This window comes from Jaculus jaculus, chromosome 19, assembly GCF_020740685.1.
Source record: "Jaculus jaculus isolate mJacJac1 chromosome 19, mJacJac1.mat.Y.cur, whole genome shotgun sequence".
Taxonomy (NCBI): domain Eukaryota; kingdom Metazoa; phylum Chordata; class Mammalia; order Rodentia; family Dipodidae; genus Jaculus; species Jaculus jaculus.
The window spans coordinates 31752933-31825021 of record NC_059120.1 but is presented as its reverse complement, the minus strand read 5'-3'; the positions used below and the strand labels follow the sequence as shown (position 1 = coordinate 31825021).

The following is a 72089-nucleotide window of genomic DNA, read 5'->3' as shown; positions in this document are numbered from 1 at the left end:
CTGCCTTTTCTCCTCCTTGTTTTCATGTGTCAGACCTTCAATGATTAAAACAAAATTGTGTATATAACTCTTATTCAGATTAAGCCTTTGAATGGGACCTGGGACAATGGGTGAATTCAATTTGATATATAAAATCATAGTCAATCTGTAATTCTAGGAAGTGTGTTAGGCAGTGAGCAGATCAAATATATTTGAAGGACAACTGTTGATCATGCTCCAACTACTTCCCCCATTCTAAATTGATACCAAACAAGTTTAGAAGCACATCACTTGGAAATTCAATACATAAGAGACCATAGTTGGGAAAAATAAAGTTTTATTAAGGCTGCTAGCAACCTGGAAAGGTGGTAGACTAATGTCTCACATTCTTCCTTTACAATCTTTGGGGAAGAAAGGAATATTTATATAAGAACCAGATTAAAGTACACATGTAGAACTAAGTGTTTCCCAGGTGTTTTATACTGGACAGTTGTAGTTGTGGTGGTTTGGATCAGATATCCTCCATAAACTCATGTTCTTTGAGTGCTTGGTCACAAGCTGGTGGCAGTTTGTGAGGTGAAGCCTTGCTGGTGGTGTGTTGATAGAGGTGGGCTTTGAGGTATTATAGCCCAGCTTCCCCCCTTTCCAGACTTTATCTTACTCTTTTGCTGCCTTTTTCCAGATGCTGTGGCAAGAAGTAATGTCCAGCCTCTGCTCTGCCATCTTTCCCTGATATTCTGAAATTTATGCTCAGAACTATACACCAAAATAAATCCTTTCCTCCCCTCAGCTACTTTTAATGAGATGTTTTGTCCCAGCAATGGGAAAGGAACTACAACAGTCTATTGCTTACTAGGGATAAATTTCCTCATTGTGTTGGTGCTTCTTTTGTGAGCAAAAATTTTCACTATCAGGTTAGTTTTATAGCAAACTTCAGGTTTCTGGAATTAGCTCAGAATAACAAACATTATCATTCTGCATGATAAAGACCATGGAAAAGGAACAGAAATACAGCAAGATGGAATAACTGATGGTTACAGCCTGTTACAGAATACAAGGAAGAACTCTCTGGAATACACATAAAGATATCTCAAATTCAGGAGTCAAACTCTGAGCACACACAGAGACTTTTTGGGGAAAATTTCCACATTCAGTTTGTCTAGGGTTACAAGTACAATTTTCAGAGCCTGTGAGGGCTCCATGTACCCAAGTAGTATGGCATATTTTATAAGCCTACTGAGACCCAGAGAAGCTTACTTAGCCCTCAGAACCATAGTCTAACTCTAGGAGTCAATGATATTATGTAAAAGCAAGGGGTTGGGGGCCCTAATAAACTCTAGGGGCTTAATAAAGTGACCACTCTGTTAGAATTTCTAAAATATCTCCCATATACTCATGTTTAGAAATACCCCTAACCCTAGCTGATGACACTATGTTAAAGGCTGGGGAATCTTTAGGAGGCGGGACATAGCTGATAGAAGTAGTACTATGGAAGGCCCCTGGTACTTGTCACACACTCTATCTTCTAGCCCTCCTAGATCTAAACAATCTGCATGATAGGTTCTCATCACCATGACTTCCTCATTATTATGCACTGAAACTCTGAAACTATGAGACAGCATTAATAGTTCCTCCTGCAAGGTGTTTCACTCATCTGTTTTGGTCGTAGTGACACAGAGGTAACTGACACACTCTCCTTGAAACTGATTCATCAGAACTGGTCTGGGAAAATGGCTTAGTGGTTAGATGATTTACCAGAACTAGTTTTGCATTAAATTGACCATAACTTTCTATGGGACCATGCTAAACAGGAGAGAAGGGAAAGAAGCTAGGTATAAATGTGAATGATGAAGCTGACCATTCCATTCCTGCTTTTCTGTTTGAGAATTCACTTTCAATATAATTCCCTAATTCCACACAAAACAATCATCACGTACTACTAGGTGACATATTCAACTGGGCAGTGGAGCTAAAGAATGAACAAACATGGTTTTTGACCTCAAGGAACTCCAAATCTCCATAAGCCCATATGACTCTGTGACAGTTGTGATGGACTATGTAGAATATGGTACAAGTTTCACAAGACTTGGGATGGGGGCACCAACTCTGACTGCAGCCCTGAGGAAAGTTTCCCAGACAGAAAGACACATAAGCTGACTCCTACTATGGGTAGGAGGACAAAGGAAGAGTAGGTACAAGGCAGAGATATGAAGACAAGGTGCTTTGGTTTAAGTGGAGGCAAAAGTCATCTAGTAAAGTTCTAAAATTATCCTGAAGACATGAGTGTTCTCTTAGGGTTCCTTACCAGTTCACTTACTGGTCTCTTATTTCTGAAAGGCTCTTGGTTCAGTGGGTTTGAGGTATTGTTGAATACTCTCAGCATAACCTGAGAAAAAAAAAAAAACAAGACTTTGCAGAACAAAGGACTAGGTTTGGGAGCAACAAATATCAATTTATGTGAAATTGACATTGAAACATTTAGTCATCTCCACAACCAGAAGGAATCTTTCTCTGCTGTGGTCTCTTGCCTGTGGTATTAACTGAACATGTAATAGTAGAGTATGGGCTCTAGAGCCATATGACCTGAATTTGGCATTCTTACATTGCTATATATTCATTTTTTGTTGCAGAAATACTTAGTATGGACACATCATGTATTGGTATCATCCTTTCCATTGATCCTGCCCCTGATTCCTCTGGAGGCCCTCTTCAGTTGGGTTGCTAGTATTCCCCATGACATTGTGGATTATGTGTTGTGAGAGCAGCAGTCAGATATTGAGGTGGGGGGGGTATGCCTCTGGGTAAGATGTCCCAATCTATGGCTCTTACAATCTTTCTGCCCCCTCTTCCATGAAATTCCCTGAGCCTTTGTGGGTGTATTTTAAATCTACTTCAGTTAGGAGCTTTTAGGAGCCTCTGGATCTATGATATGGTATATGTTGAGTATCCTCAGTTTGTTTCCTTCACCCTGGCACTTATTGTCAGGCTCATCATGGAAGCAGAACTCTTGCTCATCTCTCCAATTGAGAGTGAAGTCAGCAGAGGTTGAATGAAATAAGCATTATTAAGTTAGGGTGAATTTGATGGATATAACTCCTCTTTTAGGCAAAGACTATTGGGAGGTTTTCATTGGAGAGTGGTTTTTTTTTTTTTTTTTCCACAGAAGGCAAGATCCAAGCAAAATAAACCATCCCTGGCACTTCAGCCAAGGCCTAGCTGAAACCACAGAGGAATTGGGGAGATGAAGAAGAGTGCCACTCAGTGAAAAGGAACCCATATGTGAAACTGAAAACCTGGTCTTCATCCTACAGAGACAAAGATTATGCTTTCCAGTGACAAGCTCCCACTAGTCTTTGAATAAAAGAGGGGCTACAACCATCAAACTCTCCCTATATTAATAATACTTAACCAATTTAACCTATGCAGACTTCACTCTTTGTTGGAGAACCTGTTTTTCTTTTTCAGAAGGTAGTGAGATCTGAGGAGATAAATGACCCCTTGATCACAGTAAAGGCCCAGACAAAACCACAGATGTGGGGAAATGAGCAGGAGTACTGCTTTCATGATGAGCCTGACAATCTGTGCCAGGGTGAAGGAGACAGACTCTGAGGATATTCAACACTTACCAAAGCAGAAATCCAGAGGCTCCTAAGAGCTCATCACTGTAGTAGACTTAAATCACACTCATCAAGGCTCAGGGAATTTTGTGGAAGAGGGGGTAGAAATATTGTAAAAGCCACAGGTTGGGATGTTGTAGCAGACAGCTTCAGGTTCACTGAGATGAACTTCCAGACCAGGCACAGTTATGGAGGAAGGGATATTTATTGTAGCTTACAGATCCAGGGGAAGTTCCATAATGGCAGAAGAAGCTGGCCTTCCTTCACAGGTCCAAGCAGGGAGAGTGAGAGAGAATCACAAGCCAAAAGCCACACAGCATAGCACACTTCAAGGACTCCAGCTAGGCACACTTTGCATATCTTTAGATTGAAATCTGAATCCCATCACCACACCTCAAGATCCACCCAGTGACACTGCCTCCAGCCAGGTGGCTGCAGATACAAACTACAAACAAATAAAAAACTGAATATATTGGGGGCCATCTATTCAAGCCACCTCAGATGTCATGCCCAGAGGCATTGCCTCCTCTCAATAATTAACTGCTGCTCCCACAATGTATCACCCACCTAGCAACCCCACTGAGGAGGGCCCCCTATGGAACAGGGTCATAGAGGAGAGAAAAGATGGCACCAACATATGATGTAACCATACAAACTATGTTCTTAATTTAAAAAAATGGAGAAACTGCCAGTTGGCCAAGTTGTTCACCTTAAACAAATTCATTAAAGAAGGATATACAACAGATAAATTTCAATGTAGGTTCAATACATAATTTCTTCCTCTTCCCTTCGCTCATATTACATTCAACAATCAATGTCATTTCTTTCTGGCCATCAGCAATATTCTGCTAGATTTGTCAGTGTTAAATGTGTTTGTTTTGTTTTTTTAATGTATTATTTCAAGATAAATAAAGTCAGATATATTCTAGAGTATGTATTTGGCAAAATGTTCTTAAAAACATAATTTGATAATTTGTTCACAAATTTTTAAAAAGTTTACTTAATGAATAAAATGTTTGAATATAAAAAATAAAAATTAAAAATTAAAAAAAGAAATGGCCTTGTTTTTCCTCTTTGATTACTTTTTTGTTTTGTTTTGTTTTTGTTTTTGTTTTCCAGGTGAGGTCTCACTCTAGCTCAAGCTGACCTGGAATTCACTATGTAGGCTTAGGGTGGCCTCAAACTCACAGCAATCCTCCTATCTCTGCTTCCCAAGTGCTGGGTTTAAAGGTGTGTGCCACCACACCCAGCTTGTTTCTTATTTCCATTTGCTTGAAATATAATTTTTCATCCTTTCACCCTGAGGAAGTCTCTGTCTTTAGTGGTGAGGTGGGTTTCTTGAAGATAGCAAATTAAAGGGTTCATATTTTTATTTACCCTGTTAACTAGTATCTTTTAATGGGTGAGTTAAGGCCATTAAAATTTAAGGTTATAACTGAGGTTTGATTTAATCTCTGCCATGTTGGGGTGTTTTATGGAGTTTGGTATTTTCTTGGACGTTATGCTATTTTGAGTCTGCTCTAGTTTTGGTTATTGTGATCTACTTCTTGCTCTTGATATTGGTTGCTTAATTCTTCTGTGTGGAGAATTCCCTGAAGTATTCTCTGTAGGTTTGACTTTGTGTTCATATAATCACAGACCTGTCATTTATCATGGAAAATTTTCCATTCACCATTTATTGTGACAGATACTTTTACTGGACATGGTAGTTTAGGTTGCAGGCCATCGTATTTTAGACTTTGAAGTGTTCCTTTCCAGGCCCTTCTGTCTTTCAGTGTTTCAGTTGCATAATCTTAGGTAACTATAATGGAATTTCCTTTGTATGTGATGAGTTGTTTCTCTCTTACTACATTTAGTTTTCTCTCTCTCCTCTCTCTCTCTCTCTCTCTTTGTTTTCATTGCTTAGAGTTTTAACTATGATGTGCCTGGAGATTTTCTTCTTTGGTTAAGTCTGTTTAGAATTCTGTTAGCTTTTTGTATCTGAATGGGACTCTCTTTTGAAAGGGTGAGAAAGTTTTCTTCAATAATTTTGTTGAGTAAGTTCTTCATACCCTTGGTTTGTATTTCTTCCCCTCTGGAATACCCGTGATACAAATGTTAAGACAATTTAGGGTATCCCACACTTACTTCATGTTCTGGTCACAAGATGTTTTGAATTTATCAAAATTTTTAGACTTCTAAGCTGTTTCTTCTGTCTTGTCTTCCAGTTCTGAGATTCTGTCCTCCACATGATTAACTCTGTTCTTGGGGGTTTCTAGAGAGGTTTCACTAGGTTTGTATCTTCTGTTCCCTTTTCTGTATAGTACCCATCCCTTTGTTGAGTACCAATTTCAAGTCATGTTTTGATTTTCTTAATGCTTCTTGGAATTCATTCTTGCATTTACTTATGTCTTCATAAAGCTTAACCAGCTGGTTATTGAGACCCTTAGTTCATTTATCTCTCTTTAGAGGTCTCTCTGGTTTTTTTATATTATGCTAGGCCTACTGAAGATAGCTGCATAGTTTTCATTTATGTGATTGTTGGTTTTTTTGTTGATTTGCTACCAGTTTTTCAATTTGCTTGGTCGGGATTATGTATTTTCATTTTGGGCTTCTATTCCTGTTGCTTCCCCTACATTTTCCTTGGAGACTTCCATTGTTGGACCAGGCAACCTTGTTGGAGATCCTTCAGTTTGTTGTTTGGTGTTGTTTCTTTTGCATTGCAGACTCTTCATGTCAGTGTGGGAGTATTATTTAATTAAAGAGAAAGCAAGAGTTTTCCCTTGTAGTGTCTTGAGTTAGTGTTCCATTTTATGTTTGAATAGAATAGGGTTGTAATGGCCTCATAGTTTTGGATGTGCAGTGTGTTGAGGGAATAAGTGTACCAGCATCTCTGGCCTGGTGCTTACTACCAAAGATGAAATTGGAAGTCTGGGTTCCCTTTAACCTGGTCTTAACTATGTCATGTCTATGGCTCAGGGACCATAGCACTTGTCCTTGATCCCTTAGTGTACCCAGATGAGCAGATTATGGAGGACTCACTGGTTCCCCAGGTAGGTAATTACCTGATATTCCTGTGTTGTTTCCCTTCTGGGCCTGAGGTGATGCCCCAAGTAGTTACTAGGAGTGAGGTGGGGGCATTGAAGAGATGATCAAGGTCATTGGGTTATACATCTCAGGCAAAATCATGGAGTTTTCTGGTGTGTAGCAAACAGGGGCAATGGCCAAGGGATGCACACAAAGTGCCTATAGGCAGCACAGGGTGTGGAGGGTCTGCCTGCAAGAGCAGCAAGGCAGTGTGCAGCCCACTAAGGAGGTGAGACAGGGAGGTCTGTGGGTGCATTGTGGTAGCCTTTGAGAGTGGTGGAGACAGGGGAAAACAAGTGGACCATGGGCTTTGTTGGCAGGGCCTGAAGGAGAATTGTGGGAGAAAGGAGTGTGCATGGACCTCAGATAGAAGCAGCAGTAGGAGGAAGACAAGGAGGCATACAGGCTTGGTGGCAAACCTGGTTGGGGAATCAGTAGTCGAGGGAACCTGGGGGTCTGGTAAGCTACCTGAGAGTGTCTTCCAGTGTCTGTTCCAAGATGGAGCCCCACAGATCTTGCCAGATACCTATTACCCTGGGAGCCTAAGTGTAGTTAGGAGGCTACCATCTTCACCTTAATTTTTCTCCCTACTTTGCTGTTTATTAGTGAAATGATCTTAAACAACTTACTTTTCATTGTGTATCTCAATTGTCTTACATATAAAATGGTGATAATTAAAATTTTTACCTCATTATTTAATAAATAATAAATCCTGAAAACACTTAATTGGTCATAGTAAATTTCTTATAAATACAACATGGAAGCCAAAATACAATAGGTTCACTTCTTGGTGAGTGCAAAGCTAATAACCACACCAAGAGATTTTTTAAAATATTAGGAAAGGTGTATTACTTGCAGAAAATAAGGACAGAAGTGGAGGTGATTAAAAAACAAAGGGTTTTATTGGTCAAATTCATATACAATACAGCATCACATGTAGAAGTGGGCAAATTCCTAAGCATGCTCAGTTCAACATCATTCTTTTTTCTTTTTGTTGTTGTTGTTGTTATTATTGTTGTTGTTGTTAACAACATATTTTGTATGGATGTGTAGTGTTGGAACCCTCTTTCCCCTCATCCCTGTCCCCAACCCACTGGAGACATTTATCAGTGGTGTTGCAAGTATTCCCTGTTGGGTTGTGGGTTATGCGTTGTAGGAACAGTAGTCAGTTATTTTGGGGTGTGTGTGTGAAGGAATGCTTCTGAGCATGATGTCTTAACCTGTGGCCTTTACAATCTTTACATCTGCTCTTCCACAAAATTCTCTGAGCCATGGTGGGTGAGTTTTAAGTCTACTTCAGTGATGAGCTCTTAGGAGCCTCTGCATCTCTGCTTTGTAAATGTTGAGTATCCTCAGAGTCTGTCTCCTTCACCTGGTGCTCATTATCAGGTTCAACATGGAATCAGCACTCATGTTCATCTCCCTAATTCCTTGTGGCTTGGTGAAGTGTAAGAAGCAGTTTATCACCTTCTGAAAAGTAACAGATTCTCCAATGGAGAGTGAAGTCATCATAATTTAAATGGGATAAATGTTATTAATTTAGGGAAAATTTGATGCATGTAACCCCTCTTTTAGCCAAAGACTAGTGAGAGCTTGACACTAGAGAGCATAATCTTTTTTTTTTTTTTAATTTTTTATTTATTTATTTGAGAGCAACAGACACAGAGAGAAAGACAGATAGAGGGAGAGAGAGAGAATGGGTGCGCCAGGGCTTCCAGCCTCTGCAAACGAACTCTAGAATCATGCGCCCCCGAGAGCATAATCTTTGTCTTCGTAGGATTCTGATCTGGTTACTGTGTGTGTGTGTGTGTGTGTGTGTGTGTGTGTATGTAGAGAGAGAGAGAGAGAGACAGACAGAGAGACAGAGACAGAGAGAAAATATGGGTGCACCAGGGTCTCTAGCCATTGCAATAAAATGTCAGACACATGTGCCACCTTGTGCCATCAGGCTTATATTCATACTAGGGAATCAAACCTGTGTCCTAAGGCTTTGCAGGCAAGCACCTTAACCACTAAGCAATCTCTCCAAACTGTTAGGTCAGGACAAAATCAAGTCACAAAAGACAATAGGATGGTGACAGACACAAGGAAGTGGGTCATCCACATTCCTCAAGAAACCCATTCAGCCATTATCACTTCCTTGCCTAACAATGCCCCAGGTCTAGGTTTCCTGCCCCCTTATCACCCACCTGATCACTGTTCTGGTCTCACACCCTAGCTATTTGAAATGGCTAATGTAAAGAACAAAGGAGTTCTTTCTCCTTCCCCACCTTCCCCCATCTGAAGAGCTCTATATAGCCCACTCAAAGTTGACTGTGCTATACTCTTGAGAGTCAGTCCTAGCAGCTTCTGTTTTCCTGAATAAAAACTTCCATCTTTGCCTCAGCATGGTCTCCATGGTCTTGATCACTCCCAAACTTTACATCTGGTGCTCATGTCTCAGAGGAAACTCCCAGTTGTCCTCTTGGGCAGACTTCCTTCCATCTTTGCTTCAGAATGGTCTCTGTGGTCTTGGTCACTCCTGAACCTTACACAACCCACTTTCAAATATTTTTAAGGTAAGTTTGAAGTTCATCAGATATGTTAATGTGAAGTGAATACAACAGAACCTCTGTAGACACACATTCATGTGTTTCTACCCTTCACCAGAGAAACTATCTCTAAGATACCAATGTTTTTTTATACTAACAAGCTTTTGAGATGAATGTCACCATGCATGACCAGTATCTTGATCTCCTATTCAGTACCAGGCACCTGACATGCTCCATGATTTGGGAAAGGTTCAAATCAAGCTCTTACCTAAGTCACTTTCAGGTCTACTTACTTCCAGTTTGCTATGACTTACATAACAAACCCAGCAGGTAGAGGGACACTCTTGACTTTATATAACAAAGACAAGTAGTAAAATCCATAACAAGAGTCATTGACTGTTATCCACACTCCCTAACAGTCTCTCTTTAAGCCTTCTACTCATTCACCCTTGCCACTAACTTAACTATATCCACCCACAGTGTAGATACCACTAGGATACTACTAAGGACTCACTTCTCATACTGAGCTCAGTGGCATAAGAAATATGCAAACTTTTGTGAATTCACTGAGCTCTGTTCATGATTGATTTAAACAACCTGAGGGTAATATTAACCTAACTAACTCTAAAGTTTTAGGTAATACTTTAAGCCTGATGGTCTTAAGCACATACCCTAAAGTTCAGGGATCCAGAGCTCTTTCAAGTAAGACATATCATGGAGCAGAAGAGAAGGGAACAGGAGGGCCAGGATACCCTCTAATTCCTATATTGTGGTAGATCCTTCTCTCTATGGAACTGCATTTGCCTGCAAAGTAGTTACTGCCTCTTTTCAGGTGGAATCATGACTACTCAAGATGACCTGCCTTTTATTTGAATCCACACTAATCAGACATTTTGCTCAATACATGGCCACCTGTATAAAACCAAGCCTCTTCACAGCCTCATTCTGAGTGGTCTCAAAGCCTATTGGTGCTCCTCTGTAGAATCCAGATGGGTCTAAGATCAAATTGTCTCACTCATGAATCTATTCTCTAGACTTTAAGAGTTGCTGCCACCTCAACTGCTTCTGCCCATGACTTTATAGTCAGCCTCTGAGATTAATTCACTTGACCTGAAACACTGAATGCCAAAATAAAATGTGTCACTTTTGAAGAGAGAATGTTGCTTAGCTCAGTGCAATGATTGGATACAAAAAGTTCAAGCTTGATAATCACCTATGAGAACTTCCACTTCTCTACCACTAAAACTTAGATTTATTAATTTAGTTATTTCCCATTGCAGTATAAGAGGTATTGTGGGGAAGTGAGGCACAGAGAAATTAAGTAACTTGTATAGCTTAGTGACTACAAATTAGAGCTTAATCATCATGTTCTCACCAACTGCTCTCTGGAACCAAGAGATGTGGCCTGAGATTTTATGGAAGGTGTGATTCATGAGATTCTATGTAGCTGGGGTAAAATGAGAGCTGATCATGGGACAGTCTGGTCCTGGAGTCTGATCACAGTCTTTGAAAACTATTATGGAACAGGAATTTCCAGACTGAGTGACCTACAGTGATAACATTTTTGAGATAATATTGCCATCTATTGGTCAGATAATAGTAGCAATTACCCTCCAAACATTACAGAGTGAGCATTGAATGGGAAAGGTATAAAAAAATCAGCAGAATTCCAGGCCAGCCTGGACTAGAGTAAAACCCTACCTCAAAAACAAAACAAAACAAAAATCAACAGAAAAGTTTTATTTTTTATTTAAACTGCAGATTCTACAAAAGAGAACAGTCCCATTGCTATGGTCATCAGATTAGCCCAGTTTCTATGACCACTGTATGGTGGATACAGGTTAGGTTAAAATCCTAGTTTTGCTTATTACTGTGTATTAGCTACTTTCCTGTGGCAAAATACCCAACAAACACAACTTAAAAAGAGTTTATTTTGGCTCACTGTTTTAAAGGGAATACAATATATCATGACAATAGCATAATTTGGTTGGTCACATTATGTCCACAGTCAGAAATGATGAACTACTCACTTTCTACTTATTATTATTGTTATTATTATTATTATTATTATTATTATTACTACTACTTTGTTTTTCCTTTATTTGGCTTTGATGGTGGGATTTCACTCTACAGACCTGTCCTTGGACTCGTGGTACTCTTCCTACCATAGCCCCTGAGTACTAGTATTACAAATACACCATGCCTGTCTGGCTACACTCGTCTTGCTTTCTCCTTTTTATTCAGTCTAGGAACCCAGGCCTAGGGATAGTAGGATGGTGTTCCTGCCTTCAGGTTGGATACTCCTACCTCAGTTAAATTGCCATGGAAATTCCCTCATAGACACTCTGAAGACTGTCTTCTAGGCAACTAAATTTTAAATTGACAATCAAGATTAACCATCAAAATGTTGAATGGCTTTTGGTAGTTAATTAACCTCAGTTACTATTCTGAGAAAAAAACCTGGTTAAGCAAAATCTAATCATATGTTTGTTGAATCAAATAAAATAATGCATGTCACATGTCTGGGATATTGTAAGCATTTAATAAATGTTAGTTGTGTTAATGACACTGTACAATGAAAAATGAATGTTACTGTCAATGAGCTCCACTGAACTAAAGGAATCAATCTACTTTTTTAAATCTTTTCTTCTTTCTGAGAGGTAAACAGGAGGAGAGAGAGAGAGAGAGAGGGGGGGGGGGGAGAATTGGTGGCTAGGGCCTCCTGCCACTGCATATAAACTGCAGACACACGTGTTGCTTTGTTCATCTGGATTTACATGGGTACTCTAGGAATTGAACCCAGGCTGTCAGGCTTTGAAACCAAGTGCCTTTAATGGTTGAGTTATCTCTCCAGCCTAACTTCTGTTTTCTCTGTATACTTTTTTGTTTGCAATTCCCAGTCTTCACCCTACATAGTAATTATGTCATCACTCAAAAATATTAACAGTTCTCCACATTAATCTGACTGTCTGGTCCAGTATGGATGGCTACACATAGATTGTCCTGTCCTAGGTCCTCACTACTGTCCAGCCAAGAATCTCAGGCTGTGTCTGCTGTTCTCATCCTCTCTCTACCTTAGAGACAGGCCATTCTTTTTCTAATGCTGGGGTTTTGAAACTCTCTACTTAAAATTGTTCCCTTCCTTCTAACACTCTTGATGACTAGTTGAGACATGAGGTTTTAATGTGAAGAAAAAGCAACTACCTTCCCAAAGTTTTAATCTTAAACTTCAGAATTCTTATAAAATCTTGTAAAGGACTTCTTTTGGGGTAGAGGGGGGAGGGGCTTGCAAAACAAGTCAGGTCAATGCCCATGCTGACTGCTTCTAGTTACTTAATACTTACCTGGTAACTGTGCTAACTAAAAAGTTAATGTTTACCTATAAACACCCTTTACTTATGCATTGTTGGCAGACATCCTGTTTCATATCACATCCTGCAGGGAGTCCTCTAGGCACCACAATTCCTGAGTACTGGAAGATCTTTGAATCAGGTTTGTTGCTGGGTGCCTACCTTGTGCTTGGGACTGACTGGAGGAGGACATGAAATAGCAGCTAGGGGACTACATATGTGAGGCATTTCGAAGATGACTATGGTTTGCAAGGTGAGAGTCATAGCAAAGGAGGTCACATGGAAGTAGGAGGAGATGTTAAGACATCAGCACAGAAAACTTTGGTACCAAATGGAATATAGTAAAGAAGGTTCAGCATAGTAAAGTTAAGTCTAAAACCACATGGTAGACTATATATGTGCCCTTAGGAGGGAAATGGACTCTGAAAATTCAAAAGGCATTCCCTTAGGAATATGTTTATGATTTGTGCCACTAAACTCAAGGAGAGGAAAGCAATGGCAGGAGTATTGCTTCTGGAGAGCAAAGAAATTAATATTGCCCAAACAATTGGGTTGGTGCAGATTTTTTCAGAAATATTTGCTTGTTTGAAACCAGGTACAAATTCCCTTTAATGAAAATTTGTGATCATGTCAAAGCCAATCTAAAGATCAGTTTGGGAGATAATAGCCAACACATGGTGGTATTATTACAATATTATTACTGTCTACAGATAAGACAGCAGTTGAACTGGATAGATCAATCTGAAAACAAGATCAAAGAAGGATGGCTTTAATGGTCTCCTCCCAGGATACACAGCCTTTACTGTGAACCACTCTGCTGTTCTGCATGTTACAGAATCCTTTGGTCTTCATGGGAGCCCTGAGATAAACATTGATGCCTTAATTTTATAGTTAGATGAGAATTGTAGCTTATATCATTAAAACTGGATATCATTGGTGAGGTCTCCTTTGAGAGGCAATGACAAACTTTCCCAAATTCCCAGATAACTTTCCCCAGAAAGTACTCCTGTTGTCTTCTAAATTATACAGAGAATGACAAAATGAACCTGTCTTAAACTTTGACTGCAACCTTCTTGAGAGCAGAAACTGGAAAGACATAAGTTTTTGGCATAATCTCTAGTATTTAATACAGTTACTAAATATATTAATTAAACTAGGCTATGCTTATTGTAAATATATGCCCAGAAACATAAGTTAGTTAACATACAAATATATGCATACACATACATATTTTCCCATATAAAATCAGTAATGTCCTGGATTTCTCCTTTCCAAATGGTAATTTGGAGACCCAAGTTGCCTTTATCATATACCTGTGCCTTTTGGAAGGCATGACCTATGGGTTTACTGTAACAGGTGAAAAGGATGTCCTAAGTCTTGCTTAAGAAATAGCATGTCCCTCCCATATCCAACTCACTAGCCAAAACTAACTTTGGCCAAATATAACCCTATTTTGAAGCAACAGGGAGCCTGGGGGCAGTAATGCATGCCACAGCTACCCTTGTGGAGGCATTCTTTTCTATTTTTTTTCTTTTTTAAGTATTTCATTTTTATTTATTTATTTAAGAGAGAGAGAGGGAGAGGTAGAGAGAGAGGGAGAGAGAGAGAGGGAAGAGAGAATGGGCACTCCAGGGCCTCCAGCCATTGCAAACTAACTCCAGACACATGCTCAACCTTGTGCATCTGGCTTATGTGGGTCCTAGGGAATCAAACCTGGGTTCTTTGGCTTTGCAGGCAAGTGCCTTAACCACTAAGCTGTCTCTCCAGCTCCATTCTTTTCTAATTTATTTATTAGCATACAAAAATTGGGTTTCATTATGGTGTTTTCAAATAATTTGTTTCCCATCCTACCTCTTTCCTTCACTACCTGCCTCCTTGTGCTCCCCATCAACTTAGCATCCTTTCTGCTTTACGACTGTATTTTCTTTTGATGATATTCTTTGAATGAACCTTGTTGGATAAAGTAATTGGCAAATCTAAAGTAGGATTTAAATTCTCTTCTCAGAATCATTCAAATCTTGAAGCTGTTTCAACTTCTAGAGCCTCAGATGAAAATGCACCTATCAACGGCAGGAAAAGCAGATTTGCAATTTATTGATAATATATTCTATGTAAATCACTATTCTAGAAATGACATGTCTAAAGGCTTAGTTCTCAACTGGAATCCTAGAGGTTAGGTACTATAATACTTTTCTGTGGAACCATGATAAAGATCAAAAAGCTGAGATTTGAGCTCATGTTTAGCAAGTCACAAAACTTATAGTAGACTCCGTTGACTCTACTAGTTCCTCAACCATCACTACTTCAAGGACTACTGCCCTAGCAAAATGTAATAGCTTCAAATGAGCTGGTATAACTCTACAGGTAAGAATAAAGCCCATAATTCATCTCCATTTTGTCCACCTCATTATCCTGCTATCACCCAATAAGTGACTCTGCTAGATCTAGCTATACCTATAAGACCTGAAGTTCAAACAGGCTAAGTAGCCCTTATCCAAAATTCTTAAAACCATAAGAAACAATATCTGAATTTTTTGGTTTTGTAATATTTTCATAAATATAATGAAATATCTTGAGGTCAAATTCTAAATCTGAAAATAAAATTCCTTTATGCCTCATATATATGTTATACATTTATGCTGCATATGCACCTTATATCTAACCTAAAGGTAAATCTGTGCAGTGTTTTGTGCATATTTTTAGTACCTGTGTGTTTCACAACTGTTATGTGACGTAAGTATGGAATTTACACTTGTGGCATCATGTTGACACTCAGTGTCAGAGTTTAGAACATTCTGTATTTTGAACTCTCAACATGTGGTGAAAAGAAGAGTTCAGGGCTTGCTGGAAATCTTGTGTAATTTCTGTTGTCTATTTGCACATTCTACCCTGAGCAAATAAGGAGGCAGGGGCAGTGATTTCAGTGTCACATTGGATCCTTTTCCCAGTGACCTAAAGTTAATGAGAAATGGCCAAGGTCACTTTATGCTATAGAACACATTCCATGCCTTTTCTACATACAGCTCCATGCTGGTTGGTACCTCAGGAACAAATCAGAGGGGTTCCAAGCTAGACTTTGCCATTCCTCTCATGCGCACTTGCATTCTCTAAGTTTTAATTTTTTCATTTATAAAATGAGGCTCTTGACTTATACTTCATTCCACTATTGTGATCATCAAATGGCATAATGTATGGAAGAAAATTTTGTAGGCTATTAAGACAGATTTAAATATACAAGTTATTATTTTTTTAGATTCATCTGACTTTATTTATATTGAAACTAATAAAAATCCCATAAACGTAATCCTGGGACCTTTAGAAGTTCTACAATTTTTTAAAAGTTTTACCACAGATAATGTAGGAGGGGAAAACAAAACAAAACATGAGACCCCATAATACAAGACATAGAAATAGAAATGTGGAAAGTTAAATGTGGTTCTAGGGTATGGATGTGGGGGAGATGAACTAAATAAGGTAATGGGAAGAGATTGTGATTAAATTATATAGTGTGTTTCTGTATTAGAACTGTCAATACAAATACATAAAAATGTCACCAAAAATAACAGTGATGCTATATGTCTGAAGATTGACTCATTGTGTAAAACAACAATGAGATCACTGTGTTCAATGGATAAATAATTGTAGTGACTCAAAACGTGATGTGTTCTGAAAATTAATACTTGAAGACCTTTCTAAATGATGCCCACATGGGTGACAGGCACTTTGTCATCATTGTAATACAATCAGTAAGGTGGATAATGATTTAAGAAGACTCATTAGCAAATGTGTACTACACAAAGCTGGGAGGCTGGAAGAAGGTGTCAGTTTTACAGGTGTGAACTGAATCAATCTGCTCTATAGTACTTTTGGTTGTGTGTGTGTGCGTGTGTGTGTGTGTGTGTGTGTGTGTGTGTGTGTGTGTTTGCCAGGGAATATCTTAATTCATGTTTCAGTCAAGTAGCTATTATGACACTTCAAAACTATCACTTATACTTTGCTTGACAAGTTATTTTTAATGGCCTGCTAAAATAAGGGATTTTTGTTGCTATTTAGTTAGTATTCTGGTTGGTTTGCTCTTTCTGATAGAGTTGTGATTTTGTTGGTGAAAGAAAAAGTTGCCCATGATTGTAATATTTCTAATATCCAACGTGCTTGGTCATACTATAAACCACTATTGGTGGCAGACAAACCAGGCCATGGGAGACCACAGTACTACATGTGTGATGTTGGACAAAGTATTTTGACTTTTTACACATTTGTGAATGAGGACAGTCTTTGTGTTTGAGGGTGACAGGGGATGGGATTTCACACAAAAGCAACTCACATGGTGCACTGCATGCCACTAAGCACTCAATAAATGGTCAGAATTTTTTAATCCTTATTCATATAAAGAAGCCATCATGCTCTCTCCACGACTGATTTTGAAATAAAATTATCTAATTGAATCAGAAAATTGCAGTCCTTGTATCAATGTCTCACAGTATTATCTGAACTATCTCCAATACATTAAAGAAAGCACACAATTTACATGGATGGCCTTCAAATTTCTACTCGAAGGTCATTTGTTTGGAGCTCAGCACATATTTTCCCATAGACAGAATACTATTAAAATAGTTATTGGATTCCACATGATAGAAAATAGCCACCTGGTTCACAAAGTAGCACAAAAAAATTGCATTTATAATGTAAAGTATCTGAAAGCTATGTTTTCATGTTGTTAGCCATTACTCAAAACTGGAGACTATGAATCTTGTGCAACAAATAACTTATTTCTTATGAATGCTGATTATGAAGAACAGCAACCCTAGTTAGAGTGTGAAAGAGTTCAGTGGAAAGTAAGGTAACCTAAGTGCTTATAAGGGTGCTTTCAGGGGATTTTGAATTTTTCTAATAGTTCCAATATAGATAAAAGAGACTTTGTAGAATGAATTTAATATAGTATGATTGAGGTACTTAGGAAAGGGAAAAGGAATAGAAAAGATTAGGGAAAGGAATGGGAGAGATTTCTCAAACAAACTCAGTCAATACTTTGCAGAAATTGAGAAAAGAAGATGTCTACATGTGTAGCAAGATGGATTTTGGTTAGTTGGTATAATATCAGGAAAAGAGATGCTCTGTAAACACCATTACTCATCAAAGAGTTCCTACTGAAGTCATAAGGTGGCACCACAAGGCCAGAACAGCTTGAAAAAGAAATCACTTCCAGGTTGGGAAGAAGCCAAGACAGGCTACGAGACCCCAGCTACTTGTCACTAGCAAATAAGCCTAAGTAATGGGGCAGTTCTTTGTTTTGTACTTTACTGCTCCAGAGTAGCTGCTGAACTAGAATGCTGAGGTGACCTCATCTAATCAAAGGTCTATGCATCTATGAGAAGCCCCGAAGAGGACCTAAAGAACCTTGGCCCAACCTTAAATTTGTGGTGGTTTTATGTCTGATATGTATTAAGCTGAAATATAGAAAAACCTATAGTTTTTTGAGTGGGAAAATTAAAATTTAGAAAGAAGCAGCTTGCTTGTGATTATATAATTAGTAATTTTCAGTCATCTTTCCTAAAGCAGCCTTAGGCTGCTACAAACACTGATTTGCTGGTATGATGCATCCAGTTTATTGTTAGTCCTGGAGCCTCTAAGTGAACTTTAGCTAACATTGGTGATACAGACTCAGAAGTAGGGGGAGGGCAGTTGGGACAACAAAATCCAACATAGAAGCAAGGAATCTCTAGAAATATTAGGCCTATACTAAGAAGCTAATTCCCAAGTAAAGACAAGTTAATGCTGGTTATATTACCAGGCTCCCCATCGGTAACTGCAATAGTCACATGCTATTTCGGAAAGACATTGAATGTGAAGGCAGGAGACCTATGTTCATATTTTTATCCTTTTGCAGATCTTAGACATATCTCTTTGCCTCTCTAGGAACCCTCTCAGTAGCTTCAAAGTATAGTTGTTTTAAGTGTCTTTCTTTGCTGACAGACAGGATCTAGGATCACTGTGGTCTGAGAAGCAGGGCATTAGGTAGCTAGTAGCCTCATTTGATCAGAGAGGCTCCAGGACGAGCATGTCCCAAAGCCATTAAGTATGGGATCTTAGAGTAGAACACAGTCATGAACCATTCCCTGGCCAACAGCACAGAGGCTGCTCTGAAGAATGAAAATACCACACTTTCCATGGTAACTCATACTCACAGGTGAGAAGGAAAAGTTTCATGACAGGGAAGGCAAACAAGAGTAGTTGAGGGCTGGGAGATTGAAGAAAAGAGATCATTATCTAACAAAAAGCAAAAAATAGGATATAGAGAGACAGAACAGTGGCGCTTCATTTGCAAGCATGGGTACCTGAGTTCAAATACCCAGCAACCAAATAAAGCCAGGTGCTGTAGCAGCCACTTGTAATCCCTGCATACCTATGGGCAACAAGGGAGGTGAAGACAGGAGCATCCATTGAAAACTCACCATCCAACTAGCCTGGAAAATGGAGGAGTGAACAAGAGACCCTGCTTCAACTGAGATAGAAGGTGAGGACCAGCAACAGAAGTTGTCCTCTGATCTCTACATGAACACCATGGAACATGCATTTACACACATGAATACACACATCACACACACACACACACACACACACACACACATACACACACACACTGCATAAAATAATAGCCATTATAGCCTGATATTATCCTATGTTCTTTACTCACAAGGGATGAAGGCCCAGGAAATTGGTAGAGCTGATCGTAGGCTGACAGAAACCCTTAATCAATTCATGCAGCATCCATCTGAATTGATATGTAGAACAGCTGCATGGAGCTACTTGATCCCTTACTCTAAATAAATAAATAAATAAATAAATAAATAAATAAATAAATAAATAAATAAGTGGCACTTGTTTCCTCAGGCTAACCCAAAGCCAGAACACTCTGTTCCCATTATTCTTCTGAAGACTGACCTGGGACTCATCTTCCTCAGTCCAGGGTCACTGTCCTCTGTGATTTCTACTTACATAAGGTCTCAGGCCTGCAATTGTGGGCTCCTTGCCCTTTTGTCAGCAGTCAAGCTATTGCCAGAGCCATGGCCTTCTGCTGTAATCTCTCCCTGATAACTAGGCCATTGCTATGTTGATGCCTTTGTCCTTTGCACCACTGTCCTTGAGGCTGAAAGAGGGTCATCCCACTTTTAATGATTAAAGCATTTTAAACCTTGAGCAGTTTAATCTCTCAAACTAGGCCATAGAGTGCAGTCCTTGGTCTTATCTTTGACTTTTTACTTAGAAACTTGGTAGAAATTCCTAGCGACCAAGTCAGAGGGTTTTGAAATATACAGCCTATAACACCAAAGAAATGTACCTTAAGTGTGTCATCAGAGACAGACTGCCCACCTTGTGTCTCTGTGATTTTTCACCCCGAGACTCCCCCCCCAAAAGGCCCCAGGATTTTCCATGTAAAAATAAAGTCTGACATCCCAGGGTTCTTAAAGTGATACCAATATTAATCAAGTGAAATTTGCAAAGGAAAACATTCGTTTGTATAGTTTAACTGGCTCAGCTCAGGCTATAAACTGAAAAGAGCAAGGTTGAATTCTTGGTCAGAAGGCAAAGTTAGTACTTCTGAAAATCCTTGCTCTTAAATTTTTAACTTTGCCACCGATTTGTTAATTAGACCTTACCCTTTTTACCCCCCAAAAGAGAAAAAAAACAAAGAATTTGAAGGCGTAAAACTCCTAGAACAATATCTCACGCTTGGTCCTTGTACAAGAGTATCCCTTGTTATTCCCAATCTGGCAGTCAGAGCACAAAAGAACTAAGAGGAAACAGGAAAGTAGACGCAGGAAAATTGTAGCACAACAAAAGACTTAAAAAATTGCAATCCCCTTTTAATTTTTGATAGTTTCAACTCTGGTAAGGATCAGACTAAAACGTATTAAAACATACCATACTCAGTTCTTCTCAAAATTTGGAAATGCTTTTAAGAACAAAGTTTACTCTTCAACTATAACTTTTGTGTTGTTCCTTTAATACGAATAATGGACTAGGTACTAATCTTTATGTGTGTTACAAAAAGAAAAATGTACAGTTATATTTTTAGACTTCAAAAATTCTTTTAAGTTTAACATAGCATATGATTTGTGTGACCAAATATTTTGCTCTTTACCATATAGTTGGAAAAAGAGAACATTTATTTTCAGAGGCTAGTAGGAGACACAGTTCTAGCAGCATCTATTATAATAATTTACTATCTAATCTTCCACTAGGCCTCAATGCTTCAGATGCAAAAAAATAATGTCCCATTCTGAGCAACTAGCAGATACAAGACAAAAACATTAAGAAGGAATAATGGCTGAGAAGAAAGATCAGTCAGGAAAATACTTGTACACAAGCATGAGGACCTGATTCTGTATGAACAGAATCCATGTCACATGCTGGGCATGAAGGTATGTATCTGTAATCCCAGTTTTCAGGAAGCAGAGACAGAGGTGTTATCTACAGAGTAAGTAAGCTGGCTAAATTAATCAGTGAGCTCTGGGCTTAGTAAGAGACCCTGTCTCAATAAACAATGTGAAGAGAAATAGAGACATCTGATGCTGACCTTTGGCCTCTACACACATAACACAACACACATGTGCACCCACACACATATGTGCCAATGCACATATGACACACACACACACACACACACACACACACACACCACATGCAAAAAAAGAAAACAGTATAAAAACGTGATTTTTTTGGTTTCATAGAGATGTTGGAGTTAATGATTTTCAAGCAGTCTTCAAAGTACATAATCCAACACTACTACAATCAGATAATTCTGAATGAATCTGAGCCATGTGTCTTGGATTACACAAAATATTTGTGAAGTTTCTGTGCATTTCTGTGAACATTTAATGTGTCAATATTGACATCTGGTGGAATGTTGTCATATAATAAAGAAGAGATAGAGTTAAGGAAAGATTATTTATAAACAGCAATTTGGTGTTATGCGCTATCCTAAAGCCCAAGGAACAAATATAAGGGTGGACCTAGGTTTGCTGCTTTACTGGGATAAATCACAGGACTCAGCACATAAAAGAAGCCGTGACACTGCAGTGCAAAGATACAAAGCAAAATTAGCCAAAAGGGGAAAACCTTCAGAGGGAAAAGTCTAAAGGAAACAAGGTTCTAAAGTCAGAGTTAAGCAGCATGCACTTAACTTCCCTGGTGCCAAGATGTCATAGCACATGTATAAAGTCATCTACTAAGGAATCTCATGAAGACTTAGTGCCTAGAGTTGTATGTGGTAGGATGAAAATTGGATCTGGAGACAAGAGATAAACATATATTTTAAAATAATTTCTTAAGGGGTAGTGAGACCTCAACTAGATCCAAAACAATGTATGAAGAGCAGAGAAGACAGACATGATAGGCATTTAAAAGACCAAATAACCAGATCTTAGGAACGGAGGTGAAACAATAGAATACTTTTGGCTTAGGATCAGTATATTGAGCTGATTGAATTTAAAAGCACAGGGTGATCAAGGATCATCATACTGTGGCTCCCCCCTTCAAGCTATTTACTCAAATTGATTTGGTTTGATTTTCTAAAGGTCCAGAAATGTCCTTCGTGTGTTTGACAGACTTTCAGGCTCATGCACGGGAGCGGCTGTCTAAGTCAACATGGGATTTTATTGAAGGAGAAGCTGATGAAGGCATCACATGGAAAGACAACATGGCAGCATTTAAAAAGTTCGATCTACATTCTTTCTGTTCTTTTGCTAAGTTTTCCTGGTTGAGAGCTCACTAGATGATGACACTTCTCATTTTTGCCTCCAGAAAACTACAGAATAGTTTTATAAGGCAGTATATTAGTCAAAGAGTCAAAATCCTAACTAGAAAAAAAAATTATCATCTTGGGGGGAAAAGCTGATGGTTTTCAAAGATTTGTTCTCTTTTGCTGGCCTTTTATTTCTTTCTGAGACTTATTTCTAATTAGAAAAGGAACAAACCTGGGCTTCCTGCCTACTTCTTTTCTTGTCTAGTCCTTTGCTATAAAGTATAAATTAAGCTGTTCAAACACTAAGTCTAAACAGGGAAGCAGGGCAAGACAAAGACTCCTAAGAGGCAGGAACTGTGTGGATCATGGTGCAATAAATGGCTGAGAAAGGCCTGAGCTAATGTAGAATGGGATGTGGGACATGACTTCCTAACGGTTGGTATTTTCCTGGATCTATACTGCTTATTCAGGATCAGTCAATTAAACCCAACAATGCTTTAAAGAGCCCTGTCTGACTTCAATCTCCACTGGGAATTGGGCTCCAGAAAGCATCGCCATGCTGGAGAATAATTCCACTTTATGGTCTAGCACAGAATCCGCCTCCGTCCCAGATATCTGAGAGATGTATCAAAAGTGGACACCAGGACCACAGTCCAAGGGGAGGAGATCAGTGCCCCCATTTGTATTTCACCCACGGCATTCCACTGTATGGCCTGGCCTGATGGAGAAATGAGCACAGCTAGAGGTATGAACAAACCCTCACCTCAAAATCCTTTTACAGATGGCTATAAATGTACATTAGGTCACCCTCAGAGAAGTGGCAGGAAACCCCAGGACTTCTTATCAAAGGACCTTAGGGACAAAAGTCTGTGTGGCAGTAGAAAGGGGAATGCTTGGGGCTGGAGAGATGGCTCAGTGGTTAAGGTGCTTTCCTGCAAAACCTAACAAGCCATGTTCAGTTCCCTAGTACCCACATAAAGGCAGATGTTTAGATGCATTTGGAGTTCATTGGTAGTGGCTGAAGGCCCTGGCATGCCCAGTCTGTTTCTCTTCCCCCCCCCCCACCCGCACTCCCTCTCACCTGCTTGCCAATAAATAAACAAAACGTTTAAAAGGGAATTCTGAAAGCAAATTTGTGTACCTTCTCACATATGACTGAGAGAACACCCATTACCCATAATGACATAATTACAGTAGAAGAAGTACTGATGGTGAAGAATGCCAAAATCCCAAGTCATTCCACAGGAGAAAAGTGCTGTGCCTTCTGAAGCACACTACTTGAAGGAGAAAGGATGCCCCAAAGCGAGATGCCACATATTGCCCCAAGAATATGGCTCTCTGGAGCATTATGAATATGAGATGGAGCTGAATGTTGAGTCCCTTAATTTAAGATGAAGAGAAAATCATGATGCTACATTCTAACACTGGACCTTAGTAGTTGCTTTTGTCGATTTGTTCCACTCTCCTTCACTTTGATAGCATTTATCAGCTTAGTCTTGTGAGTGTGGCTCCTTCCTAGTAGCTCTCACTCTCTCCTTATGTCCTCTACCAATACCAATATCAAGAGTAATAATAATAATAATAATAATAATAATAATAATAATAATGAGAAAGGACGAGACGGAAAATATTCTTAGGACTCTATAATTTTTACTTCAGGCAAAAATCTGTCTTGGTTAGTTCACAGGAATTCTCAATGGTTTTTTACTTTGATTCCATAATACCAAAAAGAATGAATCTAAATATTCTAGAGTTTAGAGATATAAACAGATAAAACTGGGTTGTAATATTAATAGCATATATGGATATTATTAGCATATTAAATCTTCACAGATATAAATGTATTAACTTGGAGTAGAGCCAAAGAATGAGCCATCTCTAATTGATTTTGAGGTATTAACAATATTAATTTTGATTAGGAAAAATTCTTTGGCCATGGGTAATAGATGACTGGAGACGCATACTGCACTAATGAAGTAGGAAATGAAGCATGTGTGATTCAGTAGCAGTAATGAAAACAACTCCATTGCCACCATCATCCTCAACAACTACTTATCACTAGCATTTGTGCAGTCCATCACTTTTCAACTTAAGGGATAACATACAGTAATTTTAGTCTGTCCATAAAAGATGAATATTACTACTGTCTCCATTTTATAAATAAAATAATAATAACAATAATAATAATAACAATAACAACAACTAGCTTTCTTCTGATTTCAGGTATTGTGTGATTTTTTTTTTACTAGGAAGTTCAGCCTTTCCCACTGAAATAACATCTCCATCTTCCAATTCCCTTCTGTTTTCTTAAGGAATTCATGAGAGGCTTGCTTTTGTGTCTGAAAGTTATAATATACCCAGTGGTAGCTCTGGGGATTAAACAATATCTCTAGCAAGCAACATTCTATTATGGGGAACAGAAATCAAAAGACAGGTTATACATAAGAAAGCTTTAAGCCTCTCAGTCTAATAATCAGGCCATCTCTTATCCCTGCCTTACAGGGAAGCAGAACAAAGTCAAGCATCTTCAGTGTCCAGAGGCACCACAGATTCCTAGGGCTATTTACCCGAGCTCGTAAGACCTCTGTCCTCCAAACTGAATGATATCCTTTGCTTTGCAGCTGCTCAGGCAGCCGGCATCTGCTATGTCACTAGCACATATGCTAGCTGTACCCTCGAAGACATTGTTGCTACTGCCCCCAAAGGACTCCGGTGGTTCCAACTCTATGTGCAGTCAGACTGGGAGCTAAACAAACAAATGGTCCAGAGGGCAGAAGCCCTAGGTTTCAAAGCTTTGGTGATCACTGTAGATGCACCTGTAATTGGCAAAAGGAGGCGTGACATTAGAAACCAACTGAATTTGGAGGCAAAGTTAATGCTCAAGGATCTTCGGTCACCTGAAGAGGTAGGAAACTATTCACACAGTCATCAAAGAGGTGCATTTCCTCCTCTCCTTTGCTCCTGTCTTCCTTTCTATAAGAATTTACCAGTTAAGTTCCCTACTGTGGCTGACTCAGGGATGCAGTGGTCCAACAAACAGATCTGGTTCCTGTTGCCCAGAGTTTCTAGATAAAACATAACCATAAGACCAAATACTACTCCTGGACCTGCCCAAACTGTCACCATGCTTGGCCTGGATGCTGGCAGATTGGAGAGCCCTGAGAAGGATGTTTGTAGGAACTTGAAGGTAAACTAGAGTCAACCAACATTTCCTATGTTATATTGTCCTTCCTTCATTAAATTCCTACAGTTATGCCCCTGAAACAGAAAGATATGAAAAGATAGAATCTGGCTATAGAAGACATGGTAATGATAGCTTTTTAGCCAAGAGCAGTTGTGATACAACTGTGTGTGTCCACAGAAAGATGTGCATTAAAATTTATATCATGAAGTGATATATCTATACATATTTATATAATATTTTATATTTATATATAGTGGTATATATTGTGAGCCACAGGTAGATGGTGGGTGATATCTGATTTTATTGAAGTGCTGTTTAGGTCCTTTTATGTGTCTCTCAACCATAAAATGTAAAACTGACCTATAGGTACTTTTGCTTATTCATCTCACTTACTAAACTGAATTTTTTTAAAGTATAAATTCTGTTGTATGTGTCATATATCCCCAGATTCCAGCTTATTGATGAGCAAGAACACGATTAACAGTCAATAAATAAGCTGTTGTAGTATAAATTACTTTGTACACACTTTGTTTTTGGGAGGACATAATAGCAGTACTGATTTTGTTACTCCTCTTTTCAAACTTATAAACCACAGTGCTCCACATGTGTCTCACCTTTCAAGTGGGTCAATCAGTCAAGGAATAGTTTAAAAGTTCAGGAATAAAGTTCAGTTTTTTAATCTCCACAGAGAATTTCCTCACGTGTTCAGTTATCTTCCATAAATGCATCTTTCTGTTGGAAGGATCTCTCCCAGCTTCAGACTATAACTCGATTACCCATCATCCTTAAAGGGATTCTGACAAAAGAGGATGCAGAGTTAGCAATAAAGCACAACGTCCAGGGTATCTTTGTTTCCAACCATGGTGGACGACAGCTTGATGAAGTTCCTGCGTCAGTAAGTAGGATGATGTCAGAGGGGATGTTTGTGTGTGACCCATTTAGGCCTTTGTACAATTTGGTGCATTATTCTCTTTTATCACAGTGTGTCAGTTATTTTCCCATGGCTGTGACCAAAAACCTAACAAAAGCAATTTAAGGAAGGGGGTTCTTTTGGTTCGCAGTTTGAGATTACAATGCACCATGGCCAGGAAAGTGGCAGCAGGAGCAGGAAGCAGCTGTTTACATTGTGTGTTCAGTCAGGAAGCAGAGTGATGAGTGCTGATGATCAATTAGCTTTCTCCTTTTTATGTAGCCCAGGATTCCAATCCATGGAATGATGTCACCCACATTTAGACTGTGTCTTTCAAGTTCAATTAACCAAGTCTAGAAAATGCCTCATAGACATACTGAGAAATTTGTTTTCATGGTGATTCTAAATCTCATCACACTGACAACCAAGGTTAGCCATCACATAAATATTTCCTCTTAAGTGATTCTTGACCTCACTGTATAAACAATATGTGTTCACTGCAGGTAAACTTATAAAATATACCTAAACTAAACATATTAAAATCATCCCTAATTTCCTTATAATCACAAATGTTAATATTTTATACTTATTAATACAAGTAAACCTTTCTGTACTTAAAATTGTATATAATATTTTGTAATTTTCCTTTTTATTTAACAATATATTAGACACATAGTTTTGTCTCAATATATATGATTCTCTTATATATAACAATGTGTCATGAGTGGACAATTTATAAAATCAACCTACTGTTGAAAATATGTATTGATGCCAGCAGTTCACTATTTTTTCCAGTTCATTTTGGTTGGTTTGTCTGTTTGAGATAGGGTCTTGCTGTGAAGCCCAAGCCAGCTTAGCCTTCTCCATCTTCCTGCTCCTGTCTTCTAAGTGTTGGGATTATTGGCATGTACCACCTTCCTGGCTTCCACTTTTTTCACTATTTTAAACAATAAATAAGTTTCAGGAAGTAGAAAGTACACAGCAAATCTTGTATGCTCCAAGACTTGTACCCATTCCCCATTTCCTCTACAGTAGGCTTTCAATGGTCACAAACACATATAGACAGCAAAGGTCACTTCTACTTTTTGAGGCAGGATAAAAATACAGGAAAATTAAGGGGACATGAGACTAGAAAAAAATCCTTGTGTCCAGAATATGATTTAGATTCCTGGTTCCCTCACTTAGTCAATAGGACTTTTATTGTTAATAATGAGTTTTGTATGTGCCTTTCCATTTCTTCTAACTACAACCAAAGAGTAAAAAATTTCAACACAACTGACAAAAATCAAAACTGGTATGAAGATTACCTATAGAGATACTACTACCTTATGAACAATATCTCAAATAAGAGTGTTAAAACAACAAATGCGCCATGTTAAGGCCAACACATATGTGATCTTAGATTTTAACCTTATTAGTACTCTTGTATCCTCTGTAAACCTGAACAAAGTACCTCATAAACAACCTTACCATAAAGAAACAATTATAAGACAAGAGAAATAATTAAACAAGCTCATGTTTTTAACTATTGTTTTTTTAATGTTTTCTTTTAAATGTTCTATTGTATGTATGTATTTGAGAGAGAGAAAGGAAGAGAGATGAATAGAGAAAGAAAAAGAGGTAGAACAAGAAAATGAGCATGCCAGGACCTCTGGCCACTGCAAAGGAATTCCAGATGTATGTGCAACATTTGTGCATCTGGCTTACATGAGTACAGAGGAAGCAAACCTGGGTGCTTGGGGTTCATGGGAAAATGCCTGAACTGCTAGCCATCTCTCCAACCCTTCAAACTTTTATTTTTGATGATCAAAATTTCTTTGTATTTTCCTAATAATTTGTGTACATTTAGATGAGTCATTTTACTTCTCTAATTAATTTCCTCAGGTAAACTGAGGGTAAGAGAACAGGCAATAGCTAAATATGTTTGCTTGTTTGTTTGTTTGATCTGTTTGAAGAAAAGTTTTCCACTTCCTTTTTTATTAAAATGTCCTTTTGTCCTTTTATACGTATCCCCCAAATCCATCATTGTCCCATTATAGTTTTCATCTTTTCCATGGATAGAATTGTAGGCTTTCATTGTAGCAACTGCCAAAGAGAGTGTTGACTACTTTTCTCTCATGCTGCTTGCAAAGACCTATAACTGGTGTTTTCATAATTCACATAAGCCATAGCCAAACAACAAACACCAAGATTAGCAAATAAGATGTGAATATGACTGAAAATAAGTTAGTGGCCAGAGTTTATAAATTCAATAGCTCAGATACCTGGAAAATATATGATGGGCATAGCCCTTGGTTGAAAGGTAGATCTTCTTGACAAAGAAAGTCAATTAATGTTGATATATCTGAAATATTCAGAGATTCATTTTTTTAAAAAAAATTGATTGTGAACTTTACTATATTAACATATGTGTGAACATATTACATATTAGCCATATTCCCATTATGTTATACTCTTATGTTCCCTCTCCCGTGCCTCATTCCACTGAGGGCACTCTTCAGTGGGATTATCAATATTCCCTGTGGGATCATGATTGCAGCAGTCAATCTCTGTGGAGAAGACAATGCCTCAGAGTACATGTTCCCATTCTGTGCTTACTAAATCTTCCTTTCCACTCTTTTGCAATATTCCCTGAGCCTTAGGGGGCAAGTTATAGGTTTTCTTTAAGTGTTATTCTCTCTGCAGCCTCTGAATTTCTGCTCTAATGATTTCTTGTTTTGTTTTGTTTTTGTTTTTCAAGGTAGGGTCTCACTCTAGCTCAGGCTTACCTGGAATTCACTATGTAGTCTCAGTGTTGCCTCGAACTCATGGCAATCCTCCTAACTCTACCTCCGAAGTGCTGGGATTAAAGGCGTGCACCACCATGCCCAGCTGCTCTAATGATTTTTGAGTCTCCTCTGTATCTACCTCCATCTACCTGGAGGAGGTTCTCAGGCTAGCAGCATTCATGTTTAAGCTGCTTCTTCCTCCATGTCTCCTGGGACCTGGAATATGTGATGGAGATGTTTCTTCTTGTGCTAGGAGTTGGAATTCTTTTATTGTTGTACTGATGGATCTTGGGTCTCTGTCTATTCACCACCATCTGTAAAAAGCAGATTTTCTAACCAAGAGTGAGAGTAGTATGGATCAAAGGGGATAAGCATAGTCATTAAAAAATTTTTTTACACTCATACCCTGTAATCTTAACCAAAAAATAGTAGGAGCTCTGTTCCCCCACACACACCCCTGGAGAGCTTATGACCTTATTATCCATAGGCTTCTGACTTGGTTCTCAGTACCAGGTATGAATTTTCTTCCACTGAGAAGATATCATAGCCAATCAGAGAAAAATTGATTACCCCATAACCTGTGTGCCACTATTGCATAAGTGTGCATATCTTGTCCATCTAGTTGATTTTTCAGTTTACAGGAGCCTCAGTTTTTTCACACTATTAGTGACCTTTATCCTGTATAACACTTTGCAGCACTATCAGGGATCTGGCTTCCTTCTTAGTGCCAGCATGATCTCTCAATATCCTATGACCATAGCTTGTGGTATCTTCATCATTAGTCTTACTATTTAGATCTGGTGGGGAACCAAGTGCTTTGGCAATGGTCTGTATTGTTTGGGGGCCTCATGAGCCTCCTTGGCCATTATCTCACTGTAAAGATTAATACATTTCTAGCACTGGGATTTACCCTATGGTTTTATGGTTAAACTTTCTCCACTTCCCACAGAGTACTTCTGTCCCAACTATATCCCCACCCAATATTAAGAAATTTATCTTTTATTATGATAAGCAGGATGAACATTTCTATGGCACTGACTCATGCTATTAGTAGTTTTGTGATTCTACCCTTCCACTCTCCCAGTACCCTTCCACACCTTTATTCTGTCCCCACTTATCCCTCCTCATTTCCTATTTGTCCTAGCTTCATTCTAGTGCCTTGCCAATACTACATCTTATAAACAAATTAATGTGTTCCATGTTAGGAACCACCTGTGAAAGGGAAAATGTGGCATTTGTCTTTCTGAGCCTGTGTAACCTCACTTAGTATAACATTTTCCAAGTCCATCCATTTTTCTGTAAATTTCATTATCTCATCACTGAGCAAGCATCTCTGTAATAAAGGGTAGAGTATTTAGGGTATAATGCCCAGGAGCAGTAGAACTGCATCAAATGGTAGATCTGCTTTTAGATTTGTGAGGAGCCTCCCTACTGATTTCCATAGTGGCTGTACAAATTTGCAATCACACCAACAGTCGATGAAGGCTGCTCTTTCCTCACATCCTCACCAGCATTTGTTGTCATCAATTTTTTTTTCTGATGATAGCTATTCTGACTGGAGTAAGATGCAATCTCAAGGTCATTTTAATTTGCATTTCTCTGAAGTCTAAATATGCTGAAAATCCTTTTAGATATTTATTGGCCATTTGTATTTCTTTATTTGAAAATTCTCTGGTCAGCTCCCTGCCCCATTTTTGAGTGGATTGATTAATTTCTTATTGTTTAGGTTTTTTTTTTTTTTTTTTTTTTTTTAGTTCTTTGTATATTACAGAGATTAAACCTCTGTTAGATGAATAGCTAATGAAAATTCTCGCCCATCCTGTAAATTGTCTATTGTCATTGCTAATGGTTTCTTTATTTGCAGATAGCTTTTTGTTTGCTTGTTTGTTTTTCTTCTCAACATAAGGTCTTGCTCTAACCCAGGATGGCCTGGAGTTCCACTATGTAGTCTCAGACTGGCCTCAAACTCACAACGATCTTCCTACCTCTTCCTTCTAACTGTACTACCATGCCTGTCAATAGCTTTTAAATTTCATGAGAACCCAATAGTTGAGAGCTGGTCTAATTCTCTGAACTACTGTGGTCACCTATATCTTACGGTGATTTTCCTTTTTTTTTTCCTTCTAGTCCTGTTAGAGGTTCAGGTCTTATATTGAGGGACCTGATCCATTTGGATTTTATTTTTGTGCAGGGTGAGAGAAGAGCATCACGAGGCATTCTTCCTCATGTGGTTATCTAATTTTTTCCTGCACTATTTGTTGACAATTTCTCCAGTGTGAATATTTTGTCTCTTTGCCAGGTAGCAGTAGTTACTAGAACTTATACTCAGATCTTCTATCCTATTCCATTGATCTATGTGTCTGTTTTTATGCCATTACCATGATGTTGTAATTATGGATTTGTAGTATATCTTGAAATCATGCACAAAGATACCCTGATAGTATTCCTTTTGCTAAAAATATTTTTGGCTATCTGAGGTCTTTTGGGCTTTCATATGGATTTTGAGACTATATTTTTCTAATTCTGTGAAGAATGTTGCTAAAACTTTGGTTGGAATTTCCTTTGATCTATATAATTTCTTTTTGTAGGATGGCCATTTTCATGGTATTGATTCTTCAGATACATGATTGTGAGAGGTCTTTCCATCTTATTTCTTCCTCAATTTCTTTCTTTTTATTTATAATTTTTTTATAAAAGGTTGCATACATAGATTCCCACTCTCCTGCACCAATTCTACTGAGAGTCTTCTGTGGGGATTTTAGTATTCATTGAGAGGCCTCAGTCAGTTTCTGCAGGGATGGGGGAAATACAGTGCATCAGGATATTCCCACCCACCCTGAGACTCTTACAGTTTTTCAGTACCCTCTTCCATGATACTCCCTGAGTCTCGGTGGGCAAGATGAGACATGATTTAGTGTTGTTTCACTGTAAACTCTGGATCTCTGTTTTTATGAGTTTTGAGTGACCATAGTCTCTGTTGCCATTTTCCTAGAACTGGTTTTTAGACTAGCCATGACAGCAGTATTCCCTCTAATGACTTCTGGGTTTGGGGAAGAAGAAGTGGAGGTAAACAATTTCCTGGTATGTACCCTTGTTCTCACCCATATACTCCTTCCTTTGTTAAATCAATTTCTTTCTTATTTTTTAATGTTTTCCTTGTAGATGTCTTTCACTTCCTTGGTTAGGAATATTTAATTTTTTGTAGCTATTGTAAATGGTATTGTTTCCCTGATTTATTTCTCATGGGAATGTACAAAGGCTACTAATTTTTGTGGGTTGATTTTATACCCTGCCACATTACTGAAAGGACTTAGCACTTCTAGGAGTTTTGGGGAAGTCTTTTGGGTCACTTATATATAGAATCCTATCATCTACAAATAGGGCTAGCTTGACTTCTTCATTTCCACTTTGTATCCCCTTTATTTATTTCTCCTGTCTTATTACTTTATCGAAGACTGTCAGTTCTATGTTGGTAGTAGTGGTAAGAGTGGGTACCCTTGTGTGTGTTGTTCCATACATTAGTGGAAATGTTTCAAGTTTTTCCTTCATTTAACATGATATGGACCTTAACTCTGTTGTATAGAGCCCTTATTATGTTTAAATATGATCCCTCCACCCCCTAGTCTCTCCAGTGTTTTATCATGAAGGGATATTGTATTTTTTTCAAAGGCCTTTTCTGCATCTGTTAAAATGATAAGGAAATTCCTGTCCTTTTAAGTCTATTTATGTGATATAATACCTTAATTGATTTCTGTATGTTGAACCATCCCTGTATGCCTGGGATGAAACCTACTTGATCAAGGTGGATGATATATTTTTTTTTTTTTTTTTGGTTTTTCGAGGTAGGGTCTCACTCTAGCCCAGGCTGACCTGGAATTCACTATGGAGTCTCAGGGTGGCCTTGAACTCACAGCGATCCTCCTACCTCTGCCTCCCAAGTGCTGGGATTAAAGGCGTGCACCACCACGCCCGGCTAAGGTGGATGATATTTTTGATGTGTGCTTGATTTGGAAGAAATTTATTGAGTTTTTTTGCATCTCTGTTTGTCAGGGAAATTGGTCTATAATTTTCTTTTCTTGTTTTATCTCTACCATGTTTTAATATTCGTGTAATGCCAGCTTCATAGTCAGGGAGCATTACAAACTTTTCCATTGTGTGAAAGAACTTGAGGAGAAGTGGTTTTAGTTCTTCAATAATTGTTTGATAAATTCAACAGTGATTCATCTGGGACTAGTTATATTTTTGTTGGAAGGATCATAATTACTTTTCAAATACATTAGTTGTTATATCTCTATTCAGGTAATTTATCTCTTCAAGATTTAGTTTTGGTAGGCAGTATGAGTAAAGAAGTTAGTCCATTTCTTCCAGATGTTCTAAGTTTGAGGAATATAAATTTTTGAAATATGTCCTGATGATTCTAAAATTTTCATTAGTAAACTGTTGGAGCATCTTGTTTCTTATCACTAATCTTGTTGATTAGTCTTCTCTCCTTTTCTTTTGATCACTTTTGTTAGAGATTTATCAGTCCTGTCTATTTTTCCAAAGAAACAGCTTTGTTTCATCATTTTTAAATTTTTCTTTTAACTTCCAATTCATTGATTTATGCTCTGACCTTGATTATTTCTTTATTTCAGGTACTTTGTTTTAAATTGTTCTTATTTTTCCAGGTCTTAGATGGATCAGTAAGTTATTTCAAGTCTCTATATTTTTGTAATGTAGGTACCTAGAGCTATAAACATCCTTCTTAGGACTGCCTTCATCATGTCCCGTAAGTTTTGGTATGTTGGGTTTTTAATTCCATTCAGTTATAGGAGTTTTTTAATTTCCTCTTTTGTTGCTTCAACTACCATTCATTGTTTAATAGTGAGTTGGTCAATCTCTAGAAGCTGGTGTATTTTCTGTTGCTTCTCTTGTTGATTTCTAGCTTTATTGCATTATGGTCAGTTATAATACAGGGACTTATATCTATTTTCTGGAATATGTGGATACTTGCTTTATATCCTAATATGGTGTATTTTAGAGAAAATTTCATGAGATGCTGAAAAGAATGTGTATTCTGTAAAGTTTGGGTGGAATGTTCTGTAAATGTCTTTTTTTTTAAATTTTTATTTATTTATTTATTTATTTGAGAGCAACAGACACAGAGAGAAAGACAGAGGGAGAGAGAGAGAATGGGTGTGCCAGGGCTTCCAGCCTTTGCAAACGAACTCCAGATGCGTGCGCTCCCTTGTGCATCTGGCTAACGTGGGACCTGGGGAACCGAGCCTCGAACCGGGGTCCTTAGGCTTCACAGGCAAGCGCTTAGCCGCTAAGCCATCTCTCCAGCCCTGTAAATGTCTTTTAAGGCCATTTGATCTATGGTATTGTTTAGCTCCATTACTTCTCTGTTGATTTTCTGTTTCATGATCTGTCTATTGATAATAGTGGTGTGTGAAATTATACCACTATTATTGTGTTGGGATTTATTTCTGATTGAATGATTTTCCTTTATATAATTTGATTCACCTGTGTTTTGTTCATGTAAGTTTATGATTGAAATATCTTCTTTTTGAATTGTTCCTCAATGAGTATGAGTGGCCTTCTTTATCTCTTTTGGTTACTCATGTCTTGTCAGATATTAGTACAGCCACACCTGCTTGTTTCTTATTTCTGTTTGCTTGGAATATCTTTTTCCATCTTTTAACCCTGAGGTTCTATCTTTGAAGGTAAGGTGGGTTTCTTATACACAGCAAATGGGTGGATACAGTTTTTTGATCCAGTCTATTAACCTGTGTCTTTTGATTGGAGAGTTGATTTTATTGATGTCCACAGTTTTAATTGAGCAATGTGAATCAATCCCTGCCAAATTGAAGGCTTTTGGAATTTTGTATTTTCTTTATCATCATTTGCTTTCACATCTGTTCCAGTTTTGATTATTTTTTTTTCCTTCCTGTATCCTTGAGTATGTTTGTTTACTAATGAAAAATATTTCTGTGAAATATTTCATGCAGAATTCTCTGCATAATTCTAGATATTACTGCATGGAACATCTTTGTGCTCAAATATCCATAAAGGTAGCTTACATCATGGAAAGTTTTCCCACCTTATATTATGATAGATTTTGCTGGGTATAGTAGTTTGGGTTGATAGCCATGGTCTTTCAATATTTGTAATATTCCATTCCAAGACCTTCTGGTTTTTAGAGTTTCTGTTGATTAGTCAGAAGTAATTCTGATGGGCTTGATTTTGATAAGCTATTCTGTTCTTGTAGCTTTGAGTACTCTCTGTTTTCTGTGTTGTGTCCTAATATATGATCTAATGTGACATGGGAACCTTCTTCAGTCCTGTGTATTTGGTCTTCTGTCCCTGGATATGTCTCTCTTTCCTAAGATTAGGAAATTTTTCTTGTTGAAGATGTTTTCTAAGCCTTATTAAGTTTTTTCCCTTTATAGTATATCCATGATATGCATGTTTGGTCTTTTTAAAATTATATTTGTCTCATGTTCTGTTCACATATTTTTTAACTTGACATTGATTTCGTACTCCTAGATTATTTCTTTTTTCTTGTCTTCAAGCACAGTAGTAAGTCTTTCACATGATCTGTTAGTGAGACTTGCTTAGGATCTTTTAAAATGAGTTATTTCATTTTTGTTTTACATTAAGTTTTTTGCCAGCACTTCCAACCTGTTTTTGAATTCCATTTTCATTTCTTTTTTTTTTATTTTTTTATTTTTTGAGGTAGGGTCATGCTCTAGCTCAAGCTGACTCAGGGTGGCCTTTAACTGAAACTGATCCTCCTCCTACCTCTGTTTCCCAAGTGCTAGGATTAAGGAATATGCTACCACACCCATTCCATTTTCATTTCTTTTCTTTTTTTTATTAGTTATGGACATAGTATGTAAACAGCACTTATTGGTACCATGCTTACCCTCATCCCTGCCTCCCTTCTCATTGGGGATGCCAGTTATCCCCATGGGGATTGTGGGTCATGCATTGTGGGGGTAGCCATCAGTTATGGGGAAGAGGCAATGTCTCTGTGTATGATGTCCCAACTTGGGGCTCTAACAATCTTTTCACACTCTCTTCCATGAAATTCTCTGAGCCATGTTGGGTTCATTTTAGTTCTACTTCAGTGATGGGTTCTTAGGAGCCTCTGGATCTTTGGATCTCTGGTTTGATAGGAGTTGAGTGTCAGCAGTGTCTATCTCATTCACCCTTGTGTTGATATCAGGTTTACAGAGAAAACAGCACTCTTGCTCATTTCCCCAGTTCTTCTATGGTTTCAACTGGGGTCCTGGTGAAGTGTGATGGGCTGTTTCTCTCCTCAGGTCCTGCTTCCATATGAAAAATAGAAGCAGATTCTCCAATGGAGAGTGAGGTCAGCTCAAGGTTAAATGGAATAGTCATTATTAATTCAGAGATAATTTAATGGGTATAGGCCCTCTTCTAGCCCAAGATTGGGGAGCTTGATATTGGAGAATAAACTCATCTAGATATGATTCTGACTATTTTTTCCCCAGTTCCAGATATGGGTTTCTTTCCAATAAAATGATCTGTTAGCGGTTACCCACCATGGCTGTATGCCACTATTGTACTTGTGTGAGCATCACATCAGGTTGTTTGCTTCTAAATAGCTTAGACCTGAAATTGCTTGAAAGATGTTGGCCATTTCCCCCAGTAGGCCTCCTAGCACTAGGTGAGCTAACTGTCTGGAGACTGGCTCTCTTCCAGATTCTAGCCAGGTCTCTCCATGTTAGGTACCAATAGCATATGGTGTCTTCAGCAGTACGGTCTTACCATTAACCTCTGGTAGGTAATCAAGTGCTCTGACAGAAGTCTGTTTTCTTTTGGGAAACCTTATAGATTTCTGATCAACAGCTCATTGTTGGTGTTAACCACATCTTGGTACTAGAGGTTACAGGCCAGTGCCAAGGGAAAAACAAGAAGAAAGAGAAAATATGAAAAAGAAAGAAAAAAATAGTAATAAAAGAAGTGAGAGAATTAAGGTTAGGCTTTATCTCACCCTGTCCAGACTTTGATTCAGGTGTTCCCTCTAAGGTACACATGATGGTTCAACTTTAGTCTATCTTCCAGTATACAGGATTTTATGGTGCCAGTTCCACTTGGGTTCAGTTTTGTGTCTCCCCCTTCCACTCTTGCCTTCCCCTCAAGCCCTACCCTCCCAATTATCTGGCCCTCAAGATGCCTACCAGGGATGTCAGCATCATTGAGGTTAGGAGCCACAGATAAGTGAGTCCATGTGATAATTGTCCTTCTGTGATTGGGTAAATTCACAGAGTATGATCTGTTCCAAGTTTAACAATTTTTCTACATATTTCATTGTGTCATTTTTTTCTAACTGCTGATTAGAATTCCACAGTGCAAATATACTACATCTTGGTTATCCATTCATCCATTGATGGACATCTGGGTTGATTTCAGTTCTTAGCTATTATGAATTGAGAATCCATAAACATGATTGATAAAATGAGCAAATATCTCTGAACTGAGGCATGGAACTTTTAGGATTTTAGGATTAATGCCCAGTAAGGTTGGTAATTGTATAGCTAACTTTTTTAGTAGTTGGCTTTGCTTATAGAATGTCTGTGAAAAAACATTTTAGCTTCATGAGACCCCGGTGGATGATTGTTTAAGTTCCTGAGCTACTGGGGTTTTGTTAAGGAAGTCTTTTCCATTCCTATATCATGAAAAGTTCCTCTGATTTTTTTCTTCCATTAGGATTGTCATTTTTACAATGTTAATTCTGCCTATCGAGGAACATGGGAAGTCTTTCCATCTTCTCATGTCCTCCTCAATTCTTTCTGCAGTGTTTTTATGCTTTCATTATATAAGTCTTTCACATACTGTGTAGTGTTATTCTAAGGTATTTTGTTGTTGTTGTTCCTATGGAAAGTGGGACAATGTCACTAACTTCTTTCTCTGTATCTTTGTCCTTTGCATATAGAAAGGCTACTGATGTGTGTGTGTGTGTGTGTGTGTGTGTGTGTGTGTGTGTGTGTGTGTGTCTGTGTGCATTGATTTTGTATCCTGATACTTTGCTGGAAGAATTAATCACCTTTAAGAGTTTTGAGATGGTGATTCTCAGGTCACTGATGTATACAATCATTTTATCTGCAAATAGGGCTAAGTTAACCTCTCCTTTTCCAATCTGTATCCCTTTTATTTCTTTCTCCTGTCATATTGCTTGGGCTAAGACTTCTAGTACTATGTTAAAGAGCAGAGATGATCATGGGTACCCCTGTCTTGTACCAGACAGATCTCAATGTGAATTCCCTGGGTCTTTCCCCATTAAGTATTATTTGGGCTTTAGGAGCTTTATATACTATCTTTACTATGTTGAGGTATAAACTGACCATGCCTATTCTCTCCAACATTTTGATCAGGAAGTGATGTTGTATTTTGTCAAGGCCTTTTCTGCATCTACTAAAATGATTATGTAGCTTTTGTAATTAAGCCTATTTATTGACAGATTTCCATATGTTGAGCCAACCTTGTTTTCTTGGGACAAAGCCTATTTGATCAAGGTGGATATGCTTTTCATGTGTTGTTGACTTTGGTTTGTGATGATTTTGTTCAGGATCTTTGCGTGTAAGTTCATCAGGGATATAAGTCTATAGTTGTTTTTGTTGTTGTTGTTGTAGCTCTGTTTGGTTTTGCTAGTAGGGTGATATTTGCTTCATAAAATGGAAATGGGAGCTTTCCTTGTTCTCTTATAATGTGGAACAGTTTGAGAAGAATTGGTTTCACTTGTTCCATGAAGGTTTGATAGAATTCAGCTGAGAAGCCATCTGGTCCTGGAATCTTCTTTTGGGGGAAGTTTTTAATTACCTTTTTAATCTTGATGGGTGTGTTAAGTTTGTTTAGGAGATTAGTCTGCTCTGAGTTTAGTTTAGGTATATGGTATGTGTCCAGGAACTTATGCATTTCTTCCAGATTATCCAGTTTTGTGGAGCTGAGGTTTTGGAAGTAAGACCTGGTGATTCTTCCAAGTTCACTTATGTCTGTTGTGATCACACCTTTCTAGTTTCTTATTCTGTTAATTTGAAGCTTCTCTTTTTTCCTCTTAATCAAACTGGCCAGGGTGTTATTAATCTTGTTTATTTTTTCACAGAACTAGCTTTTTGTCTCATCAGTTGTCTTATATTGTTTTTCTCAGTTTCCAATTCATTAACTTCTGCTCTGGTCTTGATTACTTCTTTCCATCTGGAGCTTTCTGGGTGGACTCTTCTTGTTTTTCCAATGCCTTTAGATGGATGGATAGGTTATTGATTTGAGATCTCTCTGTCTTTGTTGTGAAGGCATTTAATGCAATGAATTTTACCCTAAGGACTGCCTTCATTGTGTCCCATAAGTTTTGGTATGATGTGTTCTCATTGTTATTCAATTCTAGAAATTTTGCAATTTCTTTTATTTTTATTTTTATTTGTTGTTGTTGTTGTTTTCATGGTAGGGTTGGAATTCACTATGTAGTCTCAGGGTGGCCTCAAACTCACAGTGATCCTCCTACCTCTGCCTCCCATGTGCTGGGATTAAAGGCACCCACAATCATGCCCAGTTTGCAATTTCATCTTTTTATTTCATCCACTACCCATTTATTGTTTAAAAGTGTGTTGTTCAGTCTCGAGAAACTGATGGAGTTCCTGGCACAACTGTTGTTAATTTTTAGTTTCACAGCACTGTGGTCTAATATCATGCAGGAAATTATGTCAATTTTCCTAAATATATGTTCTCAGGCTTTATGGCCCAGTATATGATCTCAGTATATGATTCCAGTATATGATCCATGAGCTGCTGAGAAGAATATGTATTCCATAGATTTTGGGTGCAATGTTCTGTAGGTATCTGTTAAGTCTAGTTGATCTATGGTGTTGTTGAGCTCTCTTACTTCCCTATTGATTTTGTGTTTGGATCTATCTACTGCTGATAGTGGAGTATTGAAGTCCCAAACCATGATGATGTTGGTGTTTATTTCCATTTTGTTGTCAAGTAGGTTTTGCTTTATGGATTGTGGTGCACCTGAGTTTGGTGCATAAAGATTGATGATTATGATATCCTCTTGTTGGATCATTCTCTTGATGAGAAAGGAGTGGCCTTCTTTGTCTTCTTTAATTACTTTTGGTTTGAAGTTTATTTTATCCAATATTAGTATAGCAATGCCTGCTTGTTTCTTATTTCTGTTTGCTTGGAATATCATTTTCCACCCTTTCACCCTGAGGAGGTGTCTCTCTTTAATGGTGAGGTGGGTTTCTTAAAGATAGCAGATTGAGGGGTCCATTTTTCTGATCCACCTGTTAACATTTTTCTCTTGATGGGTGAATTAAGGCCATTAATGTTTAGGGTAGTAATTGTGAGGTTTGATTTAATCTCTGCCATATTGTGGTTCTTTATGGGGTTTGGTGTTTCCTTGTACTTTGTCGTTGTTTGAGCCTTCTCTGGGTTTGGTTATTGAGGTCTACTTCTTATAGGCTCTTGAGGTTGGTTGTTTGACTCTTCTGTGTGGAGAATTCCCAGAATTCTCTGTCAGTTTGGTGTTATGTTTATATAGTTGTAGAGCTGACTTTTACTGTGAAAAGTTTTTCCTTTACCATCTATTATGAGGGATACTTTTGATGGGTACAGTAGTTTGGGTTAGAAGCCATAGGTTCTTAGACTTTGCAGTGTTCCATTACAGGCCCTTCTGGCTTTCAGGGTTTCCATTGAGAAGCCTGAGGTAATTCTGATGGGGTTACTTTTATATGTAATGTGTTGTTTCTCCTTGCTGATTTTTTTTGTTTGTTTGTTTTCATTGTTTAGAGTATTAATGTTAATATGTATTGGAGAGTTTTACCTTTGGTCCAGTCTGTTTGGAGCTCTGTTAGCATCATGTAACTTGATTGGACTCTCTTTTGAGAGGGTGGGAAAGTTTTCTTTCATAATTTTGTTGAATAAGTTCTTCATGCTTTGGTCTGAATTTCTTCCTCTTCTGGTATACCAATGATCTGAATGTTGGGATGTTTAAGGGTATCCCACAGTTCTTTCATGTTCTGTTCACAAAAAATTTTGAACTTATTCAAGTTTTTGGACTTAAAAAGTGTTTCTTCTGTCTTGTCTTCCAGTTCTGAGGTTCTGTCCTTCACATGACTGACCCTGATCTTGAGGTCTTCTAGAGAGGTTTGGAATTTTTAAATTTAGTTTGTATTCTCTCTTGCCTTTTTCTGTATAGTATCTATTTCTCAATCAAGTTTCCTTTTCAGAAGACCCCCTGGTTTTTTTCTATTAGGTCCAACCTAGTTAGGACAGTATTCACTTGATTCTTAGTTTTTTTGTTGATTTTCTACAAGTTCTGCCAATTGCTTGGCCAGGGTCAAATAGCTTGTGTCTTCATTTTGGTATTCTTATCTTGTTGTCTCTTCTGTGTTTTGATTATAGACTTCCATTGTGGGACTAGGCAACCTTGGTGGGATTACTACCATTTGATGTTACATGTTATTTTTTGTGTGTGTGTGCTGTTGCCTGCCCATCACTGTGTGGGAATTTTCTTTAATTCAGGAGGAAGCAGTAATTTAGCCTCAAAGCATATTCACTGATTGTTCCCTTTTATATTTGATTAGGTTTGGGTTTTTATGGCAAGGAATGCCTGGCTGCTCAGGAGGGAGGAGGTCCAATGGGGACTTAGTGTTGGGGCAAGGAGAGAAGCCTGGAGAATGCACAGTCTTAGAGGCAGGTGGGCTGGTGGGGTGGCAGGTGAGGGGATAGGATGGGGCTGACTTATAGGTTGGTGGTGGAGTGAGGAGTTGGGATGACACAGGGGAATGGGAGAGCATGAACCCAATGTAGATCCTGTGACATAGACCAGATTGCATGGACCTTGTGAGGTGGACCCAATGGTGCAGACCCAATGGCATAAACCCTGTGACATGAGTCTGGTGGTGCACCTGGGCAGAGTGATGGGGTGGCAGTCCTAGTGGCAGGAAAGGGAGGAAAGCTGTGGGAGTGAGAGAGGGATGAGAGCCAGTTTGTGCATGGAAAGGTGAGGAACACCTGACCCGGACCCATAGATCCTGCATGTAGCATAGGAGTGAGCCTGGTCTGTGGCACGACAACTGGAGTGACAGCTGGGAAGGCTACTTGAGTGGTTTGGGGACTAGTGAGCTACCTAAGGACATGGGAATCGGTGGTTTACCTACTGTACCCTCCATGCCCTTCCACTGGAGGTCTGTTAGAGCCTACTGACAAAAAGAAAACACCCACAGATCTTCCCTATTATTGCCTGGTGAGGTGAAGTGTGGTTAAGCAGATGCCATCTTGATCAGAAGTCTACATGCCTCATTTTCATTTCTTGATTTGACTTTCTTACTATCTCTTGGAATTCATTCCTGCATTTGATCATGTCTTCATTGAGTATATTCCACTGACCATTGAGTTCAGTTTATTTGCTATGTTGTTCATTCTCATCAGTTTTATTCAGCTGTCTATGGAGTTCCTTTTATCAATTCTCTTCAATTTTATTCTGTCATCTATTGAGTTCTTTGGGCTGATTCTCTTACATTTCATGCAGCCACCTATCTTACTTCATTTTGTTGTTCCTCTTTCATTTCATGCAGCCATTCATTTGCAGTCTCATTAAGTTTGTTTAATAGATTTATCATAACTTCATTTTGGAAATCTGTCTGGAATTTCCTCAATGTTTTGATTTCAAGCTTCCACTGTGGGACTATAAATTCTTGATGGGGATATCTTTCCCTGCTTTGTTGCATTATTTGCATTATTTATTTAGGGTCCTCTCATCTTCAGAGAGTCCTTTTGTTTTGCTTCATATTGACTCAATGAATTTCTTTCCTGTATTATAAATCAAGATCTTAGATTTACTTGAGTAGCAATCTCTGTTAAGAATTTTCCAGACTACATAGCCACCACTTCTCACAGCTGGATCTTCCACTATCAATGACTTCCAATTCTAACTCTTGACCTACAGGCTTAGAAGGAAATGGTTCTGAAGAATATATGCTGAACTCTCTCACCCAAGCCCTGAAGGTTACCCATAAACTCACCTCTGGCATACCCAGTGATTGACAGAACGGAGAATTCAAACCAGACTTACCCTTACTAGATGGTGCAAAAAGCAAAAAAAAAGAGCCTATTATCAACAATCACCAAGCAGGCTTTTAGAAAAAGAAATATCACAAATACTATACAGTAAATGTCAGTTAGTCTTGTTACCTGAGAACTGAGGAATGAGTACAGAAAGAAGCAGGCTGGTTCTTTAATCACACTTACTCAGTAGAGAATGAGTACTGACTAAGGCTTGGATCAGAAAGAGCAGAATTTCTCCCACTGCATTATGCTGATCATAAGCTCTGGTTTAACATCCAAACCCAAGGTCATCAGGGACACTGCCAAGATTAGGGTGGGGCTACTGATGAACTCTCTGGGGGTACATGTTTCAAAAAATTTCCCCTTCAAAGCTGGGCATGGTGATATACACCTTTAATCCCAGCACTCAGGAGGCAGAGGTAGGAAGATCGCCCTGAGCTCGAGGCCACCATGAGACTACATAGTGGATTCCAGGTCAGCCTGAGCTAGACTGAGCCCCCAACCTCAAAAAACCAAACCAAAACAACAACAAAATAAAGTCCCCTTTGAAAAGACCATGAAGATAATGTTAATGAACTATTTAAAATTTAATATTAAAAAATGTGATAAAGTATCAACATTTAATTTTTTTTTCATTTATTTTTATTTATTTATTTGAGAGCAACAGACAGAGAGAAAGAGGCAGATAGAGAGAGAGAGAGAATGGGCATGCCAGGGCCTCCAGCCACCGCAAATGAACTCCAGATGCGTGTGCCCCCTTGTGCATCTGGCTAACATGGGACCTGGGGAATCGAGCCTAGAACCAGGGTCCTTAGGGTTCACAGGCAAGCGCCTAACCACTAAGCCATCTCTCCAGCCCAAGTATCAACATTTTAAAGACAATACTTGACCCTATATTTCAGTTATCACTTAATCCTTGACTATATCCAATAAATTGTCTTTCTACAAATAAACCTTCATCTCACAAGTCAATATTCACCATATGTTTTATTTTATTTTTATTTTTAGATTAATTATTTAATAATTTTTTGAGATAGCATCTTGCTATATAGTCCTGGCTGGCTTGTTGTTGCAAATGTAGCTCAGGCTGGCCTCAAATGCACAACAATCTTACTGCCTCAGCTTCCAGAGTACTGGAGTTTCAGACATGCACCACCAAGACCATCTCATTTGATTTTGTTTAAGTACTGTATTCAAATATTTATTTATCTAAATTTTTTCTTTTTTATTTGAAATAGGGTCTTGCTCTAGCTCAAGCTGTCCTGGAATTCACTACATAGTCTCAGGCTGGCCTTGAGCTCACAGCAATCCTACCTCTGCCTCCTGAGTGTTGAGATTAAAGACATATGCCACCACACCCAGCATTTGTCTGAATTCTTAATGCCCCTTAAATTTTGTGGCTAATGTATGTCCATCAATCCTCTCAGGCCAGTGCCAGCCCTGTGAGAACTGAAAAATTCTGAGGGCCCACCTCTGTCAGTGCCCACACCTGGTAATGTCCTCTTGCTTCCTCCTTGAATCAAGAGACAGTTTGTTCTCATAACAGTGAATGTCGTCTTTTGGTCAACCTAGATGGACCTTGAAACCACACTTTACCCTGGGCTGAAATTAATTCTCTGCTCTATTCTGAAATTATTGTCAACACTACTGTCAAGTATTGTTAGGGGAGTTAGTACAAATATATTTATTTCCCTTTTTATAACACCAGAGAAATACTGCAAATAATACCTGGACATGAAGATTCTTAGGCTATTTCATGTAAGTCCAAAAGATATTCTCTGCCCCTTCCACTTGCAGATTAAAAGACAGTTATTTTCTTCTTGGCTTTTTATTCTTCTCAGAGAAGAATCTTACTCAGGTAGAATTCCTTCTATAGTAGCGGGCCTCTGAGGGTCCAGTTTTAACTCCGATTTTCCTACAGAGAAGCGCAGCCAAGAACCCTGTAATAGTACAGAACTGCTCCTTAAGTATTCTCTTCCTAGATGCCTGAGGGTCTGCTATCACCCTGCTTACAAATGTGTTGGGTATCTTAGCCTCAGTGCCTACAGCTGAGAGAAACCAGGCAGAAGTAGTAAGTTGCTTCTGTTTTTGTGTTTTAAAGGCTTATATTTATCTACAATGTTGCTGCCACATCCCTATTTCTAGTTTTAAGATGAATTATGAGGAAGTTAGGGACTAGCTGGCACATATGATGGTTTAAGGAAGTGATGCAACCCAGGTTTCCAAGACAAGCTGATGTCGAGACATGAGCCATGACTGGTTATGTTTATTCTGCTACAAAGACTAAGTGCCTAAGCAGCAGAGAACATTTCTAGCTGTGTCACCTTAGAAACAGAAATAGTAGAAGAAAATGAAGTCAGTATGTTCTTTAATGGCACAGTGAACACAATAAATGGGGCCAACCATTTCTTTCAACCTGTAGGCAGTTTAAAAATCCAAAGAGATGCTGGACTAGAGGTGAAATGGGAAATGACAGAAGGGAAGAGTCATCAAGATCCCCTCTGAGCCTTAGGAATGGGACTGCAGTTGCTGTTGATGAATTCTGGCAACATTAAGCACAGGAAGGGCCTGGCCCTAGTTTGGACTTGCTGGTCCTGTCAGCAGTGAAGAGTGGGTAGGAACTCAGAGGTAACAAGCTTAGTCATTCTCAGCCTTAACCTCTCTCAGAAGCCTATGGAATTCCTTTCAGAGACCTCTACCCAGGCAAAGCTCCAGGATTTGTGTCTTTGGCCCAGACAAGAATCAAGGCAGAACCAGTATGAAGCAGAGTTGAAGATTTTATTAATAATATTTTAATACAGGATTAACAAAGGTTAGGAAAGTTAAAGCACACCAAAGAACATGGATGTGGGATCCTCTAAGACAAAGTATCACCTAGGAAAAGATGTACCCAAGTCTGAATATGGAAGCTTCAGAGAAGGATCATAGTAAATGTTCTTTGTAAAAGGTAGATACAGAGATATATTCTCTGTAGTTACATCCCTAAAGGTTGCTGGGAAACCACCTCTCTCTTCTCTCCAACATTGTTTGAAAAGTCCAACCCATATTAGATTGAAAGTAAGGGTTTCTCTTCAGTAAACAAACTTTAAATTTTATGTCCAACTTAGGAATGAGAGGAAAGTGCTAAAAATTCAAGGTATTATCTCAGTCTGTCACTTGGCCTCTTTCTCAGTGGTGTTGAAGTTTGAAGTCAGTTAAGTCTGAAGTCTTCTGTTTTCATTTTTTCAGTAAAACCAGATCAGATCACAGAACAAGCCTTTTCCCTTTTTACCACATCATTACAATTTTCCCTATTCTATTCTGCCTCAGTTCTGTCCCACTTTGAGAAGGCACCCATCCCATGAACCCTTAGAAACAAAACAAAACAGAAATGCTTGCTGCCACATGTGTATTTTTTTTTTTCCAGATTTATGCATTGACAGAAGTGGTGGCTGCTGTCAAAGGGAAAATTGAAATATACTTGGATGGTGGAGTTCGAACTGGCAATGATGTGTTGAAAGCTCTAGCACTCGGAGCTAAGTGCATTTTTCTTGGGAGACCCATCCTCTGGGGTCTTGCCTGCAAGGTGAAAACTGAAGGGAAGACACAAAAATTACCATGATTTTTTTCAATCTGCCTTCCAACATAGATAATCTTCCAAGTGCTTTAGGATAGTTACACTTCACCTATAAACTGGCCTTCTTCTGAAATGATCCAAAAACTTTCAAAAGCTCTCACCCTTACCTTTTTCCCTTTATTTTGTTCCTTTCATAATTCAGATTTCATAGCTACATATTCTCTGCAATTGTTCTCTCTCTCTCTCTCTCTCTCTCTCTCTCTCTCTCTCCATATATATGGTCAGAATGTTCTTTGAAATCTCTGTTTGTCCCCCTTCTATTTTGGGAATAGGGTGAACATGGTGTTGAAGAAGTATTAAGTATTTTAAAAAATGAATTTCACACATCTATGAGCCTTTCAGGTAAGTTTGGTTTTTTGGTTGTTTTTTTTTTCTTGCTTTAAATCCTAAGGTGTGAAGGTAACAGGAATGGAAACTTGTTCCTCTCAATAGCCATTCCTTGGCTTGCTCCAGAAGAGAAAATAGGGAAAGATCATCTTAGACAGAGACCAAACACTATTCTCTAACAATGGAATCCTTAAGCTTTTTTTATGATCATTGCTGGTTCTCGAAAGGTTGCTTCTGCATCCAAATTCCTCAGCTAAATTATTTAATTTGTAGGCTGTCTGTAGATCCCATGCCTAATGTTCCTGCAATCAGCCCAGGTGTGAAATATGATCTTTTCCCACATTTCTCATCCTAGCCTCATATCACCATAGTAGCTCTTTCTTCCTGTTTTTCATTTCTTCTCTGAAGTGACTATTCAATCATTGTGTGGATATGGTCCTCATTTTACATACTAATTGATGTCTTTTGCTAAAAGTTATCCCCCCTTAGTAATAGCCTTCCCCTATAAGGCATTTGATATATGGGTGCCCACCTTATCTCCTACTCTAGTCCTGATTCTATCCTGCCTTAGCTCATGCTACTACTGTACCCTCACCTTATCAGAAAGGAGATCAAACTCCAGGATATTTACTGCATGCAGAAGACTGTTTGTAAAATACTAATATAGAGGTGATGTGTTAAAAAACACCAACATTTTGACATGGCTGTTTTAAAACATGACATGAGCATGGGATCATAAAAGAAATTCTCAATGTAATCAGAATTACATTTTTCACTATGAATTTTATCAAGTTAAATACAAAGATCAAAAGTTTTTCATGAAGTGAGAAAAATGAGCTTTATATATTTTTTTTTTCAGGCTGCCGATCAGTCACTGAGATCAGTCGGGAACTGATCCAGTTCTCCATATTATAAAGAACCACTGCAAGTGCTCATAGAATGAAGGCAAACATCCAACATTGTGTGTGTAGGATGGGCCCCATTCTACCTAGCAGCTGGAGTCCTGCTCCCTCAAAAGGAGAGAATGTTCAGATCAACGAGTTAATAGGTGCAGTAGGAAAGGAGTAATGACATATAATGCTCTCAAGAATAACTGAGGTTGATAATTTATTGAATATGCCAAAATATCTAGCACAGAAAATGAGGGATTTTAAATGTTTCCAACACATATAAAAAATTATGCCTGATGTAATAGGCATACCAATTATCCTGATCTTCTTATTAACTGTTCATATTCATTAAAATGGGACACTAATACCATGAATACATGCAATTATTACATGCCAATTAAAATAAATATTTTCTAAAAGATATGGCTGACAAGATTATCTTGATATTGTCTAACTCATATTGTATGTCAAGGGCCCTTGGAATATTTTTTACTTTAAACCAGTGTCAAGACCAGAAATATAAAAGAAGAGCAAATGAGTATCTAAATTATTCATGATCTTGTTGCCTAAGGCTCATTCTGTGCAGGGTACTGACCTCAAGAAAAGTGACAAAAGGAGAATTTAAAAACATAATCAAAAACTCTGGAAATTAAAAAAAAATAGCCACAATAGTCTTTCACCCATAAATGAATGCAATTTGGTAAGTAGATACTAAGATTATTTTGTTTAAAAATATAGTAAAGTAAGTAAGATGTAATAGTTACTTTATCATAGCTGAGACAAAACATACAACCAGAAGCAGCTGATGGAAGAAAAACGTTTATGATGACTTACAATTTAGAGGGAAACGTTCATCATGGAAGAAAAAGCATAGAAGAACAGACAGTTGGGGCATCACATCTTGTCACAGCAATAGGAAGGCAATAGTCTGAATGAGCAAGGTCTGAACAACCATTGTGTTGAACTAATAAACCTCAAGATCTGCCCTTAAGGACACACCACCTCTCAAAGGCTTCACCAGCTGTGGACTAAATAGGAAGTTTAATCACAAACACTTGAGGCTACAAGGACATTTAATATTCAAACCACTACACAAGGCTATTACATAAAATGCAAATGAGCATTCTCTGTTGCTTGAGAAGGATGGGCATAAAAATACCTACATTGATGCCAAGTAATATATATTAAATCTCAGGAGAGATCTCTTAAAACCCAAAGTACCCCTTATACAATCTGATATAAAGATAGGCAAAGATCTGAACTTACATTTTGCCAAAAGAAATATGAAGATAGCAAATAAGCTTCGGATGAAAAGGTGATCAACATTGTATGTTACTAGAGAACCACAAATTAAAACAATGATACCAGAGTATACCTATTAGAGTGATGAAAACTCAAAACACTGACAAGCCCAAATGTTAGTGAGGATGTCAGTCATCAGGACTCTTATGTGGAAATACAGTTTGCCATAAAACTAAGCATGTTTACTGGATAACCCAGTAATTGTTCTCTATAATACTTACCTAAATAAGTTTAAAATTATATGTGAGCAAATTGCACACGATTTTTAAACATATTATTTATTATTTGCAAGGAGAGAGAGAGAAAGAAAGAAAGAGGAGAGGGAGTGAATATGGGCACAGTAGGGCTTCTTGCTACTGCAAACGAGCTCCAGATGCATGTGCCACTTTGTGCATCTGGCTGTATGTGGGTACTAGGAAATCAAACCCAGGCCATCAGGCTTTGCAAGCAAGTAACTTTAACAGCTGAGTCATCTCTCCAGCCCCTTGAACAGGATTTCTGATAACAGCTGTACTCATAATTGTCCAAACTTGATAATCTCTGATATTCTTTAGCAAGTAAATGGATAAACAATGTCATACCCAGACAATGAAATATTACTCAGGGCTTAGGACAAAAGCTATTAAACTATGAAAAAAAACCATAAATTTATGTAACTTATGTTACTAAGTGAAAGAAGCTGATCTGATAAGGCTTCATGTTGAAAATTCCAAATACATGACACCATGGAGGAAATGAAGCTATGGAGATGATATGCCAAATCAAGCTCATTGATTGTAACCGATGCATAATTTCAGTCCAGGGTGATGGTAGAGGGAGGCTATGCATGTGTAGACTATCTACATATGGCAACTTTACTTTCTGTTCAGTTTTTCTCTAAACAAAAAATGTTCTAAAAGTAGTCTATAAAAAATTAAATGGATAATATACCTGACAGTAAGTACTAAGCTTCTCAGGCCTCATGTAGAGCTTCCTCAATACAAGAAGTCACATGTGACTTTTTTTGAATATATGTGTGTATGTGTGCACATGTGTGGATTCATGTTCATGTGTGTGAATGCACATGTGTATATGGGTGAACATACACATGTATGAGTGTGGAGTTCAGTGGTTGACACCTGGTGTCTTTCTCAAACACTTGACTTTATTTTTTATTTGTGGATATATGCATGTTCATATGTGTGTGGATACAGAGATCTGCATACACATATGTGCATGTGGAAGCCACATGACAATGTCAGTCACTTTTCTTCTTATTCTTTGAGACAAAGTCTTCTACCAAGCCTAGAGTTCACCATTTTAGCTATACTGACTAGCCAATAAGCCCCAAGAATTTCCTGTCTTCCCTTCTGAAGCACTGGGATTACAGTGCATGCCACAGCATCTGGTCTTCATGCTTGTGTGGCAAGAACTTACCCATCTTCTTACGCATATTCTTCTAGTTTTGGAGACAGGGTCTCCCACTGAACCTGGAGCTCACCAATTCAACCAGACTAATTGGCCAGTATGCCCCAGGGATCCTGCTGTCTCTACCTCCTTAGCACTTGGACTACAGGCATGTGCCACTGCACATGGCTTTTTGTGTGTGTACTGCAGAGCCAAACTTAAGTCTTCATATTTGCACAGCAAACACTTTACCATCTCCTCAGACCCTATATGACTTTTTAAATATGATGTTTATTAGTAACATTAAAATATGAATTTACTGTAAATAAGTCCTATTACCTCTTCCCTTTCCCCATGACACCCACTGAGGGATTTTCTCAGTGGGGGTTTCAGTAATCACATGCATGGCTGGTTGAGAATAGGGGAGTACTCACCTGAGACCTGAGTCCACTTTACTTCTGGAGGACATAGCTGGGGGGTCTACACCTGTGTGTTAGCTGGCTGCACTGGGAAGCAGGACCAGAGCATCATGGACCTAGTCCTACCCTGGGTAGGCACAGGTCATAGTCTTCATGTCTGACTAATGTGAGTATAGGTGGAGTGCTGTCCTGGAATGTGAGGAAACTAGTGTTCTTTGTTTTGTTTGGATAATGTTAGGCCATCTGCACATGCATTTGGAGTAGGCACTCTGTGGAAAAGGACCACAGCTGAGCCAGCCATTCTGGGCAGGCACAGGTAGGCAGTCTACCTGGTCTACTACCACACATGACTCCTGATCTGATCTGATGTTCATTTCTTAATTTCTAGTTTTTGTTTGTTTATTTGTTTTTCAAGGTAGGGTCTCCCTCTGGTCCAGGCTGACCTGGAATTCATTATGTAGTCTCAGAGTGACCTTGAATTCATAGTGATCCTCCTACCTCTGCCTCCCAAGTGTTGGGATTAAAGGCATGTGCCACCACATCCAGCTCTCATTTCATAATTTCTTAAGAGGGCTTCCTAGGTCAAGTGGGTGTATATTTAAGTGACTTTTGTCAGAGAAAAATTTCTATAAACTTACTTCCTTGAATAGCATATGACTTACCACATCTTCACCAATACTTTATTATTTTAGTTATTTGGGATTTTGCAAAACTTTTGTGGCTTTCAACCTGGATTTAAAGAAGGTCTAGTGTCCTTTGTAACTAAAAATAAATTCCCAAGAAGAGAAGACTGGAAGACATAACAATCTCCGTTCCTTCATTTCTCTCTTCCTTTCTTTCTTTCCTCCTCCTTTTTCTCCTCCTTATCATTCTTCTTTGAATGGAGTTCTAAGAACCAATAGTCTGGAATATAGTGATCATACATTGTTATTTTCTTTTGTTCTTTTTTATTTCCTATGAGGTTGAATTTGGGATTATAAGAACATAATAGTGAAAATGAAATATAACCTAAATATCCAACAATAAGAAACTAGTTGGTACTTATAGTGCATTTATATGGTAGATTATTATATGGGAATAATGTTTTCAAACAGTGTCAATTTGACTGTTGAAGTCAAGTTTCAAGTTGCTGCACAAAGAACCTGACCAAAAGCAGCTGTGGGAGGAAAGAGTTTATTTTGCCTTCAGACTCGAGGGGAAGATCCATGATGGCAAGGAAAAAGATGGCTTGAGCATAGGGTGAATATCACTTCCTGGCCAACAATAGGTAGACAACAGCCACAGGAGAGTGTGCCAAACACTGGCAAGAGGAAGCTGACTCACAATACCCATAAGCCTGCCCCCAACAATACACTTCCTCCAGGAGGCTCCAAATCCCAAATTGCCACCAGCTAGAGACTTAAGCATTTAGAACATATAAGTTTATTTCAGACACCTCAACCAAACCACCACTTTCTACTCATGGCCCTCATAAACTGATAACCATCCATGATGTAAAATGGAATGCATTCAGTCCAACTTTATAAGTCACTATAATTTTTATCAATCCCAGTAATGTTCAAACATCCCATAGTCCAAGATCTTTTAACTGATGGGCAGAACTTTGGGCTGTACACAGGGTTATGCATTTTGCCTAGAAGAAAAAGGATACACTGATTCATGGGTTGTGGCCAATGGTTTGACAAGATGGTCCAGGACTGGGAAAGGGTACAATTGCAAAACTGGTGATAAGGACATTTGGGGTAGGTGTATGTGTATAGACCACTCTGAATGGGCAAAGGATATTTGTGTCCTATGTTAATGCTCATCAGAATGTGACTTCATCAGATGATGATTATTAATCAAGCAGATAAGCTAACCCATTCTGTGGAGAGTGGTCAACCTTTTTCCATAGCCATCCATGTCATTGCCCAATGGGTCCATGAACAAAGTGGCCATGGTGGCAGAGATGCAGGTTATGAATGGACCCAACAACATGGACTTCCAGTAACTAAGGCTGACCTGGTTACAGCTGCCACTGAGTGCCAAATTTGTCAGCAGAGACCAACTCCGAGCCCTTGATTTGGTAGTATTCCTAAGGGTGACCAGCCAGCAACTTGGTGGCAGGTTGACTACATTGCGCCACTTCCATCATGGAAAGGGCAGTGTTTAGTCCTTACTGGAATAAACTCTCATTCTGAATATGCATTTACTTTTCTTGAACATAGTGCTTCTGCCAAAACTATCATCCATAGGCTTACAGAGTGACTTATCCACCATCATGGGATTCCACATAGCATTGCTTCTGACCAAGGAACTCACTTCACAGCTAAAGAACTGTGGCAGTGGCCTCACGATCATGGAACTCACTGGTCTTAGCATGTGTCCCAATACCCTGAAACTAAGTTTAATAGAATGGTGGAATGGCTTTTTAAAGAAACAGGTACAGTGCCAACTAGGTGGTAATAGCCCGGCTATATATGCTCTGGATCAGCATCCTATATATGTTACTGTTTCTCCTATATCCCACATTCATTAACCCAGGAATCAAAGAGTAGAAATGGGAATGGTACCACTCACTATCACCCCCAGTGACCCATCAGCCAAAGTTTTGCTTCCTGTTCCCACAGCCTTACTCTCTGCTGGCCTAGAGGTCTTGGTTCCAGAGGGGGGAGTTCTTTTTCTAGGAGGCACAAAAATATTCCATCAAACTGGAAGCTAAGACTTCCCCTTTATCACTTTGGGCTCCTGATTCCCTCTAGGCTAAGAAGGGAGCTGCAGTGTTAGCAAGGGTGATTGATCCAGACTACCAGGGGAATATTGGACTACTCCTCCACAATGGAAGTAAGGAAGAGTATGTTTGGAGTGCAGGAGATCCTTTAGGATACTTCTTGGTGTTACTGTGCCCTGTTATTAACATCAGTGGACAACTACAACAACCCATTCAAGGCAGTGTGATAAATGACCCAGATCTTCCTCCAGGTAAAGAACCAAGACCCACTGAAGAGCTTGCTGAAGGTGGAGGAAATACAGAATTGGCAATAGAAGAAGGTAGTTACAAATACCAGCTAAGGCCACGTGACCAGTTACAAAAACAAGGACTGTAATTGCCACAAATGTTTTGGTCTTAACTTTTTAAAGAGTGTTTGTACATATGTACATAATATTAAGATGCCTTTGTTTCTCCTCTATTTCTCTATTATGGAATTAGTATTGATTGAGACTATATCAATAGTTAACTGTTGTTGAATTTATATTTAACCTAGTATTTTAAACTAAACATTCTTCAAAGGATCTTGCTTTGCGTTGGGGGGAATATTGTGCATTTCATGTTGCATATGAAATAGTTATATCATGTTGGGTGGAGTTATGCCCTTGTTAATGTCTTCATTTGGAAATTAAGTATGATGTAAGGAGATAGGTTTGGTGTCAAGTTGACAAAGAGTGGACTTTGTGATGGTTAAGTTTTGTTTTCAACATGATCAGTTTAGGAATGACAGACATTCTTTTTGGGTGGGTCTCTGAGGTTGCTTCTAGGAAGGATTAACTGAATGAGAAAGTCCTTCCCGCAGAGTGAGCCCTTCTTTCCCCCAGAGTGGGTGGCCTCTCAGAGGAAGCTCTGGGAGAAAAAGAATCCCTTCCTCTCACCTGGCTCTTGGTCCTGCTTCCTGCCTTACAGTGTGGACTGAAGACCAGTGCAGATTGAAAACCAGTGGCTCTCCAGGAAGCCTCTAGGCCTTCAGTGCTGAGTTAGGACTGCTGAGACATTCAGCCTCATGGACTGAGCAGCTACCAGGTTCTTGACTCTTGGGCCTGCAGACTGCTAATGTTGGATTGTAGTAAACCAATCCAATAAATCCCCTTTTTAATACAATTCATGCTAGTGGTTCTATTTCTCTAGAGAACCCTGACTAATACAATCAATGGTATAAAAAGCCACTTTTAAGCATGGATAAGTTTTAAAAGCAGGATATAAAGCTATATTTGTCATTATCTTATTGCCAAACATTCACAAACACAAATGCACACAGGTAAACACAAAATCACCCACCAAAAGGTGAAAAACATATGAACATGATAACAGTTGTCATCTCTCAGTATGATTTTTTTCACTTTTATTATTATTTTTATTATCATTTGAGAGCAAAGGCTGTGTCTCAGTCCTCTCAACATGCTGTAATATTATCACAGGTACTGTTACAAAATAAGGCACTAGGAATGTATTTTGTTTGTGGGGCTTAAAATTACAGGAATTGATTTTACAGCTCTGGAGGCTATAAGTTTAAAAGTAAGATGTTGGAAGAGCCATGCTTTATTTCATCAAACCTCTTTGTATATACTAAGGAATGCCAGCAATTTTCTGTGTGCTTTATCTCACAGCCACATCATGGCCATATGGAGCTTTCTCATCAGAAACAAGAGGAGAGGTTTTCAGAATTGAAATGAAGTCATGCTGGACTTGATGGCACATGTCTGTATTTCTAGCCTTTAGAAGTCTGCAGCAGGAAGATCATAAGTTGGGGCCAGTCTAAGCTATATAGCAAGACCCTATTTAAAATATAACAATAAAAAATGAAGCTATAGGGCTGGAGAGATAGAAGTTTGATCCCCAGAAACACATAAACAGTTGGGCTTGACACACATATCTATAACCCCAGTCCTATAAGAATGCACAGACCCAAGAATTGCTAGAGCTCATGGAAAAGCAATAAGCTTTCTGATCAGTGAGAGATCCCAGGTCAAATAAGAATGGGCAAAAGAGTGATGGAATGGGATACCTGATCTGCTCCAGCCACCAAAGGTGAACACACCCCACTGCAGATGAGCACATGGGGTGCCACATACATATGCACACACCACACATTACCCTCCCCCACCACCACACACACACACTCCACACACAAAAGCAGAACAATAAAAGGGGGGGGGGAGTTACGTGTGTTAATCTTTCCAAAAGAAACTAAAACAAATATAACATTCTCCTTACACATGATTACCTGACACCAAATCCTTTCCACTAGAATTCATTCTTAGAAGTCCTTATTCATGGACTTAATGAACAGCAAAGATGATTCCTATACAATGTATTTAGATGTATTTACAATATATTTACAATGTATATGTCTTCTGACTTTGGATCTTTCTTTAATTCTGCTGTGTAATGGTGCGTCTAGTTTCATGCTTAAACACTGATCTCTTTCTACTTACATGCTTATTCCCCTTCTGGTGAACTAACTTATCACTAGTCTAGAAAACCAACAAAAACAGATTGACCAACCCCTAATCCCCTCAAGATTGAGCAATGTTCAAACAAATGAGGAAGTGAAACAAGAACCTAGATTCTACTGCTAAAAAAGATTGACTCTTAGGCCCATAGGTGACTAAAACCAGATGAAAGCCTGGCACTTCTGCTTTATTTTGTGCCTGTCTCCCCTGACTGTGCATAAGGCTTTGGAGTACCTAACCCATCTAATTGTGCTTCAAGGCTTAAAGCACAGAGATAAGCCATTACCCCAAACTTGCACTCACCTTGGATTCCAAGAAGAACAACAGTTTGTAAGTCCTCCACCCCAGATTTTAAAAATTATTCTGGAGCAGAATTAATTATCTCCCAAAACCCACAGTGTCTTCATAATCAGTAAGGACTTCTTTAGACCACCTTGCAGGAGTGGAGCTGGAGCAATAATAACCAGTATCACACCAAGAGTGCTAATTAATTATCCACACCTATTATCCCTACCCCAAATATTTCTTTAGTTAAACTTGAAGTTTATATAAGTCCCTTAATATGGACTTGGGCTCATTGGACTGCTTTATTTGTTTCTCTTCCCAATATAGCCACAATATATTAATATCCTCTCTATTCTCTCTGTTTGTCTTTTTCTCTCTTTCTCCCTTCTACTTCTTCTCCCTCTCAGAAGACACTCTATAATCCTTCTTTCTTCTAATCAGGGTTGATTTGTAGCTAGGGTGGAACTCCACGGTCCACTCAGTACACATCTAGCAGTACAGTCGGGCTAAGATATGGAATTCCAATCCTGCTCTCCCTCTACCCTACCCACCCCCCCCAACACATACATATAGCATTTCCTTTCTGATCAGCTCCACTGTTATCATAACCAATGAAAACTATTGTTTTCGGTTCTCACAAATCTAGGCAAGTACCCTACCAGTTACTACATCCCAATATCAGGCACATATTTTGAGTTGAATAGAGAACCCAGAGATAAAAACCCTACCCACCTAAGGAAAAAGAAATACGATGATGCTAAGGATTAAAAAGTCCCTGTTATGAAAAAATTGTAGCCTTATCTTGAGACTTGGAAATTTTTGAAGGTTAGGGTCAGATAAACACAGTCATAATATGTACTAAAATAACACTTCTTTCAGCAGTTAAAAACAAAGTCCAAGGTTACAAGTACATATGACTCAAAGCTTTGAAGAAGACAGAAGAGTGCTGTGCTGCTACAAAGGAGTAGATTCACATAGGAATGATCAATTAGCATAATAGTTCAACATGTCACTTGCATCAATGAAGAATAATGCTATGTCCTCTGATTCTGACATCAAATAAAGATTTTACTGCAATTGAGTTCCATAGATGAAATAAGCTCTCATCACTTGTTGGTCACATATCAACTTAGCAGCAATGCAACAGAAACCTAGTTTTAGTAAAAGGGAGGAAATTTAGTCTACTTGTATTTACTTTCTGGAAGATTCAAACCTTGCCTTTTTTTATGGTTTGATGTTTCTGGCAAAAGAAGAAAAAACAGGTGCTGGAAACCCAACCTACCCCCATGTAACCATGTAGGAGGTGGAGCCTAATTAAAACTAATTAGGCTATAAGGGCTCTGCTTCCAGAAGTGGGTTCATGTCACTGTTTGGGGGGTGGGTTAACTACCAAAGTCAATTCTCTCCCATTACATGACACACATATGCATTGCTAGTGGTATATGTCACCATTTTTAAAGTTTTTAAAATTATTTTTATTTATTTATTTAAGAGCAACAGAAAGAGAGAGAGAATGGGCACGTCAGGGCCTCCAGCCACTGCAAACAAACTCCAGATGTGTGCACCCCCTTGTATGTCACCATTATAGAAAATGATTTGGTAGTTTCTTTTTTATTTTTTTTTATTTTTTATTATTATTATTTTTATTTTTTATTATTTTTTTTTCTTTTTCAAGGTAAGGTCTCACTCTAGCCCAGGCTGACCTGGAATTCACTATGGAGTCTCAGGGAGGCCTCGAATTCACGGCGATCCTCCTACCTCTGCCTCCCGAGTGCTGGGATTAAAGGCGTGCACCACCACTCCTGGCTTAGATTTGGTAGTTTCTTAAAAAGTGAAAGATAAATTTCCCATGTGACCCAGCAATTTCAATCCCAACTACTTACGCAAAATGATAAAAGCATATATCAAAACAGAACAAGAAAATGAGATCAACCACAGACTTGCAAAAGTATTTTCAAAACATATAAATATCTTGCAACTAGAATATAATATATGCACTTAAACTGAAGAGTCAGAATATAAATAAACCAATTTTAAAATGAGCAAAAACATTCCAAATATCATCATGAGAAATCTTTGGGGGGGATAATAAAAATGTCTTAAGCCAAAATTATTATAACAACTGCATAGGTCAAAACTTGCTGAAAAATAATTGAATTGTACACTTAAAACATAAATACATATAAATCATTCTTCAGAAATATGTTTAAAGAGAAAAGTAATTTTGTGAATCCCTTCATTCTATTTCTCAATACACTCAGAAGTCGAAAGATATATTCTACCTGCTCTTTGGCTGAAGGCAAATCCCAGAGAGACACTAGCTGAAACCTATGAGCCTCCACCATTGCTACAACTGAGACAAGACTATCCTAATCCTAAATATAATGAGAGATCTGTAAGGCCAATCTCTGATATAGTAGGCAAAGGAAAATAATGCACCTGGGTGGCTACAGAGAGAGCCCCAACAATCTCAGTCCAGCAAGTGCTAATCATCATAGATTAAAAAATGAGTACACGAGAGGCAGAAGTAGGAGGATCGCCACCCTGAGACTCCATAGTGAATTCCAGGTCAGCCTGAGCTAGAGTGAGACCCTACCTCAAAAAAAAGAAAATTGCGTTAAGCATCTGTGAGCCTGTGTCGCAGACCCAGCCTTTCCTTTGGGGCTTGTAAACAGAGACAGAGGCCTGACTTTACGACCTAGCTTCACAAGTGTGTGCAGGCACACGTGTGTCTACATGTGTGCCTACAGTAAACACACCAGTCTCCCCGGAATGAACAGAAAGCTGGCCTGATGTGCGTAAGGTCTTGGCTCAATGCCCAACACCACATCTAAAAAAAAATAAAAAAGACAGAGTCTGGCACAGCAGCTCACACCTGGAATCCAAGCATTTAAAGGGTAAGTAAGGCATGGGGCTGCCATGAGTTCAAGGCCAGCCTGAACTATGCAGAGATTTCCAGACTGGTCTGGATTATGGGAGTTAGAGCTTGTCTCAAAAGAGCAATTTAAGAAATTTTTATTGAAATGGAAATCAAGAAATATTCCAAACATTATAAATAAATTGTCTCTGGCCAGTAAACTAGTGGTACATTTGCCCTTGTAAGAAGACACCACCAGCTGTGTAAGAGCTGGAATCAGGCCGAGGAACAGACCCTCTGGGACTTCAGCCAAGTGTAGTTATCTGTCTCAAAAAAGTTTTGCCTGCACCCTGACTGTCTCCTCTCCCCCTCTGCAGAGGGAACAGCCTCGTACCCTCGGCACAGCAGCTTACCAGGGCTTCTTCCACCCCTGCCCTTCTATATGCAGACTCCTCCAGCATCCACCACGCTGCCAACGTTCTGAACTTTTCAGCTGATCTGAAGACAGCTTCAACTATAAATGGAAACTAGAAATTTAACAAGAAATTTATATAGCCACACTAGAAAAATATAGGCACGGACTTCCTGTTTTCTACAGGGAGTGCAGATCAGGACAATGGCTTTCTGGGCAAATTGGCTACTGTCTCTCCAAAAGTGAACTGCAGGTGGCCTCTGACCCTTCCACGCCTGCCGTTCTGGGCAGCTGCTTTCAATAATGGAACATGAACGACCTCATGTGCATAAATAAAGAATCTGGACCCAGGCTACAAGTGGGTCAGGATCAATGCCACAGCTAAAATACAAGTGGACGCCGATTCCTTAGCGCTGGCCTCAAAAGCCAACCTGTTCAATGGGTCTTGGCATGGGGAGCAAGGACAGAAATAGGACAGAATAGGGGCATATGTAGGTACTGCTGATGTTCTCAGCATTGGCACTGCAGAGGTGGGGCCCAGGTTAAGTCTTTGTTGTGTGGTAGAGGAGCTGTCCTGAGTGTTCTGTGGGCTTTACAAACATTCCTGCCTCGATCATGCAAGGGGCTCCCATGTCTCAACTGTGACAACAAAATGTCAACATTGGGCTGGAGAGATGGCACTTGCCGGTGAAGCCTAAGGACCCCGGTTGGAGGCTCGATTCCCCAGGACCCGAGTTAGCTACATGCACAAAGGGGCGCATGTGTCTGGAGTTCGCTTGCAGTGGCTGAAAGCCCTGGTGCTCCCATTCTCTCTCTCTCTCTCTCTCTCTCTCTCTCTCTCTCTCTGTCTTTCTTTCTCTCTGTGTCTGTTGCTCTCAAATAAATAAATAAATAAAAATAAACAAATTTTTTTTTAAAAAAGAACATTCTAAAGGAAAATAAATGAGTACAGTGCATGAGTTCATCCTTATATAAGCAAATGTGTTGGAAGCATTGGGAATCAAGTCCCAAGTATGAAGAAAAGGGGATGCTGAAACAGGGTGTCAAGTAATTCAAACTTGAGAATTATTCTCAACTATGGCAGAAAGCATTCTTTTTTATTTTTATGTTTTTGAGAGACAGAGATAGAAAGAGAGAGAATTGGCATACCAGGGTCTCAGCCACTGAAATTGTACTCCAGATGCTTGTACCACCTAGTGGGCATGTGCAACCTTGACCTTGCCTCACCTTTGTGTGTTGGGCTAACATAGGATCTGGAGAGTAGAACCTAGGTCCTTAGGCTTTGCAAGTAAGCATCTTAATTGCTAAGCCATCTCTCCAGACCACAAAGCATTATTTTTTAAAATATTTATTTATTTATTTATTTATTTATTTATTTATTTATTTGAGAGAGAGAGAGAAGAAAGCAGAGAGAGAGAAAGAGACAGAGAGAATGGGCACAGCAGGGCCTCTATCCCCTGCAAATGAATTTCAGATGCATACGCCCCCTTGTGCATCTGGCTTATGTGAGTCCTGGAGAGTTGAACTGGGATCCTTTGGCTTTGCAGGCAAACAGCTCAACTGCTAAACCATCTCTCCAGTGCCGCCCCCCCCCCCCCGAAAACACTGTTTTAAATGCATATAGCATATTCATTCATCTGGATAGACAAAATGCTGGAAGAAATAAGACTCAGTAAGTTTCACAAAATCATAACCATTTAGAGATGAGGTGACCACAGGACTATTAAAATTAAAATCAGTAACAATAAGAAAGCTAGAAAAGTCCTTACTTTTAGAAAACAAGCAGTTTATGAATTACATGAGTAAAACCAGAAAGAATGTAAGAGCAGAGGCTGTAGAGTAGTGTTGTAGAACACTGACTTCTGGACATGAGGTGGCACTTGCATTTATGAATTCACAACAACTCTAGTTACCTAAATATGACCTGTACAATGCTGAGTCCTTAACATTCTGATGGAGGAAGCACTATTGGCAATTAATGCTTGCTGGAAGAGAGGGAAGTATTTCTTCAGTAGCCACTAGTAAGTGACCCATGCTCCAACAAGCACCCTATCACCCATACTCATGTAAGCAGCCTAATTAAACTCATTGAGTTATCCCACTCTCAGAGCAAGTAGTGGGGGACTGGTTAAGATAAAGGAAGGAAATGAGCAGGAGTAAGAAGAGGACAAGAGAAAAGGGTAAATACGATCAAAACATATACATGTATGAAACTGTCAAATAAATACGAAATAACAAAAATCACTATGAAAATTAGATAGCATCTTTTACCTAAGTGATGATTATACCTGAGGAAAAGAATAAAATCAATTATTTAAACTTTATCTTCAGAAGCTGAAAGAAGAAGAATAATTAAGCCCAAAATAAGTGGGAGCAAATGATAAAAATAAAATAAAATAATAAAAATGATCAAATAGAGAAAACCAAATTCTTTTATTTTGTACTTGCAACATACAAATTGATTTTAGATTTATTATATAGTGGTTTTGGATATATTGGGTACAAAAGGAAGTCATGCCCACACGTAACTTGGTGACTAAAGCTACCATTATTGCAAATTTCTAAATAATAAAAAAAAAGACAGGACCATCTCAATGACACTCAGAAACAAGAAAAAAAAATTGGCTCACATTGCACTTGTGAGTTTACTCCTTCAAGTTTAAGCTCACATACTGAATCCCAGATAGTTTCTGTGGACTACTTGGTGTCTTGTTGATGCTAAAACAGTCTTTATCACAATGCAGCCTTGAAACTTGCTTGTCTTCCTGTGTCAGGGAAGAACAGAAGACCATTAATTATTGAATAAGGGATCATGGAAAAAAACACATGAGCAATGAGCAATGAGCATGCAGCAAGGGTTCAAGGTGAGGATCTGAGTCAGAGTCTTACAGCATATAAAGCCCAAGCCCCAGCTTGGGGTTGAGACCAGCACACAGGCTCTTCCACCTGCCTTTTATTCTAACAGGTTAGAACTTTTATTTATTTATTTATTTGAGCCACTCCTAGTACTGGTGGGAACATGAAGTCCTTGTAAAAATTAAAAGAGTGAAGACAAGGGGTCACTTGGAGCCTGTACTCATTGGACCTCTCTTTTTAACACTTTTCAGAATCACCCTATATCATACCTGTTCCCCACTGCAATTTACTTCCTGCATTGGCCATGACTGGGTGGAGCTGCTTGGTGACAGGAGCAGGAGGGTTCCTGGGACAGAGGATCGTGCACTTGTTGGTACAGGAAAAGGAGCTACAGGAGGTCAGAGCCCTGGACAAGGTCTTCAGGCCAGAAACTACAGAGAAGTTCTCTAGTAAGTAAGCTCAAGGCTTTGGTGTATGACTGCACTGTGAACCTTGTCTGGGTGTGGAAAGAACTCCTTCATTAGCAATTAAAAGAAACTTGAGGCCATAAGGTTCCTCCCATGCCCATCCTCATCAGAAGGAATTATGCCTGCTGTGGCATCAAATACACTGCATTGCTATAGGGAGACTAGATTTTGGCCTGACTCAGAAGGTGGCCATGAGCAATCACTAGACTTCCAGGCCTCTTTCTTTGCCATATAGAAATCACATATCAGTTTTCTCACCTTGCCTTTAGCTCTTAATGTTCTGAAGGTTATGAACTTGCCAATCATGGTTCCATATCAGCAAAAGATCATTAAGCTAGAGACAGCGGTGGCCCCACATTTTCTGAGTGTCCTAGGTCTGGTTATTAGCTTGTTCCTTTCTCTTATTTGTTTTGCAGGGAGTAGTCAGTTAGAATATTCAGTAGTGGTAGAGTAAAAAGTACTAATCTTACCATTGCCTTTGCTTATGGAAGAGACAGAGAATGGGAGATTACTTTACATAGATAGCACATGCACAATGCATACTGTAAGTACAGTAGAACTGTATATGCCTCATCTGGATTCCTCCTAAATCTTCCCCACCATTCCTTTGCTTTTCATGAAGAACATGACTTCAGAATCTGCAGGAGCAGCTCATTAGTCTTCTCTCATTGCTATCCCCAGTATAAATCCAACATCTAGGTTGAGGGTTGCCAGTACAATTTCCCAGCTACTTCATCTCTAGATCTTCAAAACAGCTACATGGGGAAGGCAGTAAAGGGGGATTACCCATCTGGGCAACAGAGAACTTAATTCCTTAAAGGAAAGAAAAGCTTGTAGTCATCTGATTAATGGGTAGTAAGATTCAAGCCATAACCCTATCCTGAGGCTATCTTAGTTGCTCCTGGGACTAATTCAAAGCCCAGAAATTTTTCAGCCTCCTTCATTGTACCCTGTTTGTCTCAAACCAGTTTCATGCACCTGTCCCAAGCCTACGAGCATGGGTGTTGACTCTGTCTGTAGACTTTGGATATCCAGAGGATCTGATTTTACATACAGAGGCACCTTCTTAGCACTCTAGGAAAAAGAAATCCTCTTCTTTGTTTCTCTCTGACCTCTTCTGATAACCAAACAGTAAGTCATAACCAGTACCAACTGAAATTCTAATGTCTCAAAAATATATGCAAATACTAGTCTGATGCTAAGAAGGTGCATTGACTAGGGGTCTCATGAACCTTGATAGACAGGAGCCTGCAGAAAGGTAATAGTGTCTTATAGCGTTCTTTCTGTACCAGGCACAGAGAGATGTTTGCAGTGACGGTTCACGATGTTAGGTATGACAGCCCTGGGATATAACATTATTCTTTTCTGGAAATGGGGCAAAATTCGCAGAGAAGTAAATTAACTTGTTTAAGATACCACAGCAAAAACTAGGCAAAATGGGCCTGGAACTGAGAAAGTCTAGCTGCAGCCTATGTGCATTTGAGAGTTATTCTAGTAGCTTCTCTCTAGGCCTCCCTCTGATACAATTCACCTCATAGTAGAAACTACATGATCTATTTCACAAAACACTCACCAACTGTACAGTCTGTGTCTTAGAAAAGGCAGAAGGTATAGTTTCACCTAAAGCACCAAAAGTGCCCATCCTGGAATCTCAGGTCTCTGAGGGGTGACAGCTAGGAGTGTACTTCACCCTGGGTTTGAGCTCCCCTGGTTTGTCACAGCCACTCCTCTGGGCCAGTCAGCCTAAGTCAAGAAGAATCATGAGTTTGAGGAGGCAGTAGATGATGCAAACAGAGAATTCTATCTTCAGGAAGGTACCTACCTCCTTCCCAGCAGCTGCTTCCCTGCCTTCATCCACTTCAAGGCCTTCTCAGAGTTGCCTTTTGAGGAGAAAGAGCACACTCAGCAGAGGGAGAGAGAGAGAGAAGCAGTTCTCTCTGTCCTAGGAGGGAGTGCCCCAGCTTTGCATTTCTCCTTGTGTCTCTGTCCTTTGGCTTAATTTCAACTGACTGTCTCAGAAAAGTTGACTCCCAACAACCAGTCCTGCTCTTGGAATGCAGGGAGAACAAGCAAGTCTTGTGACATGGGACAGGTACAGCCTCCACTAGAAGTATGTCCTTAGACTTGTCCCTGACTCTGAGCTTCACTTTCCTCACCTATGCAGAGGGCATCAGGTCATAATCAGGAAAAGGAAATAGAGTACTGAAAATGCATGAAAATCATGAAGAACAACTGCAGGGTGTTGATTCAGATTGCATGGAGTATCATTATTAATTTTGTGAGATAATGTAGGTGACAATTAGCCTGAAAGTGTCATCCTGTGGATTTCATAAGAGTCTGAAGATACTAATATATCCATTCCTATGGCTATAGGGGATGGACTTTGTAGGAGGACACATTGCAGCATTCATATCTGCTTTTCATATCTGATAAGAGATGTTCAACTAAATAAATCATTGGAGCCCATTCTAAATTCCCCATCAGTGGCTCAACTCTCTTCCTATTCATTCAGGTAGGAACCAATAGTTCTGAAGTTATAGCCTCCTTTGTACTGAACTCAGACCCAGTCATCTGTAGCTAGGATCCACATATGAGGGAGAACATGTGGCGCTTGGCTTTCTGGGCCTGGGTTACCTCACTTAGTATACCAAGACCTGCCAGGGGAAAGGCTAAAATTCAGAAATGTGTCACCTTCCTTGACTCCCTCTGCTGGAACCTCATAGGATGCTTATAGGAATTCCATAAGAGAAATTCTGATTCATCTTTTGCTCACCTAGCTTTCTCAACTGACCACCAATGCAGACATTTTAATAAAGTAATGAAAGTTCCATAAATATCTTCAACAAGTTTTATGTTCCACATTACATTAGAGGTCCTTTCTCAGATTCATTTTCTGACACAGGATGGGTTATAGTGTGTTCATTCCTTCTCAGTAAGTAGTGCGCATTCTGATTTTTGTGCCCCGTGTCTTGTTTCTTCCATTGAATGTGCACACTCACTATGATCTCTGCACTAAGACAATCCTAAAAGAATTAGATCATTTTGAACTCTACCAGTTAACTTATTAGCATATCCAGAAAGCCTCCCAATGACCTGCCTTTTTGTTCCCCAGAGCTACAGACAAAGAGCAAGGTGACGGTGCTGGAAGGGGACATCCTGGATGCTCAGTGCCTGAAGAGAGCCTGCCAGGGCATCTCTGTTGTCATCCATACTGCTGCTGTAATTGATGTCTCAGGTGTCACTCCCAGTCAGACCATCCTAGATGTCAATCTGAAAGGTATAGTATCTTGGGAAGAGACGGAGGAAATGGGAAAATGAAGTTGATAATACAGGTTGGCCAGGCATGGTGGTGCACAACTCTAATCCCAGAATTTGGGATGCTAAGTTAGGATGATGACCATGAGTTTGAGGCCAGCCTGAGACTACAAAGTGAATTTCAGGCCAGCTTGGGCTAGACCGAGAACTACCTTGAAAAAAAAAAAATAGGTTGGATAGGGAAGTCCCCACTTTGTGGTTTGTTTTTTTAATGGGGGAAGATGTCTGGATTTTTGAGGCAGGGTCTCACTCTAGCCCAGGCTGACCTGGAGTTAATTATGTAGTCTGAGAGCAGCCTTGAACTCATTGTGATCCTCCTACCTCTGCATCCCAAGTGCTTGGATTAAAGGCATGTGCTAACACACCTGGCTGAAGTCCCAACTTTGCAAAACTTACTGTGCTCTTCTCACCAATCCCAGCTGACAGAGCTCAGAACTATTATATTCAGTATTTAAAATTAGGAAATTAGGCTGAAGAGGGAAGAAACATAGCCAAGACCCCACAGATCAGAAAAGAGAGGATATAGTCACACCCATGGTACTCCAATTGCTAGGAACCCCCTAAACCCCCATTCCAAGATAACTTGACTATAACCCCAAAACCTTGCTGTCCACCCAGCCACTGCCTCCCCTGGGTCAGACTCAGATCTTGCAGGTGACAGCTCAAGCTCAGTAGGTTTTTAGACCTGTGAGAGTCGCCCTACCCACCCAAAGGAATGATTCTTCTCCAGATAACTAGCAGAACTGTTCAAAGAGATCTGTTCTGAAGAATGATCCAGCACTTGCCTTTCTATAATATTTTGTTAACACTAATTATTCATTATATTGTCTCTTCAGCTCACTGTGGCTCTACTCTTAAGGAGGTAGTTTCTAGTAAACTGCCCAATTTAATCCCCTATTCTTGGTGGCCTTCTGCATTACAGCTTTCTAACATACACTAAAGTGAGACACATGAGCTCAAAGGAGGTTTCCTCACTCTGACCTCCAGCACTACCACACTCTAAGCACTTTCCCCATGTGTCCCAATATGTTTACTTTTAATTTAATGAGTCAATATTTCTTTTCAACATAACAAATTGCTCTGGTATTTCCAAGAGTATCTTATAAAAGTTGCTTTCTCATTTCTACTCTACCATCTCCTACCTACCCACACTGCATGAAAGTGCCAAATCTGGTTTTTATTTATTGTCCACCCTTATAAAGAGGTTTGCTTACTACATTTCCAAGAAACACTGCATAGCCAGTAGTAGAGGTTATGTTCAAGGTAATATTTCACTAAAACACTGGCACAGGCTAAGAAAATATTTCATAATACTGATCATTTCCTACCTGCTAAAGAAACAAAACTCAAATTTGATTGGTAAATGTATTTAACTTAAAATAATGAGGTTGTTTCTCCAAGAAATCAAGTTACAGAGAGACAGAGAGACTTTAATGGATACACACACACACACGCACGCACGCACGCACGCACACACATGCACACTTTAGGTCAATCCTTTATTTCTCAAGAGAAGGTGTTTTGCAACTCCTCCAGGGCCTGCAGGTCTACACTGCTCCACAGTGTTTTACACTACAGGAGTGTACAGAAGATGGCGCACTTTCTTTCAGGCCAAACACAAAAGGGCAGTTCAGGACTGGAGAATGAAAACTAGAATGTTTATCAGCTTTACTGTGCATAACTGGGCAATTGGAATCATAGAGCTAAAAGTGGTTTCACAGGGAACACACAATACAGAACATAGGCTGTGTCTCCAGCGTCTCCCTACAACTCACTGACTAAAAGAATGATCCTTGTAACAGTCATTTTTTTAAAATTCTATTGAAAATTTTCATATGCACACATATATTATGACCATAATCTCCTCTTATGACTTTCGCTTATCCCATTTCCCATTCCTATCTCACTGAACCCTACTTCTTTCAAATTAGTTCCACTTCTGCTTGTATGAGTTTTATTCCCTCCTATATCATCCATGGCATTTTAAAAAATATATTATTTATTTACACATTTGTAAGCAGAAATCAAAGAGGGACAGACAGAAACAATGAGCATGCCAGGGCCTCCATCCATTACAAATGAATTACAGATTCACAGGCCACTTTGTGCATCTGGCCATGTGTTGATACTTGGGAATTGAATTTGGATCATGAGGCTTTGTAGGCAAGTGCCTAAACAGCTGAGCCGTGTTTCTATCCTGCATGACAAATGAAGTTAATATTGATGAGATTAATATTATGCAGGTGTTTTTAATGTAATAACAGTGGCTGTGAGGTCATGAATGCAATCACCACTTCATATCTGCAAGAAAGCATTTAAAAAGCATTCCTCCCCCTCCTCTGCTTCTTGCATTGTTTGTTCCCTTTTTCTGCAAGGTTTCCTGAGCCTTGGAGGGCCTAATAGAGAGGTAACAAAGTTTTTATTGAACCTAACCAATGAAGAAAAATGCCTTTATAAAAATATTTAATTCACATGCATACTACCTACATAAAACTGTCTAAGGTTGTATGATGTGGACAGCCAACTGTTCTTGAGAGTTTAGCTTCTGGCCTTTTTGGATTCAAGTATTACCTGCCATTAACTAAATGATATGAAAGACAAATTATAAATTAATAGCTATGCTTAAACAGCATATAGTCAAAACCTAGATTATTTCTCAAAATCAAACATATGAATATTATCTCCCCCTCTCTCTTTCTCTCTTTCCCTCTCTCTCTCCCTCTCTCTCTCTCTCTCTCTCTCTCTCTCTCTTTCTCTCTCTCTTTCTCTCTCTCTCACACACACATACACAGGCCTATGAAACTTAAAAGTAGAAGTTCTTGGTTACCAAGTAGCAAATGTCATCCCTCTTTACTTATGAATTATGCCTTTTATTATGGCATAGTAGTTCTGAGTTAGGAACAGTGAAGAGCATATGTGCATCTCTCACAACCAGCCCAGTTGGGATTGGGATTGGGATGGAGATGAGCAGAATTTAGTGGCCATGGAGACTCTCTGAATTTTTTCCCTGATACTGATAATATTCTAACTCACTGGCAGGTACACAGCTCTTGTTGAAGACCTGTGTCCAAGCTAGTGTGCCAACTTTCATCTACACCAGCTCAGTTGATGTGGCTGGCCCCAATTCCTACAAGGAGATTGTCAAAAATGGCCACGAGGAAGAACATCATGAGAGTGTGTGGTCGGACCCATACCCATACAGCAAAAGGCTAGCCGAGAAGGCAGTCCTGGCAGCCAGTGGGAGCACTCTGAAAAATGGTGGCACATTGTACACTTGTTCTTTAAGGCCAATGTACATCTATGGGGAAGGAAGCTCATTCATTTCTGCTTTAGTAACTAGGGCCCTCAAGAATGAGGGCATCCTGGAAGTTACTGGCAAATTCTCCATAGCCAACCCTGTGTATGTGGGTAACGTGGCCTGGGCCCACATTCTGGCCTCCAGGGCCCTGCAAGATCCTAAGAGGGCACCAAAAGTACAAGGACAGTTCTATTATATCTCAGATGAAACCCCTCACCAAAGCTATGATGACTTAAATTACACCCTGAGTAAAGAATGGGGTTTCTGCCGTGATTCCAGCTGGAGTCTTCCCCTGTCCCTGCTCTACTGGCTAGCTTTCTTGTTTGAAGCAGTGAGCTTCCTGCTGCGTCCAATTTTCAAATATCAACCCCCAATCAACCGTCACTTAGTCACATTGACAAATAGTGTGTTCACCTTCTCCTATGAGAAAGCTCAGCGAGATCTGGACTATGTGCCCCTCTTCAGCTGGGAGGAAGCCAAGCAGAAAACAGGAGAGTGGATTGGATCCCTAGTGGAGCTGCACAAGGAGGCACTGAAGAGAAAGACTCCCTGATGTGAAGATGACAGGGAGGTGGACCTGGTGTTGTCAGGAGATAGCTATCCATGTCCTCCAGAAGAACACAGAAGCACAACCCAGGACCAACTGCCTCCCTTAGACACAGTGGCCAAGTTAGTATCTTCCTCAGGCCAGCAGGAGCCTCCCAATCACCGTCCAACCACAGCATGCTGTCCTAATCACCCACCCAAGGACACCAGCTGCTGTGACCAAAGACTCAGTTGCTGGTTCTCAACTAATTTTACCTCTTCCTATAACTTACAGGTTTGTCCATTGTTTCTCTTTCCCCTGTCAAAGGCTAAAAGCGTTCCTTGCCTAACCCCATTCCTTTGTGAAGCTCAAAGAAAACAGTAATAAATGTTTCTGGAGAAAATGCATTATTACTACACATTTTTCTCATTTCTTTTCCACCTCCAGTTCAGAAAAGTGGTATAGGACTGGGTGTACTGATACTCAGTAATAGGAGAACTGAGACTGACTGCCACCTAGTAGATTTCAGGCATGAACTAGGTGACTGACATAAATTGCCTCCTTCTATGTTACCCTACGATTAGGAGGCAGTGATTCCAGGTGATCAATGAGAAATTTGCCCTCTGCCTCTCTGGCTGAGAGATGACAACAAGAGCAGTTGGCTAGGCAGGCTGATGTGAAAACACTTGTCTTCTCACACAATCTTTCCTGCACTTGGCTTGTCAGGGACAGCAGAGATCTTAAGTATGGGCTACTCCTTCCTTTTTGTCCAGCCCCCCCCCAAAAAAAAAAAAAAAAGAAAGAAAGAAAGAAAGAAAGAAAGAAAGAAAGAAAGAAAGAAGAAAGAAAGAAAGACTCAAGATTAGCCAACAAAATCATCCTTCCTTCCTTTCTTACTTAGTCAGAGCCTATGCACTGCATGCAAAACACCATGCTGAGGCAGCAAAGACACAAGGAAGTATGGTAGTAGCCTCAGTCTGCGCATTCCTGTCTTCACTCTGCCTAGGGAGACTGCTCTTCCTTGTGAAGGAAGAAGAAAGAAAACAATGAGTACTCAGCTGCTGCCCTAAATGCAGTGCAGCTATGGTTGCAGAGAATGAGGCAAAAGGGTTGGGCAAAGCTCCAGAGAGCAGGAGGGATTTGGGGAAGAGTGTGATTGGTAGGTTCCATGAAGGGAGAACAGGCTGGGAGGTGGTACAGAGAAGAGAATGAGTGTACAGGTGGAGGATGGTGGAGGCTAGAAACTACCTAAGCCAGTTTTGCTGAGGGACAACAGTTATCCTAGGTAAGACCTATCAAGGATAGCATCAGAGAACCCAGGCTGAGTGGCCAGTGGGATAGTCTGCTCAAAGCCTGACATAGTGACAGAAATCAAAATTTAGAGATTTTCAAATATAGGGTGAAGAACAGTTCCAGGAAGAGAGTGTGGCCTGATGCTCAAAGTGAAAGTATATCTTGTTTCTTCATGACAGGGAGGAAGGTAACCATGGCTCATCAAGAATATATTTGATCAAACCCTAAACTTTCCACATGCTTACCGTAGGCCATGTTTATTGGGTTTTTAGAAATAAATAAATAAATCCATTACATGGTCAAAATAGTATGCAAAGAAAACAAATCCGTAGGTTAGCCCATGTCCTCGGTCCTCCAGCTTTTCATCTGACAACCCAGATTCATGATCTCACAAAGAGATAAGATACACAAC

The 72089-nt window shown here is 39.2% G+C and overlaps 2 protein-coding genes across 2 annotated transcripts; both read left to right on the top strand.

Moving 5' to 3' along the window:
- Positions 1–12626: 12626 nt before the first annotated feature.
- LOC123456024 (3 beta-hydroxysteroid dehydrogenase/Delta 5-->4-isomerase type 1-like) lies at positions 12627–70591 on the top strand. The gene is made up of 4 exons (XM_045138417.1): positions 12627–12685; positions 63030–63227; positions 66358–66522; positions 69600–70591. Exons 2-4 carry the CDS (start codon positions 63083–63085, stop codon positions 70409–70411), a joined length of 1122 nt encoding a protein of 373 aa, XP_044994352.1. The 5' UTR covers positions 12627–12685; positions 63030–63082; the 3' UTR covers positions 70412–70591.
- Positions 12636–48445, top strand: Hao2 (hydroxyacid oxidase 2). The gene is made up of 8 exons (XM_004667493.2): positions 12636–12685; positions 22122–22260; positions 22882–23033; positions 24910–25193; positions 26161–26367; positions 46630–46788; positions 47112–47181; positions 48026–48445. The coding sequence occupies exons 2-8, from the start codon at positions 22130–22132 to the stop codon at positions 48079–48081; spliced, it is 1059 nt and encodes a 352-aa protein (XP_004667550.1). The 5' UTR covers positions 12636–12685; positions 22122–22129; the 3' UTR covers positions 48082–48445.
- Positions 70592–72089: the final 1498 nt, after the last annotated feature.

Bases quoted from the DNA above. Each gene is read 5' to 3' on its own strand.
- Hao2 (XM_004667493.2), top strand. From the start codon at position 22,130: ATGTCCTTCGTGTGTTTGACAGACTTTCAGGCTCATGCACGGGAGCGG. The intron at 22,261-22,881 runs GTTCGATCTACA...GGTCTAGCACAG, and splicing joins AACATGGCAGCATTTAAAAA to AATCCGCCTCCGTCCCAGAT. The intron at 26,368-46,629 runs GTAAGTAGGATG...TTTTTTTTCCAG, and splicing joins TTGATGAAGTTCCTGCGTCA to ATTTATGCATTGACAGAAGT.
- LOC123456024 (XM_045138417.1), top strand. From the start codon at position 63,083: ATGACTGGGTGGAGCTGCTTGGTGACAGGAGCAGGAGGGTTCCTGGGA. The intron at 63,228-66,357 runs GTAAGTAAGCTC...TTTGTTCCCCAG, and splicing joins AACTACAGAGAAGTTCTCTA to AGCTACAGACAAAGAGCAAG. The intron at 66,523-69,599 runs GTATAGTATCTT...ACTCACTGGCAG, and splicing joins CCTAGATGTCAATCTGAAAG to GTACACAGCTCTTGTTGAAG.